The sequence below is a fragment of the Colius striatus genome, chromosome 1 (assembly GCF_028858725.1).
Source record: "Colius striatus isolate bColStr4 chromosome 1, bColStr4.1.hap1, whole genome shotgun sequence".
In the NCBI taxonomy this organism is placed as follows: Eukaryota; Metazoa; Chordata; class Aves; order Coliiformes; family Coliidae; genus Colius; species Colius striatus.
This window is the reverse complement of record NC_084759.1, coordinates 14,068,170-14,139,600: the sequence shown is the minus strand read 5'-3', so window position 1 is coordinate 14,139,600 and position 71,431 is coordinate 14,068,170. Positions and strand designations below refer to the sequence as shown.

Here is a 71,431-nt window from a genome sequence, read left to right as displayed (position 1 = left end):
AATGGCTTCACAAATAGTTTCCAGACATAGAGCCTTGCTGAGTGGTTAGAGAATTTCTCCTTCCACTCATCCCAGGCATAAATTTTTGAGTTTTGGTTTCTTTATGAGAACAGCTTTACTAGAACTACTGAATTAACTGTTATTTCTGTTCAATGGATTAAATGGAACAATAGCAATAAAATATATTTGATTCACAGATCATGATTCTGTGATGGTTTATACTAAATCTGTTAAAGGCCAGATATCAAAGCTACAAGGATGTCCAGATTAGAAATGGATACACAATTACATTTCTAGCAAATAAGATAGGGCTAAAAATAATCTACTGTAAGTATTATCTGTTTTACATGGTTATCAAGAGGATAGACAATACCAATGCAGTAGGAATTCTGCTCATTCACTGTTAACCCATCAGAACTTTTGAATTAGTGGGAACCAGCAAGGACAGCTTCTATCATTTTAGAGTCGTGGAATCACAGAATATCTGAAGTTTGAAGGGACCCATAAGGATCATTGAGTAACGCTCCCTGATTCTCACCAGGACTACCTAAAGCTAAAAAATGGAACGCTGGCACAGGCTGCCCAGGGAGGTAGAGGGGTCTCCTGCTCTGGAAGTTTTCAAAACCTGCCTGGACACATTCCTGTCTGACTTGGTCTAGGTGAACCTGCTTTAGTAGGGGAATTGGACTAGATAATCTCTGAAGGTTCTTTCCAATCCCTATCATTCTATGATTCATAAGATTAAGTGTATCATTCAGATTCTCTCTGAACTCTGAAAGCCTTGGTCTTGTGATCAGTTCCCTGAGGAGCCTGTTCCCCAAACACACAAATACCCTCCCAGTGAAGAACAATTTTCTATGTCCAATATGAACTTTCCCTGGTGTAGCTTCACTCCATTTCCATATGTTCTAGCACCAGTTATTTAAATGAAACAATTTTCACCTTTAGCCCAGAAACAAATAAATAAATAAAGCAAAAAAGGATTCATTTTATGGCCAAATACACAAAGAATGTAGAAAGCTTTGGTTATTAATCAAGTTAGATTAATATTCTAATTAACAACACATTGTGTCATGTGTGTTATGCAAACTGCTCTATTTCATAAGCTAAACCTGACATATTAACTAATGGACTCTGGTTATTTTTCAGTCTTGTACTCTTTCTACCTCATCCCAGGGCATGCCTGCAGTTGTACAATTTGCTTAATCATCTCCATTGATCAACAGATTTCTTCATCTTGCCTGACTTTTCCATCTATCTCCTTTTAAGCATATTGAGGATTAAGCCATAGCAAGGGTAAAATGCTGAGGTCATCGTAAACTATTGATTTGGTATTAAGAAGAGAGATTTTCCTCATATTTTCTTTTTAATAACTTAGTTCAGTATCAGTGGCTCACAACTGCTTCTTTCAGAACCAAATGATTTTCCCATTCATATTTGAGAAAGTGTTGTTCAATCTAGTCCCACTGACTTCAGTGTCAGTACCATCACAGCAGACTAATAAACCATCTTCCTTTATAAGTGAATGCATTATGTCATTTGTGATTAAAATACATTGCTGGGTGAAGCTGAGTGCAGAGCTGACACACAACTGAGTGGGCAGTGTAGTGCAAGCAGTGGTGGCTGGAGAGCAGCAGTAGCAGGCAAGTGTAATGGTGAATGTATTTCCTGTATTTTCTATTAGCCATGGTAACAGACTCTACAATAGTAAACCTTAATCTCGATAAATTTTGATGGTTGCAATCAAAATCTTATTATAGGCAAAATTGAAACACATCATCTATACAGACCTAATGATTTTTGGTTAGCCTCCTTTGTTAGGAGAGGGACCAAACCCAGAAGCACAATCGAAGCCAGTGTGCCACAGATCCATGCCCTCAGCAAGGCTGAGTATGTATTCCCAGTCTTTGGAAGCCTGGTTTCACCATTGTGATGCCGTGGGAGCAGCAGGGTTGGGTATTAATGAGGTCTCATCCATGGATCTTAGGGCTTCTCTGTGCATAGGGAACAGCTTCTTATCCCTTAACATACTTAATATTTTGCCAGGGTACCAGACAAAATTGCTAGACTACCAGCAGTGATGCTCACTTGTAGTCCAGTTTAATGCAAAAAAGTTTGAATTGTGCCTTTGAAATTGTTACACTGAGAAACAGCTTTCTGAGCACCCGTGTCTTTTCTTTTGTGTTATAGTCTTGAAACCCGTGTCTGCACTTCCCAACACCACAATTCAGTCCACGCAGAATGATTACTCACTGTTGCTATAAATGAAGACTAAACACAAACCAATTTAGGCAATACCAGTTTTCTATACAAGTGCTATCACAATTGAAATAAGCTAGAATCTGCTCAGGCCAAAACAAGTCCAGAGAAATCCTGGCAGGTCAGTAGTACGAAGTACTACTTTGAAATGTTGACTCTAATGATATATATTCACTCTGTATAATCATAACTGGCTATTAAAGTACTTCTTCAGAAAACCTGTTCAGAATAGCTACCTGAGAGTCACAAAATACTAATGCACTGAAGTGTAAGACATACTGCACAAAGTAACAGGAAATTATTTTAATTTTAGTGATGCTTGTGGAGCTGTGGTCTGTAGCTGGATTTAGTCAGGACTTCCTCTTACTCTCTTAGTAATACACTATAAGGAGATGTCTGTTTAGTAACTGTAAAGTCCAGTTCTGCCAGTGACAAGGTGGCCCCTCACATTTTCATATTTGTGCCTGATAAAGGGCTTGCAGAGCTCTCATATAGGATTTCAGCCCAGATTGCTGTGAGTCATTATCTACCAATTTAATAGTTATACCAGCTTTTTGATAACAAAGTATAGTAAAAATATAAAATGCTAGTGCATGTGTTTGCATTAAATGTATGTCAAACCTCTTAGATTTTTTTGGTTTACTTATGACCTTGATCCTACATTTAATTCTTGGATTTTTTCCTTTCTATTTATTTTTTGTCAAAAAAGGTGAAGTAACAAAGAAAAGGGATCAAAAGGGAGGGAAGGCCAAGTTGAATTTGGTTACATTTTTTAAAGGCATATACACAAATAAGTGAGAATCTTTGACTGGAAAAAGAAACTAAAATTAGACCACAGACAGATGTTTGAAATAGCCCCCAAAATAAAAAATTAGCCTCCAAATTAGTTTTTGTGTTCAAGTTTTTAGTTAAATTACTAAAGAAGAAAGATCTCATGACCCAGCCAGTCCTTGAAACTCTTAGATTTTTCTCTTAGCATACCCTGTATTGTTCGTCTTTATAGTTGGTTCCTTGTTCTCCCTGTGATTCTGCTTCTAGTCATCATATTCTCTGTGTTTAAATTATTTTTTCATTGATATTGCTTCAAATGCTCCTTTGAAACCCAAGTAAATGTGATGTAACATGTTTATATTGTGTATTAAAACTTTTGCATTAGTCAAAGGATTAGTCAAAGGAAGATAGGAAGTTCGTTTATCACAATCTTTTGTTAAATTCATATCATATTTATTTCATATTCTCTTAGCTTCCATGTTTAGTTATCCTTGCCTTCTCATATTCCCTTGCTATCATATTCCCTCACATGCTGTCTCATATGAAGAATGGCTGAGGGATCTGGGGCTGTTTAGCCTGGAGAAAAGAAGGCTCAGAGGAGACCTTATCGCTCTCTACAACTACCTGAAAGGAAGTTGTAGTGAGGCAGGGGTCGGTCTATCCTCCCTAGTGACAAGCAACAGAACAAGAGGAAACAGCCTCAAGTTGCACCAGGGGAGGTTCAGACTGGATATGAGGAGGAATTTCTTTCCTGAAAAGATTGTCAGGCATTGGAATGGGCTGCCCAGGGAGGTGGTGGAGTCACTGTGCCTGGAGGTGTTTAAGAGATGAGTGGATGTTGCACCTAGGGAAATGGTCTAGTGGTTGATAGGGCTGGGACAAAGGCTGGACTCAATGATCTTAAAGATCTCTTCCAGGCAAAATGATTCTATGATTCTATGACATTTATTTAATGTTGCACATACTACTGCAGTTGCATTAACAGGCTTTCTTCAGTCTGGATTGCTGTTCTATCATATCCAATATGCGTGTTTTATTTGTTAAATTCTAGTCATTCTAGTCACTCATTTTCAACAAAATTCTTCCAACTTACTGACTTTTCTCTCAGAGTTTCCAGTTAATCTATTTTTCTCTGAATTATACTTCATCTTTAAAATATTGCTTCTACTCCATACCCACATCCTCTTACTCATCTGGGTTTTGGTCTTATGTTCAGTAACAGTCGTCCTGCTGAAAAGTGAAATGATGAATTTTTCTTTCAAGCCATATATAGAATATATACCCCACTTTATACGTATCATCTTTATTTCTTCTTGTTCTCTTTTTTTTTTTTAAGTCTCTACATGATTGATATCTTTCTTGATGCTTAATTTTTGTTTCAAGGTCAAATTTGTTTTGTCCCTACAGTTCTCAACCTACAACTTAAAACGTTCTTTGAATACCTGAATTCTTTCACTTAACTTGAGGCCTCTAAATGAGATGCTAAGCCACATGTAGAATTGTTCTTTGCTTCCTACTTAGTGAACGGAGACAGGCAGAAAGTGATTCAATTCACTAATATCTCAGCTTCTGTCTGAGGCATCTTTTTTTCTTTACTGACTAATAAGGAAATAAAGAATAATAAGGAATAATAATAAGGAAACTAGATGACTGTGTTTCTAACAGACAAATCTATGAAGCATCTACATTTACCTTAGATTTAGCCAGTTTTCTGTCCCTTACATATATCACCTCTTATTTTCTGTGAAAAATAATTAGCATTCTGATATACTCAAGTACTTTTCTATTATATTTTTGGGTAATTTAGTTTCTTATCACCTTTGACTTATAGAAAATTCAGATCTCCTCTCATTCAAGCACCTGAACTTTGTACTGTGGTTGGCTCCTGATCTTGATTTTGCCCAATGAAAATCAAAATACTATTATTAGTCAGTTGATGCAATCATAGAATCATAGAATGGTAGGGTTGTAAGGGATCTCTAGAGACCTGCAGAAGCAGGTTAATCTAGATCAGATCACATACTTTGTAGTCAGCTCTTCCTTACTATCTTCAGTACTCAGCAATGTCCAAGCCAAAATAGAAATACTACATAAGAGGGTCAATGATTGATTGTAAACACTAGTTGACTGTTATATGAAGGTTCATTGGGATCCTGCAGCTGTTAACATTATTTGCTAGGAAGTTAGGGTGTGATTCTTCTGGTGAAACACAAATGTTTAACCCCATGTAATCATATTTAGTCTCATATTATAGTTAAAGCAAAGAAATAGACTTTTTTATTAAGCTTTGTTTATGTATTTTAAGTGTGCACTTCAGAGTGAGATGAATCACATTCTTAGTATGCATATCTTTCAAAAAGAGAGGAAAAACATTAAGGGAAATTAATTTCACTCCTGCAGATGACTTTCATCGCTTTTGTTTCTTTAAAACATTCCAAATTATATGTTCTTAATCTACCCAGAGATCTTAATTGCATACTCAACTGCATCTAATTTTGAAACTGATATTTTTTTTTTTCCTTTAAGTGACTTCCTTGTCACTTAAGCCTAATGCTTAAGGCTAATTGGTTTTTCTTGTTCTGAGATACTATCTAATATATTTGGAAACCTTCAACATTTAAGTGTTTGGTGTCTCTGTTTACAGTCAAAACTTAAAGATGAGCTGAGTTTAAAAAGATTGGAGTTAAAATTCAGGAATATTCTGCAAAATAAAAACAATGAATAAGGATTAGAGAGAATTATCAAATAAATAGCATAAAATAATAAAAAGGAAGAAAAGTGATATATTTGTAAGCAATTATTTTGAATAAGTGAATCTATTGCACACGTTTTCAAACTGCACTTGAGGATATAAAAAACTGATGATACAGAAAGATTCAGGAAGTTTCAGCGGTCTATATTGATCTTGGACAAATACTGCAGAAGTGTGGGAAAAGACACAAAGAAACTTAATCCTTGTTGTTATTGATAATAGGGAAGGGAACGAAGAAAGGTAAATCTCTGGAGGGAGATTACTAGTTTCTAACTCTTCCAGTTTTCTGTCTTTTGTCACTTAGTTTTTGCTATTACAAAGCAATGAAATGGTCCAGAGCAAACAATATTGTACAAGTAATGAATTCAGATTTACAGATAGGTTAATGGTAGCTGTACCTGCATTTGTTATGTGAGTTGGCTTTAGGATTAATATTTCTTCTGCAGAGGTGTCTGGTAAATAAGGTGTGTGGCTGGCTGTGCTGCTCAGTCTCCAGCCCATTCCCAGTGCCACTTAGCAACCTGCAGGCAATGCCTCTGAGCACATCCAGGCTCCCCAGATGACAGCATCAACAAAAGATGCCTGTTTGTGAAAAGAGAGGGCAAGAAAGCTTGTCCACAGAAGGGCATGAAGCACACCATGTTTTCCAGTACTAGTACATAACCCTCTTTATTTACCTGGGTAGATATCACCAGGAGGTTGTCACCACCCTCCCCCTGTTGGTGCATAGGTTTTACCTGCATTACAGAGTAGATTTCTGTGATGACACCTGTGCTACCTCACCTGCATTGGTACCATTGTTAGTATTCAAAGATGGATACATGCCTCAGACTTGAGGCAACACATTCAGCTCTGTCGTTGAAAGTATTCTCTGAAGGAAATCATTGGAACAACTCTTGACCTTAGCTACTGCTTGTGAAGGACCAGTGTCTAGGTCTTCATTAAAGCACACATGATTTTCAGAATATTCCCCTGTCCTAGTTTTGTTTTCTCATTCCCATAAACCTGTGTCTTCTGGGCATTTCTTCAGGCCTCTTCAGAATTGTTCTGCCAGGCATGGAAGCGGGTACGTGACTGTTGCAGCGAAATGCAAATACTTTCCAGTAGTCTTTACTCAAGAACAGAGCCTCGAGCAGACAACAACTGAATCATTACGATAAATAAATTGTAAGCACCTGAGTCATGCATCATTTTAATGCTCTTAAGAAAGATTTAGCTTCAAGAAAATTGATATGGATTACTAAGTCAAAATGGCTGGCAAGACAACTTAGGTTGAATGCTTCTTTCCTGAAATGGCTGCTGGGAGAAATGGAGATATATTGACATGTTCTGCTTCATTCCACAACTCAAGTGTGATAACAATGATTGCACTGGAGATTTTTTTCTTAAAAAAAATCTCAAGAGAAATTAACTAAGTATGTTTCTTTTATTGCTAGGAGGACATGATGCTAGAGCTTGATGAAAAACCTGTTGCACTCTCTGCATTATTGTTTGTTTAATAGTAAACATGATGGTTTTACCTTTTCATTATTCTTCTTGCACCAATAACAAACACTGATATCTTTAATTTACCAGATCAAATCTCCTATAAATTGCTTGGATCAGAATACATTCTTGCTTATGTTTGCCGTTCCATGTGCTAATGATTCAGTACTTACCATGCCAGCCAGCTGATTCTGGCACTTTCTTTTTTATTAAAAGGAAAAATTCAGAATTATTTGTACAGCTGCACCAAAATGTGAAATGTCTCTGTAGAAGGATTTATCTCACTATTATAGAATTCCTTCTATGGTCAATGGAGAAACAGAGGAAACTGTCTAAATGGTGGTTGGCTCATTCTACTGCTGTTATTTCAGGCAGTTTGAGTGAATTATGTTCCCTACATATCTCTTACACAATCTCAAGAGTAATGGGAGCTGCACTACTAACAAACTGGATCCCTGACTTTAAGCAGTCAAAAGTAACATAAATGAACTTCATCCTTAATATGCTGGGGTTTTAATAATCATGAAGGGCACAGCTGCAATGATTTTTCTCTGAAAAGAGAAAACCCTCTAAAGCAATTTGTATGAGTACACAAAGACTTCCCTTCCTATCCTTCCTTTAGGCTCTGCTGGTGCAGTAAAGGAATCTCCTTCCAATCCCTTTATCTGTAAATTATCTCGTCTTGAAAGTCAACTCTGTATCCAGCAATCTTATTAATATTTTTTAGGAAAAATTTTGAGCAGATAGGAATAGCCAAGGTACATAAGCAGGTACTGTATTTGTCCAACTCTCCTTGCTCTCCATTTGCCTTGGGGCATATAAATCATGTTTAAATTTTCCTGGTTATCTGTGAGAGATGAAATCACAAGAATTGCTTTGAGCATCGGTCTCCCCCTTATTTGATGGACGTGGTTATTTCAGTTTGGAAGTTACAAAGTAGTTTTTGTCAAAGCTGGCTACTTTCATTTTCAACTGTGTTTTAGTCTTTTTGTGTGTGTGAGTGGTTATTCATCTGTGTTATGATTTTCGGCTATTAACATGAGGTATCAGTAAAGGAACATACCACATCATTCTCCAGAGTCCTTCTCTAAGAATCAAGTCTGAAGTTCAAATGAGTAGTTCAAAGGAAATTATATTTAACATCCTCACACAATAGAGACCTAGAGATAAGAAAGGTAGTGTGAAAAGGCAATAACTTCAAGAGTTAATGAATAAAGAGGAAAGAAGGAAGCTACTTGTTAGGAAAAATAAACGGTGCTATGCTTAATAAGAGCAAGACCTATTTCCCCTTATGCTTCATCTCCAGATTGTGTCCTGTAGACTCAAATGGACAATGGTACAAAAATCTGTGTACATGTAATGTGCATCTTCTGTGACTGTCCTCTCCCACCATCTGACAAGCTCTGACTAATCACATAATCATGGAAGAGTTTGGATTGGAAGGGACCTTTAAAGATCATCCAGTTCAGTTTCCTACACGGGTAGGGACATCTTCAATTAGATCAGGTTGCAAAGAGTCCCATCCAATTTGGCATTGAATGTTTCCAGGCATGGAGCATCTACCACCTCTCTGAGCAGCCTGTTCCACTGTGCACTTATCTGAACTAACAGGTACTATTTTATCTATGATGTTTTAAGAAAAAAAAACCCCATACTGTTAAACGCAAATTGTGCATTACAAGCAATATGTACTTGATAGGACTTACTGCTTTAATTCTGACAGTATTAAACAATATAAGGAAAAAATATATACAAAACCAGAAATCATAACTTGCCAAATACAGGGCATCAGATGTTTTCTTTGCTCTTGGCACTCAGCACTCTCTGAATTTAATATAGCTTTAAAAATTTTTGCAAATAAGCACTTTCCCTTTATTTGTTGGATTTGGGCAGGAAAATCTTTTCTAAATGTGTGAAGTAATAGGTGGTGTAGAAATTTGGAAGAGCTAAAATACAATCTGGTAACATTTCAGCATATTTGACTAGTTATTTTTCCAAAGGAAAGAGAAACTTTCTTGGGGGAGGAAAGAAAAACAAGCAGTTGCCAAGCATTTTTTGTTTGAGAAATAAAGAAAACTTCTCTATTAACAATTTAACAGTCTTGTATGATTACTTTTAACACGTATTCAGTGACTAATTTATATTACATGTAATTTCTTAAGTGAGTAGCAATTTATTTAATTATCTTCCCAACTACAGTTTTATTAAATTTGAATCATGCTGAGCCATTATTGCAACTATAAAACTTAGGGGAATTTTTGTACTCTTTCACCTGTGGAACTCCTATTAACACCAAAGGGAATCCAGACCAGATTCTTGCTCACTTTCATGTAAATTAAATTTTCTTAGTTTTACTGTACAATAACATATGTTCTCAAATATTCAAAAGAAAAAATAAGTCCTTTCTTTGCAGAACTTGGGAGCAAACTATGCAACATATCTGTTTTCAGAAGAAATAAACCATGAAAATCATTGCTACATGTCTACTAGAAGTTGATTTCAGATGCATTGGGATGAATAGTTCTTGGAACGAATCAGTTTTTCTCTCATCTTTACATTTTTCTGGAATAGGAAAGACGATATATCTTTTCTTGCAGGATTTTGGCATTTCAAAAGAATGAGGTTTTTCAGATGAAAAAAGTAGAAAGAAATCATTATTTTAAATGATCCTATTCTCCTTTCACTGCAGAACTCCAACTAACAATAATAATTGGAAAACAAAAATAATATTCACTATATTGTTTTTCCATACAGTGTAAATAGTGTGATAGTAACACTCTCTATTTCGATGCATTTTTAAACATTTTACAAATATTATTTCTCTTCTCAGATAGAATGAGGAGAGGATATATGGCATAGATGTGAGAAGTGTGAACTAATCATCTGTTTTACACAACATCTCGACTTCAACAAAACAAAATTTGGATGCTGCAAAGACAAATTCCTCATAGTATGGCTCCTTTGAGAATACTAGTATCTAAAAAGGCATTCCTGTGTCACTTGAGGCAATTCTAAATGTATTTTGCAGTGCAAGTCCAAGGATCAATGACTGCTTCAAGAAACACTGAAATAAGAAAAAAATATGCAAAATATATTAAAAAATCACAGTCTATTCCTTGTGGACTTTTAAATATTTTTAACACTGGTTAAACTGAATCTGATCACTGCTTTTTCACTGTAGATACATATTTGCTAAATAGTAGATACAAGAAGTTCCATTACTAGACAGATAAATTTTCACACTAAGAAACTTTTCTTTGGGTTTGAAAGAGAAGCAAATGGCATCAAGATCAAATATAATTTGAGATTATTTACTTAGACTTTAATTGAAGGTGTATCAAGTAGTCCTTTCTATAGGAAAAGACAGTCGGCCTACGTGGGTCTGAGAAGTTATTACTAAGAGACAAGTAAGGCTAGTCAAAAATTCCCTGAGGAAAAAAAATTGCCTAGTTGTCTCTGAAAGAAAAAGACAAATTTTAACTTGTGAACAGCAGATAGATTAGTCACTGGGAGGGAAATCATGATATATCATGACTGTGTGTGTGATGCTTTTTGGTTTTCAGTACAGACATGATTTAGTTTCCAGCTCATATTCAAAAGGCATTGTGTTATTCTACTTTAGTTTGTCCTATATAGTTACTGAGAGAGCACATGGTTCACTGGCTTCCAGTACAAGAAGTTCATGTAAAATCTGGAGATTAGAGTGAGTTTATGATGAGATGTTTACAGTAAGGACAGAGGAGATGCACTGACAAGATTTGTGCCTCTTGTAAATGCATAATCTAGAGAAAAAGATCAGTCAAAATCCATGACAATCCACAGCACTTCTGTTTACATTCACCTAAGCTACTTCTCATAGCTCTGTGAGCAGTTTAATGAGTCTTTAACATGTCAAATATTATGTTAAGGGGTGATGGAGAAAAAAGACTGTGATCAAGTCTTACAAAACTACCGTGAAGCAACATCCTGATGAGCCTTCCTTCTGCTTTTTTAATTCGCTGAAAGGCACTGGATAATAATTTCCAACAAAGTCATGTGAGTTCAATTCCTTGAGAACATTGTGAGCATGAAAAAATAATTTAACACTTTAAACTGGATCCCTGTCCTTGCTCATGGCTGCACATCCAGCTTTGCTATTGCACCATCCTCAGCAGAGCCAGCTGGAGAAACTGTGGCTCACCAGTCCTTCCCTCTGCTCCACATTAGAGCTGGTGCCTCCCTCACAGGCTTCATTCAAATCAACTGAATTGGATTAAACCATTACAGTTACAAAGGTTTAATAGTCCATTTAATTTTGCATTAGATAATGTGAATTCATTTGATTCATTGAATTCATTTGTGCTGCCATTCAGCGGAATCTCAAATGGCTGGAGAGTTGGGTAGAGAGGAACCTCACGAGGTTCAACGAGGACAAGTGCAGAGTCCTGCATCTGGGAAGGAACAACCCCACGCACCAGTACAGGCTGGGGGTCTCTTCCGACCCTTACCATTCTATGATTCTATGATTATCTCAGCTTGATGCTCTGAGAGGATGGTGATCTCCATGCAGGCAACTGGCAGTGGGCACGAGGAAGCCACTGCCAGAAAGCCACATATTTAATAAACTCTTTACATCTCTGCTTTGGCCTGATTCTGCATTCTTAAGATCAGAGGCATTTCTCTGTTAAAGACAAATGTATGCTAAATGCAATTTTTATATAAATTAAATAGATTCAGAATTTGATCTTTTCAGTATTCATTAAAAATCATATTTTTTTTAGTCAACAAACATTCTTTCTAACATAGTTCTTCAAAGTGAAGGAATGAATGAATGATTGATTGATTGATTGCACAAATTATGTTGATCTCCAGCTAAGAAGAGAAGTAATGAAGGTAAAATTCACTTTTGGTACTCATAGTCTATTGACAGCTATTTAGGAATCATTGTAGCCCACTGTAGAAAGTTGTAGCCCACTGCATATCAAAAAAAGAGTCAAGGAAATATGAGATTCCAAAGAATTCCAACTTTATTCATATAAGTCTCCTTTAAAAAGGGCACCCCTGCTATGCATGGCTTGAGATTGTGCCAATCACTGGTCAAGTTAATTACTCAGCATTTTAAATGGTTGTTCTAGTCTCTTTACCTGAATAAATAAATAGGTTGCACCTATCACAAGCTATCCAGAAGGCTTTGTGCTTAAGAAGCACACATGAGAGACAGCAGATATCATATGGAAATCCAATATTAAGACATATAATATAAACTTCTGATTGCCTAATTTTTCCAATTACAGACATTACATATAACAGCAGGATGACAGTTTCATAGAGTGGTTCTCTGCTCTCCCTGCTCATGACCAAAAAGATCAGAGAACTGAGGCTTCTTAAGGAGGCATCTTGACTTTCATGTAGTTATAGCGTCTTGGCTGAAGCCAAGGCTTAGTCAGGGCTTCCATGTCAAATTATTAAAATGGTAAGCTTTTTCCAGTCCACACCAAAAGGAATTCCAGGGAAGTCTGGAGGCTCATTAAATGGCAATGCTCCCTATCTCTTCCTAATACTCAGTCTATCAAGTTCCTACTCACTACTATCAAGTTCCTACAACACTGACATATATTGACAAAATTGTTTATGAAAACATCTAAGTTAAATGCTTAAGCAGCTAAAACATGGGATGACCAGCTGCAGATGGGAATGTATTTTCTGTGTACTTGTTTTTTTGTCCTACAAAACCAAGAAACTATAGTGGATCTTCTAGAGGTCGAATGACCATCACCTTAACTACCAGCATTAGAGATCTGAAAGCTTGTTGATACCCTTTATAACAGAATAAGAATCGCACAAGCTTAGGTCCTTGAACATTAAGGTCTGTGCATATGAGACGAGAGGAAGGCAACATTTTCCTGATCATTCCCCTTCAGAAGAAAAGGTGAGATCAGGCCCATATTGCAGTTTCTTTGATGGTTTGGCATGTTTGGACAGTGACATAATCCGAATCTAGCAGGGGTCAGGATGGTACAGAGAAAACAGTGAATTAATTCTTTCTCACAACCACAGTTGTCTCCTGCCTCACCCGTTGCTCACGGCCGTGTCTTTATTCAGAGTATGTCCCCAATATGTGGCCACTTGTGAAATAAAGGTCCATCTGTAGCGTGACAAATTTTCAAAATTTTTAAATTCCAGTTTAAATCCTGCAAATCTCAGAACTCTTGGGCATTGGATTCTGTCCTACCTCTTGTTCGCTGATGGATGATATAATACCAATGGACTGCAATCACTTTGTGACCATGTCTTCGTAAGAAGCTAAGTCAGACATTGCTGAGAGGAAATGACATGCAACTTATGAAACTTGTTTATACACTAAATACAAGTGTGGAAGTGATTTCAGCATTGTTATTGTTGATAATGCTCAAGGAGAGGATGCAGACATCAAAAAAGTATCTGAATTCCTGTTTAATTAAAATCAGTCATTGAGGTTATCTCTACATGCCATCTCTCAGTTTGCAATGGAACCTGGATAAAATGCTCAGATGAAGTAAAAAAATGACTAACTTAATTATTAGCAGCAGCTCTGTATTATAAAACTAGGATGAAGAAATCCTACTGATAAATGAAAGTACATGGATATAGAGGCAAAATTGTGGAATTCAAGTTAATATCTGTTTCAGACTTTGTTTCAATGCTTTCAAAATACTGTCTGTAAAGATTGAAAATGCTTCATTTTCAGTAAATATTATCTGGTTTCCTTGAGTACTTTAATAGCAGACCTACTTTGGTTTTTTTTAACATGTGGCAAATTTTCTGTTTGTCTACATACTTCAATGGCTTTCTTGCTATTACCTAGCCTTAACATAGCATACTGGATAATACAACGATGTAAAGGGCTTGTGTCTTTTTCTGTTTGGTTATTGTTCCTCAAGTCCAAGAACCTCCTTGTAGGAATTTATCTCCCAATCCCATTAAAGTGGAAGGAAGCAGCTGCTTCTTCCTTGTCTACGTAGGTCCAAGGCCTCCATATCCCACCCTGCCTCTTTGGCACAGGCAGGTCAGAGAGAGTGAGTTAAGAAACAGCATGAGCAAAAGAGAAGTGGAAAAGAAAACTTCTACAGATTCTTCTATAAATCAAGGGAGTGAAATCATAGTGTGTGTTTGCGTTAGTTAGTTCAAGGTTCCTTTAACTTAATTTGTAGTTGTTTATACAGTTACTGACAATTGTTTATATGACGTTCATATCTTAAGTATCACTCCAGTTCTCATTTCCATAAGTTAAAATTGCCAAACAGAACTGGCATGACATTTCTGCATGGAACTTCAACCACATAAAAATAAGAAATGGCAAAACTCCCAGCCAGAATTTTAGCAAATCTGTTAAAAACCCTGGCATTTGGACTAAACCCCATGGGCTAATAAGCATTACACTGTCAGAGGACAAACAGTTCTGTGGTGGAGGAGTATTAGCCTAGATATTGCCAGGCATTCAGTGAAATGCTCTGTTCTACTGCAGGAGTCTTCCTGGGAAATCACCCACTCTTGTCCCTGAGTGCAATGATTAAGACACTGTCCCGTGATATGGGATATATGACTCTTGAGTGCGGATGAGCTGAGGGAAGAAATGAGCAGTACTCCTGAATCTGTCCTGGCTACTTTGCTGCTGTAAAAGCTGGCAAGAGTCACCACTGCAGTCAGTGCAGTCTCCAACCCTTCCAGGGCAACAGTGACTTTGGAGCACATAGAGGAGCAGCTTCCCAGGGCAGAGGGGGAGATAAGCATCTTGTTCAGGTTACCTGTAGGACCAAGACATGAACAGGCACATGATTAGTCTTGTCAAGGATTAAGTGTTTCTGAGCACCCTTGAAGCAGACATCATGAACCACTAGACCTATAAGGCAAAAGTGCCATGTGAGGTCATCTTTTCAGCTCACCTCATTCCATTTAAATCAAGGCTCTGTCTTTGCCAATAAACCTTCACTGTGTTCACTGACAAGGTAGTTTTCAAGCACTTTAAACCTTTCATTAAAGCCATAATACACTTCCTGTTTGCATCCTGTAATTCCTAAACCCAGGACTGAGTACCCATAATAGTTTGGACTTTAAAAGCTGCTGATGTATTTGGGGTCAGCACAAGGAGACAAATCCTCTCTTGGATTCACAAACAAGGAAAAAGCGTTCTTGTGCACACGTCTTAGCCACGCAGGCTGCCTTAGCTGCGAGTTTTCCCCACTTGTGCTGCCAAACACATTTACAAGGCAAAACACATCTCTCCTCCCAGCACTCACTGACCACTCCATAAAATGTCAGCTCAAGCACACAGGCAACAGACTCTGAAGAGGGAAGCCAATAGCCATGCAAAAGTTAGTGAGAAATAGTAGCTGCTTAAATATTAAAAAGAGCTTGCTAAAATATTAGCCCACTGGTTGTTCTGCATCTCGCCACTCTGACTGCTTCCCCTGGGCACAGTGAGCAGGGTGTTTACAAAACATTTAGCTGAAAACAAAGAGGATAAGTACCATATGCTAACTGCTGCAGCTAGCTGCAGAAATACAAGCACAGTATTTGAAATGGCCCTGCTTTCTGTCTGAGTTTCTTTGCAAAAATGCAGGCACCATAGTCTATGAACATAGTTTGGGGGTGCTGCTCCATGATCAGCAGAGATAATCTTTCACCTTATTGCTGCCAGCTTGCTGTTGTCCTGGTGTCCCAGACACGTGTCTGGCTGCCTCCCTGCATCCCTGTTCCCATCTGCAATATCCCATCTCTCTTCATGCTGTCTCAGATGTTCTTCTCATCCCTTAGGGAGCCAGTGCAGTTGCTACTCTCATTGGTGAGGCTGGGGTTGTTTTTACTGGGCTGCTTTCCTGTAGCTTCAACCCTCTGAATCAGGTCACTGTGAGCACACTTGGTATCAGAAAGGCACAGGGAAGCAGCCAGAGCACTGGCCAAGATGTGGGAGCACCCCACTAACAGCAGTGAGTTATCTTCAAAGCTGCCCTCATCCCACTGCAGCCTAACATGTAAACATCTGTGCCACTTAACTCAGCAGTTCAGGATCAGGGTCATGCATGTGGTGTGACTTTACTCCAGACAGGCAGGTCAACTCCAGTTTCCTCTGGAAGGAGGCCATACCTTTTCCCCAGGCCACCTCACAGACTGCAGAGCTCAGCTGCTGTGGTGCTAGGGTTGGTTTCTTGAAGGTTCCAATATGTTTGCTCTCACCGGAAAAGCGGTTTCTTTTCTGCCTTTTTCTCATGTTCAAAAATAAATAGATTATTTTTAGCTCATATTTCTCCTTTTGAACTTGCATTTGGGCACTAAGTCAACATAGGAGAAGTCTGCTTGGAAAGAAAGGTAGATGTCTCAGAAATGACAGGTAAGAGAGAACTTAGTGCCAGTGGTTCTGCAACTCCTACATAAAGTGCAATGCATCACATTCAAAAAAAGGACATAAGAAATGAAATTAAGACTTCTGTCAAATTGGGGAACTTTGAATCTGTAACTCAAATCCTCATCGTCTTCCATCTGATCTTGGAGATATGTATTAAAATATTCCTCTGGAGACTCCTAAACCCCCAAGGTGCCTGTAATTCTCTAGGGAAATTTCTCCTTTAGTTGTGAAAATTCCCTGGTCTTATAGGCTATGCAGACAAGGATATATGATTTGGGATGCTCTATTAAGATCTTTGCATTGTGGTGTGATGATTGCCTGAGGTAAGTACAGGAGAACAAGGGGATGCAGCCACAAATCTGTTCTCACATGGGTCAGGTAGCACTACAGGTGATGGTTCTGTAACCAAGCTGGGATATCAGGTTCAAGAGAAGAGATGAGTTATTTGTATAATCAGCTATCTAACTAAGATTATCAGAACAACATGGACTAAAGGAAGACGTTCATCCCTGACATGCTGAAGTCCTGCATGGATGCCACGCTGAGAAAAATGAAGGGCAGTTTTTGGATGTCTCTTATCATATGCTACAAGGAATTACAGATTGTTATCCCTCACAAAGAGGCAGGTCCCTGAAGCATCTCTGAAAAATGAAAAACTTTATCCAGGTGACTAATTTTAGATTTTGATACTTATATGTTTGAAATACTGGTCCAGTTCAGGAATGAAGAAAAAAAATACTGTCCAATAATATGATTGCGAAATCAGGGGGTTTTGGGCAAGGTAAACTGTCATGTGTTAGCTTGCTTCTAAAACCAAATTTGGTCTCTGTGTTTCTCTGGGAAATCAGAGGATGTTATAAACTGAGTCATGCAGTTATTGACTTTAGCAAGCACACAACTGATATAAATAGAGAAACACTGGAAAGACTTGGGTAGAAGAAGAGATTAAGAGGTCTTCTAGTGAGGGCTCATAGGACAGGGAGGCAAAGATGAAGACACAGATCCTTTGTTTCCTTGGGTTACTATATGTTGCATGTTCTTGTGCTTTCCCAGTGGTTCCAGAAAAGGAAAAAGAAGATATACAACTTGCTAAGGTAAGGACTACAGGTACAAATGAAGAAATAACTTACTGGGAATATTAGCATAGTGATGTATTAGTGACACAGAATATTTTACTAACAGCTCTTTGTGTTTTAAAAGAAATGTTAATGTACTAAAAGGATGGTATTTTCTTCCCCATCAGCAATATCTGGAAAATTTTTATGACTTTAAAGAAGAGAAAGATTCTCTCTTTAAATCAAAGAACCTTGATCGCATGTCTAAGAAAATCCGAGAAATGCAATCATTCTTTGGGCTAGAGGTGACTGGAGAGCTGAATCGTAGGACGCTGGACATGATGAAGCAGCCTAGATGTGGAATACCAGACGTGCGCTCATACAGCACCTTCCCACACAGCCCTAGGTGGAAGAAAGACAACGTGACATATCGGTAACATGCATTAAAGCACATTTCTCTGTACACCACTGAGAAGCTTTGTACATGCTAGGCAAAAGTAATGTCAACAGGTCCTTTACTATTTATTCCTGTATTTCTCCATACAAAAGCCCTATTCATGGTAAAAGGGCCATGGATGTGGGGACTATTCATATCCTTTGCTTTAGGCTTCCAAATAATGATGGAAAGACCAAAATAGGAGTTTACATTATTTACTTCATAGCCTACTAAATAATATAGTCAGTTAATAGAGGGAATACAGTTGAGAGTATATATATTAGGATTTCTGAAAGTCATGAAAGACAACTGTGAAAACTTCCTCTGTTACTTAAGCAAATAATTTGAAAACAAACAACTCAAGAGACAAATAATACTAACCACTGATTAAAATATTTGACCTTGATACTATGTGCTCTAGCCACATTGCTTTTAATTCCTTTCTCCTTATTTCACAGGATTTTGAACTACACTCCAGACATGCTACAAGCTGATGTAGAGGAAGCAATTGCAAAAGCCTTTCAGCTTTGGAGCAGTGTTACTCCTCTGAGGTTCACCAAGCTCTACAGCGGTCAAGCAGACATTATGATCTCCTTTGCATCTGGATGTAAGGGGAAGCCCTTGCCGGGAATGATAAATGTTTGTCACTATTTCTTACAGAGATGTTGAAAAGCATTACTTTTCCCCCTCTTTTTTTCAGTTCATGGTGACTTTTATTCTTTTGATGGCCCAGGAGGAACTCTGGCTCATGCCTACCCACCTAGCAGTGGGATAGGAGGAGATGCCCACTTTGACGAAGATGAGAACTGGACCAAATTTACTACCTACAATGGTAGGTAACTTTCAATATTGTGCTGCCTTTTTTACTTAGACATTATTTTCTTGAAGACACTGTAAAGTCACAGAACTCTTGGCAGTAGTTCTAGTATTTACTGAGATAAAAAATGTCTGTAATTTAGTAAAACTACTCTGCATATTTTGACCTGGGCGGCAGCTATGACTTTGCCCTGAATTTAATGCAGGCTGCAATTGGAGCTCCAGTGAAGGAAATCTGATTAGCATGAAACAGAAACTTTGAGTAATCATGACATGGTAATGCAGGGCATTTTCACCCTCAGGTAATGACCTTAAAACCTGTAATATTGAGGTCTTAGGGTTTTGTTGTTGTGGTTTAAGGGTTTTTTTTCTCTGATTTAAAGTGATGCAAATCTTTAATTTCTGCAAAGGAAAAAAAAATCTTGAGTTTACTGGTAAATATAATTAAATACAACAGTGAAACATTCTGGTTTCCAGCAATGTCCAGGAATGATGTTACATATTATTGGTCTTCGTGAAGTAGTTACCAGGTGAATTCCATGTCATTTATGATTCTCATAGTCTGTCCAGATGACTAAAATGTTCTCATCCAGTTTTCAGTCATCATTAGAATTTTAAAAAAAAATGGAATTTTTGTTGCCAGAAAAATTTCTGCAACATGAGCAAAAACTGTCTCCAGATTGGTTTTCCTGAGAGAAAAAATATTTATCATTCAAAATTAATTTCTTTTCAAGGATAGCAGAGAACCTCTTACTTGAGACATAGTTAGATTTTGCTGTTTCATTAGGATTACAAAGGGCATATCACACAGGAGATGGATAGCATTTGTATCTCACTGTCATACAAGAAAATTTATTTAGTGTTTGCTCTTTGTGCTGGATTTTTTTTAGGATACAACTTATTTCTAGTTGCTGCTCATGAGTTGGGACACTCACTAGGTCTCGGTCATTCCAATGTCTTTGGTGCTTTGATGTATCCTATATATATGGCCAGAGATACGAGGAACTACAGGCTTCCTCAGGATGATATTGATGGCATTCAGGCCCTCTATGGTAAGCAAGAAGCATCATTTTTTGGTGGACAATAGATAAACATTTACAATGAGTTTTACCCAAAAGCTAAAATGTAATGGACTTTTTCTGTTGCAAGGATACTGGAGTTTAATTTTCTAATATTATTTTTAGTCAAATCCCTTAGTTGTTTTGTGGCTAAAAGTCTACATCTGAAAAAGGGAATCTATGTGCTGTATCCATGCCAGTAAGTCCAAAGGTCCAAGAACCTTTCTCCTATGATACCAGAGCAATAGCCCACATCTGTAGTATTAAAGTCTCTTATGTTCTACAAAGGGGTGGTCACACACACAACTGCCTTTTGGAAATCATGTTTGCTCCACATTAACTCCTGAGCACATACAGTTTCAGAGACCAACAGCTCGTCAAGGCAAAATGATGCCAGAGATCATTTTAACAGTCAGCAGCATAGATAGCCAAGTTAAATTGCCCAGGAACTTTCCCTGACGTTAATTTACAAGTTGAGTTTTAACATTAAGAAATCTATTAATTTGACTCCATATGGTGCATCCTGAAGCTCTGCAACACAGAACACAATAATTCATCTTCTACATCTGCGCTTATCTGTTTCTCAAAGGACCACCCAGGGAATCTTCTGCACTTCCAACAAAAGCTTTTCCCCCACAAGAACCAACTGAAATGACATCTGCAGAAGCACCAACTGAAATCTCACCTCATGAAGAACCAACACAAATTACACCTTCCAAAAGCCCAACGAGACCAAAGGACTGTGACCCTCATTTGAGTTTTGATGCTATCACCACTCTCCGTGGGGAAATACTGTTCTTCAAAGACATGTAAGTGCTTTCATTTCTAGAAACACCTTTTTCTGAGGCTCACAAAGGCAGAGCATAAAGTTCGGTTCAAGGAGTTTACCTTTCCTTGGTTATAAAAGATTTCTGAAAGTATTAAGGCAACTTAGTAACATTTTACTAGCCCAACTTGGCTGGATGAGTAACGTGGTTTACTGACAGGTGAATAAAACATTTTAAGCCATTGTACATCATTGCCCAGATCTGTTAAAATGGCACAGGGTTGGATAATCCCAATGTCACTTCTCAGCCTGCAGTTGCTTCACAGGCAGCACCATCCTCATCACATCACACCATCTGTAGGGCAGGGAGCTGTGGAAAATCTCACTGATGACTTTTGTTGGCACTCTGACCTAGGACTGCTGCCCAGGACCATGTGTAGGGAGTCCTTGCTGCTGCAAATGTCTACTTCTTGGGCACATTCTGACACAGCACCACAGCAGGTTTTTGGCTGAGCACATTCACTCTGTCAAGGGAGAACATCATGTAAGACCCAGAGTTTCACCTGCTTCTAGAGTTAGTAACTGTTTTAATTGAGCAAGCTCCCTTTCACAATGTGGGTCTGATTTCCCTTTTAAAACACATGATGAGGAATTGTAGCTTAAAAACTTAATAATTCTCAGGAAAAGGGAGGAAGGAGCAGTTCCTCCTTAAACTGGGTTTTAACATTGTTTTTCAAGAATATTTAATGAGCATTTGTAATCAAACTGAAATTAAGACTGCAGCCGTGCCAACCTGCATGAGACATGAAGAGAAATCTTCAAATATCAGCACTACCACAGACATCACATGTTGTCTTGGGCAAGCACTCAGAGTGCTAGTGGAGAGATCTAGAGAGCCATCAGCTCTAGGTGCCCCTGCTTGAGCTGAGGGGTTCGATGAGATGAGCTCTAGAGGTCCCTGTGACCTCAGAGCAACTTGCAATAAAGGGCAAATGTATATGAGAGGACAGAGCAAAGTGACTCACTGCATCCCAAAAGGGATGATATCTCTGCCTCATAGAGAGGACTGGTTCCAGCACTCGGCCAAGTAGAATTTAAAGTATATTTGTGGGCTATTCAATTCCTAACAAAACACAGAATTATACACGGCTGTTTTCATTTCTATCAGCTATGTCTGGCGCAAAAGTCCATACTTCTCAGGCATTGAGCATGACACCATCTCCTCATTCTGGCCATCACTGGCAGGAGGCTTTGATGCTGCTTATGAGGTTGACAAGAAGGATCGAGTGATATTCTTTAAAGGTACTTCTCTTACATCTCCACCAATTCTTTTTATGAATGAAGTTAAAGTAGTATTACTAATGTTTTGTAAGAATAATAGAAGTAATATTCTGCTAATTCTAATACACGATATTAATATTTAAATGCTATTACTGTCATAAGTAATGTTGTTTCACAAGAGTCCTGTAAAATACATGTGAACAGGTGTCCAAGAAGGTCAACTGCATCCTCGTTTCTATCAGAAATAGCGTGGGGAGTAGGAAGTGGCCAGAGAAGTGATTGTCCTCCTGTACTCAGTGCTGGTGAGGCTGAATACTGTGTTCAGTTTTGGGCCTCTCACTGCAAGAGGGACACTGAGGTGCTGGAGTGTATCCAAAGAAGAAAAAGAAGCTGGTGAGGGGTCTGGAAGAAAAGACTGATAAGGAGCAGTTAAGGGAACTGGGGATGTTTAGTCTGAAGAAAAGGAGGCTCGGGGGAGACCTTATAATTCTTTACCAGTACCTGAAAGGAGGTTGTGGCTAGGTGGCTGTTGATCTTTTCTCCCAAGTTACAAGCAACAAGATAAGAGGAAATGGCCTGAAGTTGTGCCAGCAAAGGTTTATATTAAATATTAGGAAACATTCTTCACCAAAAGGATTTTCAAACATTGTAACAGTCTACCAAGTGAAGTTATTGGGTCACCATTCTTGGAGGGATTCAGAAGATGTACAAATGAGGTGCCTGGGGACATGGTTTAGTGGTGAACATAGCAGTATTAGCTTAATGGTTGGACTCTAGGTGATCTTAGAGGTCTTTTCCATCCTAAACAATCTTGTGATTCTGTGACTCTGTAATTACTCTTCTGTTGTTAATGAAGGAGATCATAGCTGAGACATAATTGATTGTTTCCATTAAGTTGCTTAAATATATTTTTAAAGGTACAAAACACATCCAGAAAATGTGAAGAATTTTAACTATTGACTATGTAGTACTGCTAACAACTACAAATAGAGGAAAATCTATCAGCTCTGAAACATTAATTGCACATCTGTGTGTTTCAGAGACATTTACCACTCAGAAAGCTCTGGGATTTGGATGAAAAGGAGCTCATCCTCCTTAGAAATCTCTAATAGCTTCTCCTGCTTTTCCTGCAGACAATCAGTACTGGGCTGTCAGTGGCTACAGAATAGAGCCAGGCTTCCCCAGACCTATCCAGAACCTGGGCTTCTCCACCAGCGTCAGGAAAATTGATGCAGCTGTTCATGATCCAAATACCAAGAAAACCTATTTCTTTGTAGGCCAGAAGTATTGGAGGTAAGGCTTATTCCTCTTTGTTACAGTAGATAATCAATTTAGCTTTTGAAATGTCAGGTTATATACTAGTACTTGTACAATAAGTTCATGACCTCTTGTCAACCTTCTCATACAGCATAAAGCTGAAACTCAGATGCAATTACTCATGGGTTTTTTTCATAGAATTAAGTCTGTAACACCTGAGATAAAACAACATCCATTTACTCTTACCACTGTGTGATTAACAGACAAATGACCTTTGTTTATTTTTTGGGAAGCAGCATTACATGAACTTAATATAAAAAGATAATGTGGGTAGATTTTGTCCTCATGTCATGTATTCATTCAGTAGCTATTAAAGGAGTCTCTGAAATGCTCGCTGAATTTATAAATGACAAATAGCTATGGAAGGAGATTAAAATATTTTTGAAATGAAAATATTCAGTTATTGTCACTCTCAGGGAATGGAAATGAACTTTTTAGTCTAATATTCTGAACATAGCCTTGAGTAGGCCACTAAAGAAGTAAACAGTCACATAGATAGGATTTATACAATTCTATGAGATGACATCTCCTTGCAGCTACCGGATTTTCATCTCAGAGTAGGCTTTTTCAGTAAAAATTCCACAAGGTTTAACACTAAACATCACATGCTTGTTTCTTGTTTTCATGCAACTTCTTCCTTTAGTTTCAATGAAAATACCCAATCAATGGAAAGAGGATATCCAAGAAAAATAGCAGCTGACTTCAAAGGGATTGGCCACAGAGTTGATGCTGCCCTTCAGAGAAACGGTAAATAAAATAAAATGTAATAAAAACCAAAAAAAAAAAGACCACCAGCAAAAGCCAAAAAAGTATATGTTTCAAATACAAAGATATATGAAATGTTTATTGTGATTTTTTTTAACATCCCAAGAAAATAGCAAGTATACATCAACAGCTGTACTAAAGGAAATATTAATTTGCCAATATTTTGTTATTCTAATTCTAGGACATTTCTACTTCTTCCATGGATCAAAACAGTATGAATTTGACATCAAGAACAAGAAACTTATTCATATAACGAAGAGCTATAGCTGGTTTAATTGCTAGAAATATTAAGTGATGATGCAAGTCTGTATTTGTACTAGAAATGTTTTTTCATGTCCCTTGGTTATAAACAATATCATTCAGATGTTACTGTGCATCTGAGTCTGCAATGATGGCCTTCAATAACTCTAATTTAAAATCTTTAAAATGTAAAACTTAATGTACAGTTTTAATTTATTTCATTTTCCAACTATTTATTCATCAAGTTGTTTTTGTGTAATAAAGTATTTTGCCTGAGCACAGCAGCATTCTTGTGTTCTGGTTCGGTCCACTGGAGACAGACTGTCAGATATAACCACACACAAGACTGAACCTCAAACACTGTTTTTAGCATGGTTCAGTGTGCTTAGGGGAGAAGTTAAAGAGAAGCAGAAGTAGGGGGCTAGTTTCAACAGAAAATAAGAAATTACCTAGGGGATGGAAGAGGGAAATGAAGACAGTAAGGAACAGTGTGGTGGAGGTTGAAATGGTAAGAGGACAGTGGGGGAAGGGCTATGGAGAGATTGAAAACTCTGGCCTCATCTGCCATGACTCCATGAAATAGGGACATAGGAGTCGGGATAGGGATGGGATACATGCCTGATACTAGACGGAGAACATGGCAATGGGCTGAGACGACATACTCCAGTGCCACAGTGGGTGGTTTTGGTGGGAAGAGTTGTTGATACAGCAGGACGTGTTTGAATCAAAGAATCTTAAGGATTGGAAGGGACCTCAAAAGATCACCTAGTCCAACCCCCCTGCCAGAGCAGGACCACCTAGAGTAGGTCACACAGGAATCCCCCTGGGCAGCCTGTTACAGTACTCCCTCATCCTCACAGTGAAAAGGTTTTTCCTTATGTTTCTTTGGAACCTATTATGTCCCAGCTTATATCCATTGCCCCTTGTCCTATCATTGGGCATCATTGAGAAGAGCCTGGCCCCACTCTCCTGACACCCACCCTTTAGCTATTTGTAAACATGAATGAGGTCATTCCTCAGTTTCCTCTTCTCCAAGCTGAAGAGCCCCAGCTCCCTCAGCCTTTCATCAGAAGGGAGATGCTTCACTCCATTTTTATGGCCCTGCACTGAACTCTCTCAAGCAACTCCCTGTCCTTCTTGAATTGAGGGGCCCAGAACTTGACACAATATTCCAGATGTAGTCTCACAAGGGCAGAGTAGAGGGAGAGGAGACTCTCAACCTACAGCCCACAGTCCTTCTAATACACTCCAGGATGCCAATGATCTTCTTGGCCATGAGGGCACATTGCTGGCTAATGCTCATCCTGCTGTTCACCAAGACCCCCAGGTCCCTTTCCCCTACACTACTCTCTAAGAGTTCGTTCCTCAACCTATACTGGTACATGGGATTCTTCTTTCCCAGACGCAAGACTCTGCACTTGTCCTTGTTGAATTTCATTAGATTTCTCCCCATCCAACCCTCCAGCCTGTCCAGGTCTGGTTGAATGACAGCACAGCCTTCTGGTGTGTTAGCTACTCCCCTCAGTTTATTATCATCAGTAAACTTGCTGACAGTACCCTCTGTTCCCTCATCAAGGTCATTCATGAATAGACTGAACACTACCAGTCCCAGCACTGACCCCTGAGGGACTCCAGATACAGGCCTCCAACTAGACCCTACCCTTGCCCCATTGATCACAGATCTCTTCCTTCTTCCCTTCAATCAGTAAACAATCCACCTCACTACCTGATCATCCAGCCCATACTTTCTTAGTTTTTCTGTGGGAGATGGTGTCAAATGCTTTACTGAAATCAATATCCATATCCACTGCACTACCTCCATCTATCCACCTGGTTACATCTTCATAAAAGGTTATCAGGTTGGCCAAACATGACTTCCCTTTGTTAAAACCATGTTGACTGCTCCTAATGAGCCTCTCGTCCTTTAAATGCCTGGAGACAGTACCCAGGATAAGTAGTTCCATCACCTTTCCAGGGATGGAGGTGAGGCTGACCGGTCTGTAGTTACCTGGATCCTCCTTCTTACCCTTTTTGAAGACTGGAGTGACATTTGCTCTCCTCCAGTCCTCACACACCTCTCCTGTTCTCCATGACTTACTGAAGATGCTGGAGAGTGGTTTAGCAATGACTTCTGCCAGCTCCCTCAGCACCCAAAGGTGCACTGGGGCCCATGGATTTATGTACATCCAGACTGCTCAACTGATCCTTAACCCAGTCCTCATCAACCAAACAAAACTCCTCCTTTAACCTGGAGTCTGGGGCTCCCGAGGACGGTCTCCAGCATCATAGACAGAAGCAAAGAAGACATTCAGTAACTCTGCCTTCTCTGTATCCTCTGTCACCAGGGCATCCACCTCATTCAACAATGGGCCTATATTGCCTTTAGTGTTTTATCTGAAGTGTATTTGAAGAAGCCGTTCTTGTTGTCCTTGACCTCCCTTGCAAGGTGCAACTCCAACAAGGCTTTAGCTTTCCTAGTTGCCTCCCTACATCTTCTGATGACAGTCTTATATTCATTCCAAGTGGCCATCCCTTCCTTCCATGGTCTATAGACTCTCTTCTTCCACTTGAGTTTGCCCAACAGTTCCCTACAGTTTGACCAGAAAGAAGGGTAGGTGTCAAATTTTTGGAGGGCAGAGTAGGAAACGATGAAGGTGTGATCATGGGGTCCTAGGAAACAAGAGGATTACCCTTCCTGAGCTGTGACCATGTGCTGTGGGAATAGAATCTGGTCTGACAGTCTAGCTTGCGCTTCTGGACAAAAAACCACTGACAAGGACCACTTCCCACAGCAACAAAGACAAATTGGTAAGAAAAGAAACCGAGAATTTTCATGCAACTACCACATAATCCTCCAAAGGAAGAGCGGTGAGATACAGACAAGAGCACATGAGCTTCCTCTATCTTGTTTGAGTCCTCCTCGCTGAGCAAGAGCTCAGTGACTTAAAACATCCTTTGATCTGTAAGAAAGCTAGGCTGAATCTGCTCCTCTCCCTGAAGGATTTGATCCCATCTCACAACGTTGCTCTGGATATGCGACTGTACAAAGAAGAGAACTCCTTGCTACTTCTCTTTCCTTAGAAGTGGCAAAGGCAGTAGGAAGCAATGGAATAGCTGATGAGGATAGCTTTACAATTACCACAGCTCAAACTCTGTTAGGCAGAGGCGAGACTAGCTCCTGGTCTTCTGCTCAGGACAGATCCCTCAGATATCTGTCTACTAACATCTGTTGCACCATCCATCAGGGCCAGAAGCAGCACTGTGTCTCCCAGAACAAACATCCCACTGCACTAGTAGACATCCGAGTATGTGCAGCCAAGATATTGCCATGTGTAATCTTGTAAAACCTCTACCCTGCCACTCTCTGCTCCTCATGGACGCTTTATGCCATGCTAGGTACACACTGTGCACTCCTAAAGCAAGTTCTAAAAGTGACCTAGGTGAGAAGTTCAAAGTCTCATCAAGGCTTAAAAGTCAAGTGGGCGCTGAATGTCTCAGCATTGCCATGAGGGCAGTGTCGCATCCTACTGACATCATGGGCTGGCAGGGGAGTGAGCTGACCTCTGTCCAGGCAGGACAGAGACATGAAAACTGCTGTTGCCCCAACATCTCCTAGCATCTTTCTCAATAGCTTGTGCTATGTACACAGCTTATCCAGAAGAAACCCCAGTCCAAGGACTTTAGATGTCTCTAGGGTGAGGCAGGGTGCTTGTGAATACTGCTTGTACACAAACAATGGAGTTAATTCTCTTTGATTCTAAAAGTGCCTACACACTTTGATATCCCAGCTAGACACCTTCTTGTATGTGAAGGCTACCTTCAGAAAGCAGGCCTTTAGGCTCTGGTTGTTGGCTGAAACATGAAAGTGATTAAGGAGGAACAAAAAAAGAGCAATTCATCAACAGTGAAGCAGAACACTGACGATGTTTACGATGACTCACCTTGGTTATTATATTAAATTATTTCTCTTACATAAGGCTGGTGCTGGCTTCTAGTTAGTTTAAAATACCAATGTCTGAAAAAAAACTAACAATATTAATGTGGCTGCAAAGGAGAATCTAGAAAATGTCCTATGTTTTTTGTCTAACCTGGAGCATAAACGGAAAACAACATGGCATAGATTTCACCTCGACAGGGGACTCGTAAGATGTGTTAACCATGGATTTTCCATCTGTATTTCTGTTTTGTTAATGTCCTAAACTTTAGCAATGAAAGAATATGACTTTTGGTTTGGGAAAAGCAATGAAATTCCTGGCAAATTCAGATGGGTTTGGAACCAGAAGTGCTAGAGCTGCCTGTCTAAACTTAGTGGGCAAGCGAAGATTTCCTGTAACCATGATTTTGTTATAACTCATAAACGATTGCTGGAATTAAAGGCTTCTTGCCTACCAGCAGGGGAAATTTGTCCCTGAACATACTTTCAACTACTCATCCTCTATTAATATGTACTTTCTCTGGAGTCTGAAGCAAGGTATGCAAAAATAGAGACAAAAAACCCCAGTTACATCTGAAATTCTTGACCGCTCAGCTGTTGCCCCAGATCCAACTCTCACACATGAAACTTCAAACAAGAATGTCTTTGTGACAGTTCAGTTGGGACTTTACAGAGTGTTAGCTGTGTGGGCTTGTAATAGTACATACTAACACAAAAATTTCAGGAGTACAAGAAGCCCAGAGTCTAGGGAACGTCTGCTCTGCTTGCACTTCAGTCTCATCTACTGGCCACTTGTAAATGCTATGACAAAATTACAGGCTCCAGACCTGGACATCCAACAGTCACAAGCATTTACTCTGTATCTGGAATACTGGTTAAGTTCCACTGGCAGCAGCTGTTACATGTTGCTTTTTGAGAAGGAGAATGAGTGTGTTACACACCGTGTCTTTGAAAATGTTGTGACAATGATCTTCTGCATTTCCTCTTCCTGGCTTGATTTTCAAGATGGTTGTTGTAGTTGTGAAGGAAATTTGAAAATACGTGCCCAATGCTGTTCTCTGTGCTTGGGATTTAAGATCTTCCTGGGCAGGTTTTGTGTACAAAGCAAGATTCCTCTCACAGGAACAGACAGCACTGCCACAAGCAAGGAGAAAATGAAGCATTAAGCTTCCCAGAGGCCCTGACTACTCAGTCCTGGAGAGCACGGGTGACCTGTGTGCAAGCTGACTGGGACAAGAGGGGTCCTGTTAGTGAATCAGCATTACTGTGCAGGAGACGATGACTGTTATATAAAAGCCAGAAGTAGGTCACACACTTGTCTTCATCAGCAATATGATATTTCTGAGGTTAGGTTTGTGCAGCCAGGTCTGATGGTTTGCAGCACAGCCAGGAGAGATGTGCCAAAGTTCCGTGTTAAGCACCGCTCATCAGCAGCACAGGCTGAAGCTGCAGGTTTGCAGCTCAGAAGATTTCCCTGCATGGACCCGCTCCCCTAGGTTTTGGCCAGGGATCCTACACTGTTACCAGAGCCCAGCCAGGACACAGAGAGTGCATAAGGCAATGAAGTGAGGCAGTTTCAAATTCAGTGTAATTAAACCCTTGTCCTTTTCAGAACAAATCAACTTAATTACATCCTACTGAGGCTCTACAAAGTGTCTTTTGACTTTTCTCTACTGTAATGCTACAGTATGCATTAGTTTTTAAATATACAAACTGTACATTAGTAATAATCTTACCAAAGAAAGGAGCAAATGTTAACACTTCTTGTGAGTGTTACATGTCTTTATCTGGTACAGCTAGCAGGGGATGGGCCTAAAGGAACGCACTCAAGGCAAAAGATTGGTTCTGGAAGAGGAAAGCACAAGGAAAACCATGTATCTTGATTATCCAGGTACTTTCAAATGTTGAAAGAAGGTAAACATAGCAATTCTGGCTGATGTGATTGCTAAGCCTTTTTCCATCATTTTTGAACAATCATGGAGGACAGGTAAGGTACCTGAGAACTGGAGAAAGACCAATGTCACTCTGGTCTTCAAAAAGGACAGGAAGGATAACCCAGGAAACTACAGGCCAGTCAGCCTCACCTCCATCCCCGGAAAAGTGATAGAACAACTCATCTTGAATGTCATCACTGAACATATGAGGGATAAGATGGTTATCGGAGGGAGTCAACATGGCTTCACCAAGGGGAAATCCTGTTTGACCAACTTGATAGCCTTATATGGGTGTATAATCAGCTGGCTAGATGAGGGAGAGCAGTGGATGTCATCTACCTTGACTTCAGCAAGGCTTTTGACACTGTCTCCCATAACATCCTCATCAGAAAGCTCAGGCAGTGGGGCTTGGATGAGTGGACAGTGATGTGGATCGAGAACTGGCTGAATGACAGAACCCAGACAGTGGTGATCAATGGCACAGAATCGGGTTGGAGGCCTGTGGCCAGTGGAGTTCCACAGGGATCGGTTCTGGAGCCAGTCTTGTTCAACATCTTCATCAACGAACTGGATGAGGGGACAGAGTGTACCCTCAGCAAGTTCCCTGATGACACCAAACTGGGAGGACTGGCTGATTCCCCAGAAGGCTGTGCTGCCATTCAGAGGGATCTCGACCGGCTTGAGAGTGGGGCAGAGAGGAACCTCATGAGGTTCAACAAGGACAAGTGCACAGTCCTGCATCTGGGAAGGAACAATCCCCTGCACCAGTACAGGCTGGGGGTTGAACTGCTGGAGAGCAGCTCTGCAGAGAGAGACCTGGGAGTCCTGATTGATAATAAACTAACCATGAGCCAGCAATGTGCCCTTGTGGCCAAGAAGGCCAATGGCATCCTCGGATGCATCAAGAAGAGTGTGGCCAGCAGGTCAAGGGAGGTTCTTCTCCCTCTCTAATCTGCCCTGGTGAGGCCCCATCTGGAGTCTTGTGTCCAGTTCTGGGCTCCTCAGCTCAAGACGGACAGAGAACTTCTGGAGAGAGTCCAGCGCAGGGCCACCAAGATGATCAGGGGAATGGAACTTCTTTCATACGAGGAAAGGCTGCAGGAACTGGGGCTGTTTAGTCTGGAAAAGAGGAGACTGAGGGGTGATCTTATCAATATTTACAAATATCCAAACGGTGGGTGTCAGGAGGTTGGGACATCCCTTTTTTCTACAGTAGCTAGCAACAGGACAAGGGGTAATGGGATGAAGCTGGAACACAAAAAGTTCCACTTAAATATAAGAAAAAACTCTTTCACGGAGTTTTGGACCGAGCAGTGGCACAGGCTGCCCAGAGGAGTTGTGGAGTCTCCTTCCTTGGAGGTCTTCAAGACTCGCCTGGACATGTTCCTATGCAATCTGATCTAGGTGAACCTGCAGGGGAGTTGGACTAGATGATCTCTAAAAGTCCTTTCCAACTCTTACCATTCCATAATTCTATGATTTTCACAGTTCATTAAGCCAAAACAGGAGGCTGTCATTACATGTGATACTACTTCTGGATTAAGTAATCTGTGAAGTCACTTCAAAAGATAACATTAAAGATGATCTCTGTAGTTATGGAATTTTCTTCATAAAACATATCCCAGGTGAATGCTTGAGGAGATGATTGACCTCATGAGAACAACAGTGGACAATATCTAGAAAAATGAGAAAGATGTTTAGTACCAAAGTAGGTAGCTTTTGAGAAGGCTGCTAATCAGAAAACTTTAAATTTTTTCAGTACCTTCATATGTGGTTTTGATGGTTTCCAATGGCCTTTTCATTAGAGAGAAAGATGAGTAAGGAAAATTTATCAAGTCCTACATGCCGGAAAGTTAATTCTTTCCTCTGAAACCATAGAGATGCTGTATGTATAGAGACACTGTGTAGGAAGAGAAAAAGTTTGGAAAGCTACAGTGTAGTCATAAGTACGAAAAGCTATTCTTGCAGAAAGGTGTTGTGTTTGTGTAAGCTTGTATTGTCAAGACAATCCCTACAGAGTGCCACCAGCCTTGCCAAGGCCTGGTCCCATTTCAGGTGCCCAAACCTAGCAGTCCCCCGTTTCCAGCTGTGAATGGCCACAGGATATGCTGTGCTCTTGGGAGTCCTTCTGGTATACATACAGTGCTCCTCAGCAGGAAACAAAACATTTCTCTATCCTTAAATATATTTGTAACTTCTTCTTTCACAGCCCTGTTATCCTACCAGCTCTGTGAAAGGAGGTTTACTTGTCTCCACATGCAACATCCCACCTGCCCTGCAGTGCTGCAGGTGTACCCTAAATCCTGTATCAGCCACACACAGAAGTCTCAAAACAGAAGGCTGTCTTCAGTGTGAGTAAACATCTCTTTTGAGCATTTCCAGGGCTTTCACCATCATCTCTGCTTTATCCTGGTTTGTGGCAGCTCATGAAAGGTGTGATTAGGTGGAAGAAAAGTGGACTCAACACTAGATTGATTGAACTAGATTGAACTCTCAGCAGTTCTTACCACCAATGACAGATCTGGAGAACAGAGGACCCTCTCCTCTGACTGAGAAAGCCATCAAAGGATGTGATTCAGAAAACCTCAGTGCTTTTAAAAACCTTATATTTGCATAGAAGAAGAAGACTGTGAAATACAAATTGGATAATTATCTGAGAACAGTGGAAACTGTTGAATAAAAGTGTCACCTTGGCTCAATTTTTATAATTAGTTTAGTAATGCTGAGAAAAGTATTTTTCATATCGTTGTGGGACTTATCCCTTTTCCTACAGACAAAATGAAGTTTCATCCAGGTGGGAACTATATCAAACTTCATAAACAAAGTTTATGTTACAGCACTGACCTTTTTGTTTTGAAGGAATCTACCAAAGGGAAAGATGATAGCACTATAATAGCCTCCAGAAGTACATATTCCTGTACAAACAACTACAAAAAACCCTAGAAAACAAATTTTCTACTTCTAAACTACAGTCTTGTCACCTTCTGAGTATTTTTCCCTTTAGGTATTTCAACAACCCATTAGAAGTCAGTACAAGCTTTGAATTGAAAACATTAAAGAGATATGCTTTAAGTTTTTCGAAAGTAGGTCTACATTTTAAGAACTAAAATATTAATGAGCTTATTAAAAAAAAAACCCAACAGGTCTGTTATCTCCTCATTAATCATGTTTTCATGTTACAAAACCTGCACAAGGGTGGAACCGAATGAAAGAGAACACCAGCCTTTTTCAAGGTGCAACTGTTTTTTTGCATGTGATCTGTTGCTAGTTACAAATTGTGAGAATTAATGAGTCAGGGACTGGAAAGTTTTATAAAGCTGATGAGTACTATAAAAAGGTGAAGCAGGTATGTGGCAGACTACAAAGAAGATTTTTCTAAAGACTGGTGAGAATGAGAATGGAGAGCCTCCCATTTCTCCTGTTACTAGGTGCAGCACTTTCTTGTGCTTTTCCTACAGACACAAGGCAGAAGAAGGAAGAAGCCGTTCAAATTATCCAGGTGAGGAAGGCAGACTGCTGGGACAGAGATCTTTAGCAACTATTGAGCATGAGTTGCAGTTTCTGTGACTAGTCCAGGAGCTAGTACTGCAAATTTCTCAAAACAGAGTGGGCTGCATTCTGTACTATGATGACAAAGGCTTCTTTAACCCTGATTCATTCTTATGTTATTTGTTTTCAGAGAACAATTAAAACTGATGATGCATCATTTACATATTGATTCCACAAATAATTATATTCCTCAGTCAGTCTACATTTGATTTGTAGTTAAGGTGGAAATGTGATTTCTAGTATTACAACACACAACTCTTCATAAACTAAGGATTTTATTTTGTCTGAAGTATTACTGTTAAAAAAAATGTGGTAAAATGGGATACTGCTGATGAAATTTTGTATTCAGTCATATATTTCAAACAGCTTCTGCACTGCCTACTCTAAAGGACTGAGGGTAATCCTAGAGCACAGGTTAAGTGGAGTGTAATCAATTTATTAGACAAATTATCATTTCTAATATATTCTGAGTAAACTGCAAAACATCTATAGAGAGAATACAAAAACTATCATTAAGAGAAAAATATTCAGATAGGCTTTAACAACCTCTATTACTCATACTCCTGTGGAACAGAAAGAAAAGTAACAAAGGCACATGTCTAAAGTGATGCTAGTATAATTTTTATGAGCTTTAAAAGCAACCAACGTTGATCATCCCAAAATGTTTTTTTGGTTTTTTGTTTGTTAGAAGTACCTGGAAAATTACTATGGCTTTAAGAAAGACAGAGATTCTTTAATTTGGAAAAATAATGGTCCAATGACTCAAAAATTAAAGGAAATGCAGGAATTCTTTGGGCTGGAGGTGACCGGGAAACTGGACCCTGGCACTTTGGACCTGGTTCAGAAACGTCGCTGTGGATTCCCTGACGTAGCAGGGTTCTCCACTTTTGCAGGGGAGCCAAAATGGACAAAGCAAGTTCTGACCTACAGGTAACTACAGTAGAGTTCTTGATGTAAAGACAGTGCGTTACACAGTGTAGATTGTAAGAATACAGTCATTTTTCTATTTTATCTTTTAAAGGATATTAAACTACACACCAGACCTGCATCCAGCAGATGTTAATGCAGCGATCAAGAAAGCATTCAGTGTTTGGAGCACTGTGACCCCACTGAAATTCATCAAAAGGGACAGAGGTGATGCAGACATAATGATTTCCTTTGCAGCCAAAGGTAAAACTCTATAAAACCATTATGAGTTATTGCCAAGTTACTGCCTATATGGAGCAGTTAACCTAAACTGCTAATGTTTTCTTCTCACAGATAACATGTGCAAAGTTCAGTGTCAGGCCAAACATCCAGACAGAAAAACACAGTTCCTGGTGAAAGTGTTATGGTTATAATCCTTGACAGTCTTTTGGGGAAGGATATAGAGTCAGACAAAGAGAAGGAGGGAGAAAAATGTAATGAGCTGCCTGTAGTTCACTGGATCTATACCTAGTGTAAGATGTCCAAGGTATGCACTAACCACAGGAGGCTTAGGGCTTGTAGAACATACCCAGGCTCAGAGCATTATGGGGTGAGTAGCTCTAGTTATATTCCTGGGATTACACATGCTTTATGTGAGCTAAATAAGTTCTAGACAGACTCAAGGCTTATATTTTTGGCATTGCCTTTGGGTAAGCTTACCAGTCCTCCTTTTATTACTGATCATGCACACATGCACTCATCTAGTCAGGTCCTCTGTTCCCACCCAAACATATCCACTCATCTGGGCTATGCAGAGTGTGTAGGCACTGAACGTAACCTCTACGTTCTTAAATTCTTTTCTGGAGACTATATTCAAGGGCTTACAGTCTTCTCAGGATCTTGTTTCTGCCATCAACACAAATTACCAGTCAGGTTCAGGTAACCACCTGATGACTGCTGACACTGAGTTTATGAAAATTTTACCTCATGAGCAACAAAGGAAAAGTATTTCAATCTAAACCACATTCTCCTCTTCCCTTGTGGCAGCAGTATGTAAACATCCATCCATTTCTTGAGGAAACAAAGATTTTATTAATGATGCATCAGTTCAAATTTTCCAAAGTTTTACCTGTGGAAAATAGAGATTTTGGTAAATCTGTATGAAAGGAGATCTTGAAAGTTTACAAAACCAGCAGAACAGAAAACTCTATGCTGAAGCCTGTTACCTCCATAACCCCCAGTCAGCTGTGTATGGGACTTTCTCCTCAGGTCACAATGACTTCATGCCCTTTGATGGCCCAGGAGGGTCTGTTGCTCATGCCTACGCACCTGGAAAGGACTTTGGTGGAGATGCTCACTTTGATGAGGATGAAACCTGGACCAAAAGCACAGAGGGTAGGAAAATAAGTTCTTAAAGCCCTTCCTGAAGCAAGCTGCAGGTGAAATGAAGGGTGCAGTGTCTGTTTTCTCGCTTAAGTAGTGCTTGAAAATTGGGATGATTTGAAGAAACATTAGGGCACATGATTTCAACAGCTATAAAAAATGCTCTGAGCCCTATGGTTTAGAAAGTTAAGGTCCCAGCTGAATGTTTGCCACGGTCAGGGTAGTAATTCATTTGAGGTGAGCTAAGGGAACTGGGAACTGAGGAGAAGCCCACCTTCTCCTCACTCCTCCAACATGCTTGTCTTTCCTTGCACAGTTACATCACTGGCACAGGTCCAGGGTCCTTTTCCTACACTGACTTTAACATTTACAAACCATTTCCTTGTACTTGCTGTAATTATGTCATTATTTTTCTTTCTGATTAGGATTTCATCTCCAATTGAACTTCTCATAACAGATTCACTTACTTAGGCAAGCAATTGTGAAAGTTTCTGACTTATGTCCCTTATTTTTTCAGGACAAATTAAAAGATACTGCTCTCCTATTATGTGTTTTGCTTGTTGTTTTCAGGTATGAACCTGTTTTATGTTGCTGCCCATGAGTTTGGCCATTCACTGGGACTTTTCCATTCCAAGGATCCCAATGCCCTGATGTACCCAGTTTATAGGAAATTTGACCCTTCAGTATTCCCTCTTCACCAGGATGATATTAATGGCATTCGGTACCTCTATGGTAATTCACAATACATAATCAACCAGTGCTTATCATTTCAAAGACTTTGCAATACCTTTCAGTGACATTTTTCATGCACAGGATATACCTGAATGAGTTCTCTCTTTATTTTTTTCCATAAACTCCTTCTTTTAGGACCATCATCTAACACTCACAATGAACAATGGGAATCTACTGAAACAAAAGACCCAACTGAATCAAAAGATCCTGCACTGCCAAACATCTGTGACTCCAATTTAATTTTTGATGCTGTCACCACTTTCCGTGGTGAAATCATGTTCTTTAAAGACAAGTAAGTAAGTCAACTTTCTGAAAAAATAGCTGAGTATTGTTTTTAAATTATGCCCACAGCATGGAAAAAATCACTCAGAATATCAGCCATTCTAGGCAGGAAGGTAAAACAGAGATTCAGGATAACAGGTGGAAGGCAAAACCAAAGAAACTGGTGGAGAAATTAAGAGAGATAAGTGTAAGGAAGAAGATCACCTTTGAAACAGAGCATACTCTTAATAGGAAACAGAAAGATGGCTCCTATGAAAACATGGGCTGTTTTCACTTTAGGCTGCAAGCAAGTCGCAAGTCTCAAGTTCAGCTTTGCAAAAGGCACCACCAGTCCTGAGACATTCAGTGCTTTCATCTCTGTCCTTGCTTTGAGAGAGCTGAGGATTTACCAGTCCTGACACAATACCTGCTTGAAGAGCCTCTGCAGTGGTGATTTTGTAGAATAATAAAATAAATGGATAATTGAATCAGTATGAAACTCAGACAAACTGTCCGTCTCCAGGGCATGACTGACCAATGTCTCAAGGAAGAGTAAAAGAGCCGTTTCCTCTACTTTTCATGTGGTAGTGCTGAGTTTTTCTCACTTCAGACCTTCCTAAAATCAACATTATTAAGAGTTTTGACCTCAGAGTTTGGAGTCCACAAAGTGCTATTTTGCAGAAGATCCTCATGCACAGGGACTGTTTGTCTAAGATGGTATTGGTACCCCTAGGGCAGGGTTTCTTTCCCAAAATCTGACTCCATGGCAGCCACATGAGCCAGGTCTTTCCCTTTATGAGTAAGGGAAAATAATAGCTGTTTTGACAAGGCAGTTCATCTGACTGATCTTAGATGTCTGCATTAAGATGAGAGGAATCTCACTATGGAAATAATTTTCTTTCTGTTGTCATTAAAGGGAACTTAGGATGACTAACTGAGGGTACTCAACTGGGTTTATTCAGATAAATCCTGCCCTGGTTGCCATGATGTGGTCTCGTTCATTAGTGTGTGTGCGTGTCTGATTTTGTTTAAAACCTATTCTCTGTTTACGCAAGGCATTTTTGGCGCAAACATCCTGCAGTCAGAACAGCTGATTTTCATTTATTATCTTCATTCTGGCCACGGCTGCCACCTGGTGTTGATGCTGCATACGAAATTCCTGAAAAAGACGAAACTGTCATTTTTAAAGGTAAAATATTTTATTTTCCCATGTTGTCTTTCAAAGTTGCTTTGTCGGTTTGTGTCTGAATAAGAAAACATTTAATCTCTTCCTGTAGGATTCCAGTCCAATAAAGGGATGTATTTTAATCACAGAGATAATAAAAATGTTATACAAAATATGGACCATATATTTTCTTTTTTAATGTCAATAGAGAAAAGTTGCCTTGCCAAAGTAAATGTCATGATTTTCTTTTTCTTTTTTCCTGAAAGATTATCTATTGAACTTAAAAATTATAATACATGCCTCTTCATTGCTCATGAAAACTGAAATAAGTATGAAGGAAGACTGAAGGAAATTTAAGTTACCATAAAATGTGGAGCAAAGAACTGCTCTTCCCTTTTTTTGCACTCTAGAATCAGTATGTAGATTTTTTTCCAGTAATCATTATTTTTTTTCACTGCATTTTTCCATTAAAAGATTAGCTTTCATGATAAGGATTATGCATTCTCAGAAGATTCTGACGACAGGTTTTCATTCACTTTTCTTGATAGGCAATGAATTCTGGGTTCTGAAAGGAGACACTATACTTCCTGGCTACCCCCAAAAACTCTACACCCTGGGCTTTTCAAAAGATGTTACCCAAATTGATGCTGCTTTTCATAATGGAAATGAGGGGAAAACATATTATTTCATAGCAGACAAATTTTGGAGTTAATATTTTCTTTGCTACTTTCTGAAATAGGAGTAAAAATAATCACATGATCAATATCCTGTCATGATTTAGGATGCATCAGTCATCAGAGATTTGGTAATCTTTTCAAGTGTCATGGAAAAATATTTGAAAGGGAGGTGAAACAGTGTTTTTAACTTCCTTTTAATTGATTTAATTATTTAACAGTTTTAATTTATTTATTTTAATTTTATAGGGGGAATAATTTCTTTACTTTAATATTATAGGGGATTATATAAATTATTGTATTTATATAATAATTTATTTAATTTATTTATTTTAATATTATAATTGGTTTTAATTATTTAACAGTTTATTTGATTATTTTCATTTAACTGCCTTGGGAAAAAACCAAATCATACAACTCCACAAATCAGCTCAAGAAGTCAGTCAGAATCTCACTAAAATGTTTCTTTGGGGTAAGGAGTATCTCACTCTTTTCCCAGTTACCAACAGCTTTGTTAAATTGTTGATAAAAGCCATGTACTGAAAAGCATTCTCTAATGTGCACAGCTATTATTTTCTCTTTTTAATCTGATCCCTACTGCTCAGGTTTGTCTTACAGGACATATATTTCTGAGAATTCAAGGAGGTGCTTTTATAACAGAAGGAGCACGAATGACACAACTTCTCTCTTTCTTGACACCACAATGCTCAGGTCTTTGTACATACAGAGATCATCCTGGAGTACCTGTAGTTTAAGCAGAAGATTAGACTTCCACATTTTAGTTCAAATTCATAATCTGAAGGACTTCAGCTAAGCAGTTTGTCATAGAATCATAGAATGATGAGGTTGGAAGGGACCTTTAGAGATCTTCTAGTCCAACCCCCCTGCAGAAGCAGGTTCACCTAGATCAAATCTCTTACTGAGCCAAGGTAACAGAACAAAAATTCTTTCAGAAGCTTTCTTATTCCAGCACTGATAGATAAAATTCCTGTACTTCACTAAAAATGTAATGGCCTACAATAAATAAATTAAGTAAAATGACTTAAAATAATTTACAACTTAAGAAAAAAACCCAGATTTTTCCTGATAAACATTTCTTACAGAGAGGGAGTATGAAAGTAATCTCTTTTATAATCTTATGAATCTCACTTATGTTTGAGATAAGATTACCCATGTCTCTTTTAGGCAGAGCTTCTTTTAACAAAATGTTTAGGAGTTTAAAAAAAAAGGAGCTTCTTTAAAGAAAATTTGATGATGATGATTCCAATAATAGATATTCTTAGATCTATCTTGAGATGACACAAACAGAAGCAATTCTTTCAGTGCAACTAATAGAGTAATAATTATTTATGGCACAGCTTATCTGTCTCAGTGCTATTTAAATGATACTGAAAATATTCAAGGAACTCAGTTGCCTGTTGGCAGGCAAAAGGTAACGAGGCAAACTGAATTGATCACTAGTTGTTGGCAGTTTTCATTGACATTGATTATCATTTTTCTCAGTTATGATACCAGAAGTCAGTCTATGGACAGGAAGCCTATGCTGAGAAGAGATGCATTTCCAGGAATTAATGGGAAGATTGATGCCGTTTTTCAACATGAAAGTGAGTAACTGCTCTTAATAGTCTGTTTGAAATGCTTAGAGTCATAGACCTGAGAATGCCTGGTCAGAGAGAGGCACTTCTAAACACTTTTCATAGTCCTCAAGAGGACCAACAGGGCTCTGAAATAGTTACATAACAGTCCCATGCTTCACTTTACCCCCTTGAAACACAGTGATGATATAGCTTTGGTGTCAGCTTCACAGCTGGAAAGGCAAGCTCTAAGGGACAGATTCATAGATCTGTGTCCATGTTGATGTGCACGTCATACCATGAAAACTACCACTCAAGACAGCGAGTCTTAACAACATAAGGTCTATCTGCTTTGAACAAGGCTAACAGATTGGCCCTCTGACAAAAAATGTCACCGCTTTGAGAATAATAATTGGCACTACATTCTGCTGCATGAGGGATAAATGTTACTTAAGGAGATGCTGAAAAAGACTTGTTATATCCACACTGACAAACTGTTTCAACTGTTTTTGTTGAAAAAGACTTTTAAGATCATGCAGTCCAACCACTAACCTAACACTGCCAAGCACATCACTAAACCATGTCTCTAGATTCCCAGTTGCCTCCTGGCTCCTCATCTCCTGGTCATCAAAACACACATATGCTAATTGCTTCCCATCAAATCTATCATCTTCCTCCAAAATCTTATACATGATGCTGTGGATCCTTAACTGCAGCCATTGCTCCTGAAGGGTAATGTGGATGCAGATGCTCCAGACTGGATCTCTCTTCCGCATACGATATCTGGCAGCAACCCAGCAAACTCGTATCAGCTTGCACCTTCCCATGCCCTGTGCCACGCTCCAGGCTGGAGCTCACACACCTGCCCACAGGCCTCTAGAAATACCCTTCTCATGGGTTTAAACATAGCCATTGCATAACAGCAGGTACTATAAACTGCAGAAGCATACAGGATACATTTTTTTGTAGGATCACCTCATGGGATTCGGTAAGCACATTAAGTAATGTGGTTTGCTATGGAAGGTGTCCCTGTGTTGCTGTGCTGAGGTTACACCTGGAAACAAATGTTGGCAACATAAGTGTATTTTCTGAGCTCTTTACAGCTGTTGTTAAAAGCATAATAATCTTTACATCTGCAATATCATAAATCATCTGATTTTTTTTCCCTTAGATTTCCTTTACTTCTTCTGTGGAAGCAAGCAATTTGAGTTTGACCCTGATAAGAAGAGAGTTACACGCCTCCTAAAGACAAACTATTGGTTTCCATGTTAAGAAAATATAATCTGTAATGGTATTGGAAAGATTGTAGTGTTATTGCACTAGAAACACTTTTGTAGATTTATGGAATGTATAAGTACATCAGGGTTTGTCAGCAAACCTCACCCCCTGTACTATCTATATTTCTGTAAATAACAGAAAAGTACCTAGGAGTATATTTGTATATAATTTACATCAGCTTACCCAAGAACAACATAGTTTTTACTTTTGGTACAAAATTGTGTCTTCCGTTACTTTCTCCACCATTTTTTTCTCACTCTTCATGCCATACATCACCTGACACAGAGCCCTACTAGCCAGAAGTCCATGAGGAAGAGCATTTCTGTTTCTAGAGCTGGGATTGCTTTCAAATCTTTTAAGATATTTCAAAGTTAAGCAACAGACTGTGATGGTTTTGTGTGGCTAGGTTTTGGTAGCCAGGAGGGGCTACAGGGGTTGCTTCTTTAAACAAAAAGCTGCCAGAAGCTTCCCCTGTAGCTGACAGGGCTAATGCCAGTCAATTCTAAGATGGACCCTGCAGCTGACCCAGGCCTGGCCAATTAGTGGCTGAAGTAACACCTCTGTGAATAACGTATTTGAGAAGGGGAAGAAGTTGCTGCACCGTTGCTAAACAGCAGCAGCAACAGAGTGAGAATGTGAGAACATCTCTGCAGACAGCAAAGTCAGGGGAGAAGGAGGGGGAGGAGGTGTTCAGGCACTGGAAGGACGATTCCTCTGTGACCTGTGGTGCAGCCCATGATGAGGCATCTGTGCCCCTGCAGTTCATGGAGGCCACCAGGGAGCAGAGATCCACTCTTAGCCCATGGAGGACCCCACGCTGGAGCGGGTGGATGCCTGAAAGAGGCTGTGACTCCATGGGAAGCTCACCCTGGAGCAAGTTTTTGGCAGGACTTGGGAGCCTGTGGGGAGAGAGGAGCCCATGCCAGAGCAGGTTTGCTGTCAGGACTTGTGATCCTGTGAGGGACTCAGGCTGGAGCAGTCAGTACCTGAAGTACTGTTCTTGTGCGTGACTCACACTGGGGCAGTGTGTGAGGAGGTGCCTCCGTGGGAGGCCCCATGCTGGAGCAGTTCATGAGGAGCTGCAGCCCATGGGAAGGACTCATGCTGGAGAAGTTCATGAGGGACTGTCTCCTGTGGGAGGGATCCCACAGTCTAGCAGTGGGAAGTGTGAGGAGGCCCCCCCTGAGAAGAAACAGCAGCAAAGTCCATCTGTGATTAACTGACCGCAACCCCCATCCCCCATCCCCTACACTCTGGGGAGGAAGGAAGGAGAGTCCTGGGAAGCAGAAAGGGTGGGGGAGGTGTTTTAAGATTTGGTTTTATTTCTCATGTCCCTGCTCTGTTTTAGTTGTCCATTAATATATCAAACCATTTTCCCCAAGCTGAGTCTGTTTTGCCTGTGATGCTAATTGCTCTGTCCTTAAATCACAAACGTCTCCTTATACTTGTCTCTCCTCTGTCCACTTTAGGAGAAGGAGTGATAGAACGACTTGGTGGGCATCTGGCACCCAACCAGGGCTAAACCAACACACACGGTAATCAAATCTGCTGCCCATAATTACAGAGATACAGACAGGAGATCCAGAGACCAATATCTCACAGTCTGATGTGGATGCCTAGGGATGGAAGCGCTCCTTTTTATTACTGACTGGAGAGGCAGCCTGTTTGAGCAGCCTGACACATGATTATAGAAGGCTAAGCTTAACTGTGGTGAATTCTACCCCAAGATATTTATTGGTATATGTGATTAAAGGCTCATCTTCACAAACAGAGGATCAGAGGGGCACATTGGCTTGTAGGGGAGCCCCAGGCATCTCTAATCTGTCTCTATTCCTCTCCAAATGTTCTGGGATCCCCACATGGGCTAGGGGACACACATCACCCTGTATCAATGGGACAGGGTCCCTATCATCTTACAAGCTAAGGGATCACTTCCAAGGATATAGGAAAAAATATTCGGGGAAGAACATTTGGGGATTTTATCCAACTTATTATATCATCTTTGAAGAGGAGTGTAGGAATGTGTAAAATTTATTATGGATCAATTAGGGGAAAGACCATAGGAAGGGAAGTACAAGTATCATAGTAAATTGGGAATAAACAAGAGTTCAGTGCAGGGCCACAAAGATGATGAAGGGAGTGGAGCATCTCCTTTGTGATGAAAGGCTGAGGGAGCTGGGGCTCTTCAGCTTGGAGAAGAGGAAACAGAGATGATCTCATTAATGTTTTCAAATATATAAAGGGTGGATGTCAGGAGGATGGAGCTAGGCTCTTCTCAGTGATGTCCAATGATAGGACAAGGGGCTGAGGCTCCAGGTGGCTTTTGGAGATACTATTTTTGCACATATCCAAAGAAGACTTTGCCACTTCCCTGGGCAACCTGTGACAGTGCTTGATCACTTTCATAGTAAAAAAGTGTTTCCTGATGTTCAGAGGGAACCTTCTGTGTTTCAATATGTGCCCATTGCCTTTGGTCCTGTCAGGACAAGGCAACTGTATTATACTTATATACATACAATTGTATTGTATGAATACAATGAGATATTTCAATATACTTTATTGAACCTTTCTTTTTTCTGATGCATTTTTAAAGCCCCTAGTAGCAGGACTGCCGAAATGGGGCACTCCAATGTGGATCTAGACACTGAGCAAATTTTATTTTAATTCTATCAAGGTCCAAAGCATAATATGGCACTCTGCCTTGCAAGATAAATACTGCTGCCACACCCTGCTGTGCAAATGGCAAACAAGACTTCGCTGATCAAGCAGAGCTAGAGTCAAAATGATTAGTGTTAATTACAGCACCTCCAGGAAAGGAAATGAGTAGCTCTGGTTGGTGTCTGATATTGCCAAGGTCAGAGAATCAGATCCAACTTTTCTATCTTGATTTTTTTTCTATTGAATTTAGTAGGAAATATTTCAGTACTGTTCATTCATTCCTTATTATTTTCCTCATGCTGCTCTTGTTTTCTATTTCTGTTTCCCCTTCACATTTCTGGTATGTTTTTTAGAGTGATCTCACTACTGCAGGACAATCAGTCCATGTTCTCAGCTATAAAAGTAAAAATCAAAAAGAGGAATGCAAGTGTCAGGAGGATGGAGCCAGGCTCTTCTCAACAATGTCCAATGACAGGTCAAGGGGCAACAAGTACAAGGTGGAACATAAGAGGTTCCAAAGAAACATAAGGAAAAGCTTCTTCACTGTGAGGGTGATGGAGCACTGGAATGGGCTGCCCAGATGGGTTGTGGAGTCCTCTCTATCTTCTCTGGAGACATTCAAAACCCACCTGGATGAGTTCCTGTGTGATCTGATCTAGGTGGTCCTGCTCTGGCAGGGGGGCTGGACTGGATGATCTTTCAAAGTCCCTTCCAACCCCTAAGATTCTGTGATTCTGTGATTCTATAATGGTTTGGCTCACACTTTCTCCATTTCTAGTTCCCTAAGGAAGTTTCTAACCATCCTGGATTTAAGTGACTGTCTTCAGTTGTTCCAACAGCTGATTCCCCTCTATTATATCTGTGCCCTCCATAGCACGGCCACTATCATTAACTGCATTAGACCATGTTCTTTTAAATAGGACAAGCTCTTCCAGCTCTGATTTTTCCTTTTTTTTAAAAAATATTCTCTTTCAGGTGAGACTATAGTTCTCAGAGCAAAGATGGCTTATTCTAGACCTTTCATTATTGTTTTGCAGTTTTATGGCTCCCAAATACTTATCTGACTAGTCCTTCTTTGGTTTTGATGATTTCTGATCATTCAGGATGCTTCCTTCCTTATTTCTCTTACTACACACACAAATGATCATGCTAATTGTTGAATATGAAGTCTTGGATCTACTCCTACTATAGATCTGAACTGACTCTAGTACTATCTCTCTGAACAAAATTTAGTTGGTTTAACATTGGATGTAAGTGTCTTTTTTTGCTTCACAATTCTTATTTCACAATCTCTGGTACTATTGACAAGTCAATCTCATCGTTTGAGTGAGAACAGACTTTTGAGTTTGAGTTTATTGACCTATATTTGATATCGTGTGCTTTTCTCAGATACATTTTGTGGCCAGGACTCTGAGTTGATATATTTATTCATTGTCTGTGGTACTCCTAGTCCAAGCAGTGTCAGTCTTCTAAACACACTAGATTTTTCCATACTATAGCAAATTTCTGTATGGAAAATTGAGTGAAGACAAAAGTGTCTTCACAAGGAACAGACTTATCATAGAATCATAGAACGGTAGGGGTTGGAAGGGACCTTTAGAGATCATCTAGTCCAACCCCTCATGTGACTCCTTCTCCTCTAGCATTCACATCACAAAAATTACATTGTATTCTTCAATGTGTTATTTCTAACGATCTCATTTGTTATGGTTTTCACCATCTTGTCTTGGAGGACATTTTGCCTACATCTGAATGCACCCATTTGCTATTTGTTTATTCTGTAGTGCATCCATGGACACAATCCAGGAGGTCCAATATGGAAAGTCTAACACAACCTCTTCCAGGAAAAAAAGTTTGGTTTTGATGTTCTTATTTTTTTAACCATTTATTGATTATCTAGATTTTACACACTCATCCTGCCTGGAAGGGACAAATGGCCTTTGATGTTGTTCTTGTGTGATTACATACAAATTATCACAATAGATAGGGCTGTGGTAGTGAACTAAAAGTCTATTGTGTAACAATTTGGACACCAAGAATTGGAAGAGTTTACTTGGGAGGCTAGTAAATAGGAATAAAAATATATTTTAAATATGCTTATTCCACTAAAATGAGAAGTTTAACTGTTGCTGAACAATGGATAACAAAAGATGCCAGAGAATTTACCATCTAAGTAAAATAGGCAAAGAAGACAGACATGTCCTGGCAGAAAAGAACAAAGTTTGAATGAATTCATTTGACTGCTGTTTGCAGGAAGTTGTTCCTAGTGAAATATTGGCTTGGGTTCAAGGAAATGGGGAGAAAAAAAAGCCCTTTCTTGGTGACATAAGCAGCAGACGTGTGGGTTCAGAAGTGCTGAAGGAAACTCAGAATTTCAAAGGTGCATCTCTCAGCTACCATTGATAGTCCAGAGAAAATAATTCAAAGTGAATAAGATGAAGCCTTTATTTCCAGATGATTCTCTGGAAGCCTCTGAACTGCCATGTGGCTCATCTCAAGTTTATTCATGTCTGTTCTTGCCAGTAAGACAATTGTCCTTTCAGGTTCACAAGTGGTAAATGTCTCACAGGATATTTTGGCGTTTGTGGCACACATCCAACTGGGGATCTGTGAGCTTTTAGCAATTCCAGTATATCAAAAATCATCCAGAGCCCCAGGACATATACAGATTTATTTTGTAGATTGATGTGGAGACATTGATCTCTTCTTACTGCCTCTTTCAGGGCAGGTTTCATATCTGCACATCTTGTGTGACGACTAACAAATTTAGAAGCAAAGGACTTTAAGCTGGTAAGGATGATTTTGCAAGGCATCCCGAGGCCTGTCTGCCATCAGGGAAGTCGTGCCGGGGACAAAACAGAGAAGGTTCCCACACCAGGCAACAACTCAAGTGCAGGGACGAAGAATGAGGTTCAGATTTCCCTGTGTGTTCAGGAAACAGGTGCGTGGCATGGAAAGTAGCACTCCTTCCCTTCTCCTTTTACTGAAATCATTGATGATGCTGTGTCTGAGACTGTGCATGTCACAGAGGTGTAACTTGGGCACTACCCCAGTCTATGACTTTTCATCTTGAATTACTCTTCCACAATAGAATAATTATGACTGATTCAGCACCTGACATCCTGAGCCCTTTTGTGGTGACCTTTGGACTTCAGCGTAGTTTGAACTATGCCATTGTACTCCTAACACTGCCCAGCACAGCACACAATCATAAACAGTGACTGATCATTCTCTTGGAGTAGAATCAACAATATTTCTATACAGGAAATGCTTAATACCAGGTGGCATTAAGCCATGAGCTTGTGCAAACTTTAAGACATCTGACTTGGAGGTTTGCCTTTGCCTTTTTCATTTTAGTATTGCAATGTACTTGGTTCATCAAGAGAAAATTCTTAATGAACTCTCAAACTTCACGTGAATATCTGGCAACCAGATGAGTATTGCTGCACAGTCACTAGATTTATTTCTTTGACATTTCTGTCCTTGCATGAAAAGTGACATTTCCAAGGAAAGCAACTTGTTCCAGGACAATGTTCTGAATTTGGAGAATTTTTTGTTGTTTTACAATAGATTAGAAACAGATGAAGAGATGAAGATATACACAGGAGCACAGAACGGGCATAAAAAGAGATTAAGATATACACAGGAGCACAGAATGGGCATAAAAGTACTTCCTTCAAGAATGATGACTGTACTTTGTAGTGCCACCTGTTACTGAGAAAGCAGTTGCAAACATCATTGTGACAAATTATAGCAGTAAACAATTCTTAGAATTACGAAGTACCACTTCAAATTTCTGTAATATTAAAATTACAGAACTACCAATAAAAGTTCCCTTTTCTACAGCATTTTTGTAGTGAGAGACTTTGATTTAGGGAAACCCCTCTATGATTCACACTGTGAATTTATTTTTTCATAATTTAGTCAGGGATGTGGGTGGAAGTTTCTCCTTAGGGAGAGAAGGATGAAAGTCATTAGAACATTTTAAAATTCTATGAGATATAACATATGAAAAGGGAAACAGCCTAAAGAGGTAAATGCAATCCCTAAGTAAGTGAAGTACAAAGCAAATGGAAATCACTGAGACAGAAAAGTGGTTAAGGCTAGGAAACTTCTGGAAAAACATTTTTCCTCTTATACTTCTGCCTTAGTGTCCTTTTCAGTCAATGTCAGAAAGAGGAAAAGTGCTGGACAGATCTCTGACAGTGCTTATATTTCTATGCAGAATTTATGAATAAGAAGAGGTGAACAGAGTACCTAGAGAAGGAATACTTCTAGCACTTCTGCCTCAACACAAAGAGGGGTGTGGTTTTGCTGAGGAAGAAATATACAAATAAAAGAAGGATGGTTCATATGGAGAGACACAAGTCTGTACTGCCTGGGTGTACAATGAAAAAACAACCATTGAAAATGCTGACCCTTTCTTAACAAATGTCACCTCCAGTTTGCTTTAAGCAATGACTTCACAAATGGGTCCCAGACATGGTGAAATTATTCAGGGCAACCTGAGTGAGGTACTGAAGTTCATTGTGCCTCTGAAGAACTATTGGGGGTAGGTAAGAGCAAAGTTTGCCTCTCTACATTGGTTACACAGCAATTTTAGGTAAACTTCAGACAGGGCCAATGTGTTAGGGTTTATTCAAATCTGGTACCCTGACGGAGGTGGATCTGCTACAGTTCCATATCCCCAAGTCCAGCCAGCAGTGAGGCTGTGTATTCCTGGTAAACACATGCACACACACACATACACACATGTACACACATATATGTACACACACACAGACTATGGATCTGCCAGCAACTGGGCTTAGACGTCCTGTCCATCCAGCAGCTGCCCTGGGATGTGCTGATGTCATTTACTGCCTCTCACACAGACACAAACACATCTTTCCACCAACCCCAGATCATACAGCCTCACCAGTTGCTGACTTGGGCCCCCAGTCCCTCCAGTCACCAACTCAAAGAACCTTGGCCACACCAATATCCAGCAACAGTTTATGGTGAGTTTGATACCCAGCTCCCAACCTGTTACGCTACTCACTGGCTTACCCACATGGATCTTTATTAATGCTTGCATACATACATATGTACCAAACTGATGTGCATATGCTCTGATCTCTCCAGCTGTGGCACCACAGACATCCCTTCATATAAGACAGAGCCCCTGTCCTGGGAAAATCGCTAGAAATAGGATTTAATAAGAGGCCAAGACAGACTGTGTTGATCGGGTACAGGTTCAACATAAAGGTCGTACAAGCAAACTGAGGGACTGTGTAGACACCAGTTGGAATATAGTAAAATTTCTTGTGTATTTTGAAGAGGTCTCAGTTTTATTTTGACATATTCACATCTCCTGTTGGGTTTTGAGTTGTATGTCTGAAGACAAGTGCTTGAAGAGTGTGGCAACATGCTAGCTGCCACATCACAGGAAAAGCACATGACTGAAATCTCTCTTTCCCTCATTTGAAGGAGATGTGCCAAAGGACATGCAGTACGAAGCCAATGCAGACAGTGAAATGGGACATGACTTTATAACCCAAAACTGTGGAAATTCCCAAGTAGGAGCAAAGCCACTGCTTCTGCTTCCTCATCTTGGTGCTGTTTAACATTCTTCACTTGATGACTCTTCAAATACATAAAGAGGTCCCACAGATAATGCTGGAGTCCAGGACCTTCTAGTCCTCCCACTGGTTGCCTTGGAAAGCATTTTTATTTTTTATTTCCTGGAAAACAATCAGATGTCCCTTCTTACCCTCTGCCTGACTCAATATCCTCTTGGTCACATTAAGATTTGTCCATAGACACTCTGAAGAAATGTGAAAGGCAGTAGAACATCTCTGCAAGATGCAACACATGATTTCCTAATGTTCTTGTCTCAGCCATTGGACCCCTCTGATTAATCTATGGCTCTTCTTTGCCTTTATGTGTTTGAACAAACCTATGATGCCTTAGGAAAATAAGATTTTTAAAGATAAAGGATGGAAGAAAGAAGGAGTTAATTACTCCTTTGGAAAAAAAAAGAAAAAAAAAAGAAACTGAGACATTGAATCAGGAGCGAGAAATGTACCAGCCGACAGAAACGTATGAACGAGAAATACAGGCAGGGAAATAACATCAGCTTAGAAACAGAGAAACTAAGGAGCATTTCACAAATTCCAGATTCATGTAAATTGTAGTAAAGACTATGGAGTAATATCCAACACACAATAATTAGTCTCTTTACATCTACAAAGATTCAAGATTTATTGTCCTAGTAATTTCAAATATCACTGCTAGACTGTTGCTTCTGCTTTTGAAATGTCCTGTATTAGCACTAGTCAATCACTCTAGACAAGCAATGTGATTTATGCTGGAAGATACAAAATAATTTGCTTTAAACAGGAATGATGTCTGCTGTGCTGAACATAGATTTAATTAGCAGATGCTACACTAGCAAGTGTAGAATCATATGCTAAGTACATTATTTTCCCATGATGTTTGAGAAACCAGCTGAAGCATCTCCCAGCATAATTGGAATATTTATGCTGTATTGAGCATCTTCAGAGCAAAGCTTGCTGATGAATCAGAAAAAAATTATAACTGTACATATTTGAATTTTTCCCTCTCACTCTGACAATGTTTCCTTTTTCAGGTTTCCAAGGAGGATCCTTACCTTGAACAACGATAAAGCCACCAAAACCATCTGAAGGATGTCCAGCCTGCACTTGACAGCTTCCAGAGTTAGCAAACATGCAGCCACCTCAGGCATCCCTCTGATGTTTATCTACCCTCATGGTTAGAAATGTTTTTCTCAGTTTAGAGGTCTACATTGTAGTTTCCTGCACATAATACCTGTCCTAGGTATTTAAACTCCTCTTGTCATTGATAGATACCTATCCAATTTGGTCAATGAAATACAGAGAGCAATTCATCTCATCTTCAAGCCCATGTCATAAGGTCAGTTGAATCACCCTCTAGAATCCATTCTCCAAAGTGGGAACTTAGGCACTTAAGGATACATAAACAATGAAACACTTAAAGTTCATTCAACCTCGTTACTCATCTGCCTGTACTTGAGACAACCAGCGAGACCTGGCTGCCATGACACAGGGATTATGAAGACTTGCATCCTTCCGGCACAGCTGGAGGTCAGGTGAGATTCCCTAGAGAATCTTGGATAGCACTAATGCTCATATCTAAACTTAATCCCTGTTGCTTAAGACTATTCTAGAATCTTTGAGAACAGTCACTGCACTCCTTTTAGGAAAAAAAAAATCCTATATTTAATGGCATTTATCATGGCTCCTCTTGCTCTTCCTTCCATGAAACAGTGAATGATTAATGGTTAAAACTTCTGGAGAGAGTCCAGTGCAGGTCCACCAAGATGATCAGGGGACTGGAACATCTTTCTTATGAGGAAAAGCTGTGGAAACCAGGGCTGTTTATTCTGGAGAAGAGGAGACTGCAGGGGGAATCTAATTAATATTTACAAATGTCTAAAGGATGGGTGTCAGGAGGTTGGGACATCCCTTTTTTCTATGGTATCTAGCAACAGGACAAGGGGTAATGGGATGAAGCTGGAACACAAAAAGTTCCATTTAAACATAAGAAAAAACTATTTTATTGTGAGTGAGGGAGCCCTGGAACAGGCTGCACAGGGAGGGTGTCGAGTCTCCTTCCTGGGAGGTCTTCAAGACCCACCTGGCTATGTTCCTATGTTACTTGATCTAGATGGACCTGCTTCTGCAGGGAAGTTGGACTGGATGATCTCTAAAGGTCCCTTCCAACCCCTACCATTCTATGATTCTATGATTTAAACAAAAGGAAAAACTATTTTACTGTGAGGATGAGGGACCCCTGGCACAGGCTGCCCAAGGAAGTGTGGAGTCTCCTCTGGAGGTTTTCAAAACCCTCCTGGACACATTCCTGCATGACTTGATCTAGATGGACCTGCTTTGGCAGGTGGGTTGGACTGGGTGATCTCTAAAGGTTCCTTCCAATCCCTACTGTTCTGTGATTGTCTGATACCATGATTCTGTTACTTTAATCTTCCTTTTCTAGATAAAAAAAAAACTTCTGTTGGGTTTCATGGTGTCTTTCTGACCAGAGCTCATCTCTTTGCCTGGATCCAAGCACGCTATTGTAGCTGAGATGTTATCTGTACTGGCAAGAGTATAAACATTATTTTGCTTACCATACATATGGTAACCCAGTTTATGCATTCCAGTAACATGAGTGATATTTATTAATATCAGTCAAAAATGTTGAATCATTTTAGCACTCAGTTTTGTAACACCATAAAACTGTTTTAGATAGAACTTTTAGTTAGCTGATGACAGCCCTTGTGGAATTATGATGTTGCTTATTCCTAGATAAGATTCATCTTTGTACTGTCTTTTATATTTGATTGTTACATATTATAACATAATATGCTATATATTCTTAAATATTAAAATGTATGTATCACATGTAGGGCATAATGTTATTCAGTATAATACATTGTGTTACGTATGTTATTTTCTATTTCCTATTATTTTTCCAGTTTCTCAAGACCTTGTGCCATAAACAGTCTGAATTCATCATTCAAAAACGATGAAATGTAGCTCCGTGGTTTATCTGAAAAACATTTCCTTATTTATCAAACACACTACAAAATTGCCCAAAACAAAAGGCTTAGGCAAAGTAAGGACAGTAACATTAGTTAAAGATGTTGTGTCACTCCCTGATGATGAAACTGTTATGCATCATTTTTACTAATCAGAGGAAATTATACAGCATGAGTCAGACTGTCACTGATTTATGAATTAGCTATATAAACAGAGCTGAGAAGTGTGTTCAATAGCTCAAGAAGAGTGAAACTGAGGCAGACAGCCTTAGATGAGGATGAAGACCCTTTCGCTTCTCCTGTTGCTCTGTGTGGCAATCTCCTCTGCTTTTCCCATGGTTCCAGAAGCAGAAGATGAAGGAAAAACACTACAGCTTGTGGAGGTAAATATTTTTCAGAGTATTTGTATATAAAACTTAAGGTAGTCTGAAATATAACTACCATTGCAATTCTTCTCACAGAATATGGCTTGAACTGAAAGATGTCCCATTTTGCAAGCTTTGTGAGAAAGCTTTTCCTATCAATCTAGAAAATTATGTGAAAATTATATGTATCTTATTTACCCACTTTTGATGTTGTCAGTAAAGTAATAACAAAACTATGGAAGCATGAGTTCTAGCAGCAAGGCTCTGTGGTTGTGCAGAAATAGTCAAGCTCAGCAACAATTTGTTTCAGAATGTTCTTTGAAACTTGTGGTATGGCTGGTCTCAGTAACAAAAGGGAGGAAACTTGCTTGAAACAAGCAGGTATTTCAATGTTTTGCTGAATGGATCTTTCATGGAATACTTGGGAAAAAAGAACATCTATGAGAAATACAGTGCTTACACAAACAAAACACTATTTATTGGAGACAAAGTTGTCTAAATTTAGTAGGAAGACCTGAGTTCCTAATATAATATTTCATAGCTAAAGATAAATGGCATGATTTATCAAGTCCTGACTCTCTATTGGTAGTCACCTCCCTCATTGAGAGTCCTGGCTGTTTGGAGTCTCACTGCCAACCTCTAGTTTCTTAAATGAGACTAGTTATAATCTTCCTCAGAAGTTTAGCCATTAATCAGGCACTATGAATATTGTGGAATTAATTATTAATAGTAAACATTAGATTTTAAAGACATTTCTTTATATATTCCATCAATGAAACATGAAATTCAGAAAACAATATGAAAAACATAAGTTTTATCTGACTCTTCATACTAACATTCTTTTCTTGCCCCTGGTAAATACCGTGCATGTTGATATGGGAATAGTTCTAGATCAATTTGAAGATATGTGGCTGAAGACAGTACTGATATTGTCATAATGCTCTTTTTCTAAACTCTGGTGCAGAGTTATCTACAGAATTTTTACAATCTACAAAGGGATCGCCAGCCTCATTTAAGACACCATGGTGAAAATCCCCTTGCTGCAAAGCTCAAGGAAATGCAGGCATTCTTTGGACTACAAGTGACCGGGAAACCTGATCTTGACACTCTGGAGATTATGAAAAAACCCAGATGTGGTGTACCTGATGTAGGGCGATATGTGTTCACAGCAGGAAACCCCAAATGGAAAAGAAACAATCTGACATACAGGTAACCTTTCCTAATCTGATTCAAAATATATCAATCTAGCATCCCAACTTTGGGGGATCTGAAGTAAGTACCTCATGACATTTACAAATATCCAGAGTGATTAACTGATTTCTAGAAGAAGACAGAGACTCTAGAAGGCAGTATCTAAGATGGAGACATTATTACTTTTCATTTATGAAAGACATGTTTAAGATTTCTGACTTTTGCAAAAGTTATTTTTCATCTAAAATACTCTAGTCTTAACATTATATAATGTGTTTCATTTACTTTTCAGGATTTTGAATTACACCCCAAAGATGAGACAAGCTGATGTAGAGGAAGCAATCCGAAAAGCTCTCAGGGTCTGGAGCAATGTGACACCCTTGACATTCCAAAAGGTTGAGAATAAAGAAGCAGATATCATGATCTCATTTGCTTATAGAGGTGACACTGATATCTTTACATATTAAATAGCCATCTACAATTGTTTAAATAATTTAGAATTCTAATGGATTTTTTCCCTCTTCATTTTAGATCATCGTGACAACTCTCCTTTTGATGGCCCCAATGGGCAGCTGGCTCACGCTTTCCAGCCTGGTGAAGGTATTGGTGGAGATGTGCATCTTGATGATGAGGAATTCTGGACAAAAGATGGAAGAGGTAAGGACTTCATAACTGGAACCATTTATATAGTTTTTGCTTCATACAGTCTTATCTGATGCTTAGTTCATAATCCTGATTACAAGCAGAAAGTGAGCAAAAGTGGCAGAATTTGTCCTTTTAAATTGCTTTGTTCTTTTCTCTTTTTTTGCCATTGTAGGAATCAATTCACAAAAAAGAGATTTTTTAGGTCCTAGTGATATAGGTCAACCTATGCAACTAGGTCAGCATTTAAAATTACTTTCTTTTGTTGAGATGAAACTTGAAATTTGGATACAAGAAGATCTGGTAGCAAACTTCTCAAGTAAAATCCTCTCTCTTTCTTAACCTAGCACTTCAAAGTTTGGTGCTAACTAGAGTATTCAAGCATCACCAAAACTGTCATTTCAGTGCTTGCTTTGAGGTTTGTTTCCATTGGATCACTGAACCATGACCTGTCATTGGCTTTATCTTTGATCTCAGCAGTTTATGTAATAGTAGGAGAAACAGCACAAGGAAACTAAAGAAAAGACAATGAGATGATAGTTAAAGCCAGACTTTCTTTAAGTACTCATATAGCTCTTCTGTTATACTATTTTGGGGTTGTGAGGCTGGTAGTATTACTTACAGCCTCTCTTGTATCTGTAGTGTATTTTGGGAAGATGCATAAGTGTTTCCCATTTAGTCAACTGTGCTGAATACTGAAACACAGTTTACCATTTCATATTTTTTTTATCCTATAGGCTACAATTTGTTCATTGTTGCTGCCCATGAACTTGGCCATTCGCTCGGTCTGTCTCATTCAAATGATCCTGGAGCACTGATGTATCCAACTTACTCCTACACAGACCCAAATGAATTCCTTCTTCCTCAGGATGACATTAACGGCATTCAAGCCATTTATGGTAAGAAAAAAAAAATATTTAGCATTTCTGCTTGGGGTACCAGTGAACAATACAAAGAATATGTATTAGATATGCTATTCCACCAAAATGAGATGTTTAGCTGTTGCTGAACAATCGATAACAAAAGACAGAAAATTCATGGAGGGTAAATTCAGCTAAATCCAGTTCTGCAAATATCTCATTTTACAAATGATAAACACAACCAGTTTTATCAACACTAAAATCCTGGTTTTAGTAACAGGCTCTTCGTTTAAAATCATACACCTTCTCATTCTCAGTCAAAAGCGTTCTTGGTGTTGTCAGAGACCTTCTGAACAAGGTCTTTCCTTTATACTTTATACTTCCTTTATTCCTTTATACTAACAGGTAAAATGCTCTTCCTATAGGAAAATCAAATGCTGCTGTGCAGCCAACAGGACCCACAACTCCACAAGCCTGTGACCCAAATTTGACATTTGATGCTATTACTACCCTACGTGGAGAAATAATATTCTTCAAAGACAGGTAACAATGATAAGCAAATATATTATTTCTCTAAAATATTCAGTAGTTAAAAAAAATCTGTAATTATGAGGGGAAAAGTGTCTTTCTGGAATGTAGTACAAAAATAAGCACTAGAAAAGCTACCATGTATTTACACAAGTAAGAGTTCTCAAATCATTAGTTCTAAGACCTCTAGTTGACAATAGCACTGAAGGAAATGAGGGCTTGTAGGTCGTTACTGCTGCTGCAATTGACTTGTTTCTGAACTTGATTCAATAGCAAAGCAAGACCTTTCATATATCCCTTAGCAATGTTTTTCACAGGACTTGCAGTGTAAACTTTCTGCTACTCCTCAATTCAAGAGCAGGGACAGAACTGAAAACACTGTTATGTAGAAAGGTGTCTGTAAGGTGCTTACTGAAGCCAACTTAGCCTGCTTAGCCTACACAGAAATAAAAAGGGCTTGTATTCATCTTGATTGTTTTTCAGCATGTAACTGCAGCAATAAAGTTAAGAGCTGCTGTAGATTTCCTTCACATTCAGTGAAGGGGGATATTCGCATCCAAGTACACATCTCTCTCCATTATACTCTAGAAGCAATAATCATTGTTTTACACTTACAATAGGATTGGAACTATTTTCTTACATAAATTTTGTTTAAATCAGATATATGCTGCGCAAACATCCTGAGAGGACGGAGACAGAGCTCAATTTCATCTCACTGTTGTGGCCAAAGTTACCATCAGGAATTCAAGCTGCCTATGAAAACATTGAGAGAGATGAAGTTTTATTTTTCAAAGGTAATGGAATCCAAAATTCTCTACATTCTCTGACCAGTTACACTCTCCTCCTTTGCAAACTGTGCAATTGCAGAAGTCAATTCTTCTTTAAGGAAGATTAGTGAAACAGAGAATCTTACAAATCTGCAAATAATTAAGCCAGAGAATCATAAAGTTATACTGCTGTAAGAAATCTCTAGAGGTCATAATCTTGAAAACTTGTCCCCATTTTTTAGTTAATGGTCTGAAAAATAAGACATGAAAATAGTGTCCCTTCAGGTCTAGTTGTCGTCAAGTAACAGCATTTCACTTTATGCAGAAGAATTTTTGTTGAATTCAGTTGGCAAGCGCAGACATTTGAACACTGCTGTTAGTGATATACTTATTAGTATTTTGTGATATTTTGGAAAAAGAAATATAATGTCCTCTGAGGAGAAAATTGTTCACTGAAAAAACAATCAGTCCTTACAATGATTTTGAAAAAAGTCTGTGAAAAGTACACCTTATGATTATAATGTTTTAGTCATAAAAACAAAAGACATTTCCATTGCCTTTATGAGGTAGTTCCAGAGTGAGAATTAGAACCATTTTCTAAAATAATAAACTGAAAGGAATAATACTGATATCTAAGACAAATTGTTTGCTACCCATCTAAAACACTATTTATAAACTGGTTTTTATAAAGAGGAAAAACAAATGAAATGTGCTTGTATTTTTCAGAGAGTAAATATTGGGTTCTCAGGGGCTACGACATTGCACCTGGCTATCCTAAACCAATCTATCACTTGGGGTTCCCAAAGACAGTTAAAAGAGTTAATGCAGCTTACAGTGATGAAACCACAGGAAAAACATACTTCTTTATAGCTGACAGATACTGGAGGTAAGATTTAATTAATGTTTGTGTACTAGACAGCATATTTTCACCTGTACCTGAGGACTGATGTACTACTATCAAATTTAAGTGCAAGTGTGTTTCAACCAGATATATTCCAGAAATTTACAAAGCATTCTCTGGAAGTTTAACTATTTACTAAAAAATGTCAACTTTTCTATAGGATTTCTTTCACTCATTAGGTTCCCGTGTCAGGAGTGTAATTGCTTGTAACTGAATGAAGCATCTGCCCAAAAAAAAGTAATTTTCTAGTAAATCATTCCATTTTTCTTCATAGCAGTGCTGCTTTTCTGTGCAATGTGATAGTGTCCAATTTTCACTTTTCAAATAAACTGCAATTAAAAACTATTGTAATTAAATTTCTCTAGGAAAAAATTATAAATATTCTCAGGCACAGTTAGTCCTATTTATAATTCAAGTCTAGCTCATGACATATTTCAGGGAGTAATTTTGTTTGAGTACATGGTTAATACCAACACTATTATGTTTCGGAACCGTGTACCATCTTCTACCCTCAAGTTTTATTTTTTGATTTTTACTGAACTGGATATCCATTGCCTTTAAATAAAAACTCATTTTATGTGCAAGTGATGGCCAATTCTCTGAAATACAGAGAGTCCAGAAATACATTAATCAATTCCTGGACTGCATTCCCAAGGTCCTTGAGAGCCTGTTACATGCTTTACCAAAGGCAGGATTTTTGAATCTTGAGATATTCCAAAGGTGAGAACCTTAATACCTGACAGGAAGAACCAAAGCTACTTTAGCTAGTCTTTATAAGACTTCTTAGTAGCAGCAAAGTTGAATATGTGTAGGAATTTGCTTTGGACTTTCAAAATACCGTCTGCTTCCTCACAAATTGTAATAATGGGATTTTCTTGTATTAAGATATGATGAAAACAAAAAATCCATGGATCATGGATATCCCAAGAAAATAGCCTCCGACTTTGGGAAAATTGGCAGAGTTGATGCAGTTTTCCAAAAAGATGGTAAGTAAATCATGCCTTTAATCTGGATTTACTTAAATATTTGTGCTTCTGCAGATAGAATAATTCGTTTTCAAAAATCTATTCTTAATAATAATGAGAAGGAAATTAAAAATAACAAGTATACATGGACTGTTTATGTTGGGGTTTTTTTTTTTTCGAAAATACCGAAAAAAGTCACATATGAAATATAATCGGATTACATTTCATTTCTAGGCTATGTCTACTTCTTCCATGGAACAACTCAGTTTCAATTTGATCCTCGTGCCAAACGGATTGTCAAACAAAAAAGGAGCATCAGCTGGTTTAATTGTTAATTATATTGATTTTTCATATGCACACTGTATGTTTTTATGTGGTGAATTTCTCAGCATTTCATGACTATAAGGTCAGAATGGATTTCTGCCCAAAATCTATGAGAGTATAGTTTAAATAATTATTTATTGTAAAACAAACATTTTCAGAAATTTATGACAATTTCACCTGTGTACATTGAAGTTTCCTAATAAATTATGGTTTTATATCACTGTATCTTTGATGTCTTATTTGCACTCTAGAGACAAGTTTAACTTCCAAACACTAAAAAAAAAACCACCCGTGCATGAAACATCAGATCTTTTTCCCAAAGACAGAAAAAAAACCAGCAGTCAGTTGACTCTGAACTTATCATCCCACACAAGCCCTAGTGAAAATTCCTTGGTTAATTAGGCTGGTGAGGCTCATTATCATCAGTCTACAAATCACACTTCCCCTTTCTGTTCCTCTTTCCGAACTTCTATGCTCCCTCCAGGGTGCACATCTTTGCAAGTGTAGGTGAGTTTCTTTCATCGTGTTTTGGGATTCAGGAAGTAGGAAGCCTGGAAATGTAAATTAGAAAGGATCTTTGAGACCACTGAAACTAGCAATAACATCAGCCAGCTCCCTCAGCACTCATGGGTGCATCCTGTCAGGTCCCATAGATTTACAGGTGTTAAGCTTGCCCAACAGGTCTCAAATGCCATTCATGTCCACCAAGGTAAAGTCTTCCATTCTCCAGACTATCCTCCAGGGACTGGGCTTCCTCAGGGCCAGCCTTGGCAGTGAAGACTGAGGCAAAGAAGGCATTCAGTAGTTGGAAGATAAGAGGTAAGAAGATGGTTATGTTTTAGAGGAAAAAGAGAGATAAAGAGTAATTTACATGGAAGATGAAGAAGTTAAAGAGAGGATAAAGTTTTTAATGGCAAATTTTTAGTCCATGACTTGGTATCCTGTGAAGTTCTAATTTTAGTTACTAGGCAGAACAGAAAAACTGAGAGCTCAAAAGGAAGTAACTTCTTTGTGAGAAAGATTCCCTCTGCTTACTTCCTTTGATGGCACGAGTATGGTGATTTCTCCATTCCAGCCACACATTAGGTGGAGGGCATGTCTGGTGCTGGCAGCTCTTGCCTTCCTGCAGGACAAGCACTCCTTTCAGCAATTTGGAATCTGGCTGTTGTTTCCACCAACTCAACCCACAGAACCACCTGCCACTTTCTTATTCCCCTTTAATGAGTTTATGGTCCTGTTTCTAAGTCCCATACTATGGTAGAGTACCATATCACTCCTTTAGTGTCTAGTTACTCTTTTTGTGTGTAGTCATAGCCCATATCATTATTAACTGAGATTTGCCCAGGGAGGAATCCAATTCTTTAAACACATCTTTAGTGCATTTGAGGTGCTGTAGGATACCCCAAGTTACTCTTGCAGGTATGAAAAAGAACTTCTGGAAGACCAAGAGGCACCTATGTTCAAGTGGTTGAATGCTACCCTCCCAGTTTGCAGTCTTTGCTAAAGGTTTGCCAAGGGTCAAAAGGTTATTTGAACCATTTGCCATTGTCCCATGTTTTTTACTCAAGTTGAGTAACGATTCAGCTTTGTTGACCCTATAGTAGGGTTCACCTTGCAAAGTAATGGCTCAACTTAGCTGACTGAATGCGTATCTAGTGCCATTAAGGTACTTGCAGGTTTCCAGTTGTCCCCCAGTTACCAGTCTAGAAGTGACATGAGTCCCCTCTGTGTCCTGAGTCTCAGTCATCAAGCCTGTGTCAATGTCTCAGAGTCATTAGTCTGTCTCAAAAACACAACAAATCACTGTTTAGGGAGCTTAATTACAGCTTAAATGTTTTCATGTTTTCTGAGGCTTAGGCTTTCATCATGGTCTATGGTGTTGGTCAAAATATTTGGTGGACTCCTGATTGCTGCACAAATCATCCTAACTATATCGCCTACATGTGGTCAGATGAAACACTCTCTAGATATCATTTGACCATATTGATTAGATTTCTGCAAGCTTAGACAGTTAACTCATGTACAGGCACTGATATTGTAAACAATTAAGAAAGATGAATCCCTGCTAGAATTGTGTTAAGATCACTATGATGCTCCAGTATTGGTGATTCCTGTGATGCTGTGTGTAGTACCACTTGGTACTACTGAAGTGCCCAAGAGAGCTGGTTAGTCTTCAAGCACCACTTCCTCCAAGCCCAGGATCAATATGCCCCAACATACAAGAAAGGAGGAAAAGGAGGTAGGAGGCCTGCATGGATGAGCAAGGATCTGCTGGGACAACTCAGGCAGAAAGCAGCCATCTATGAGAGGTGGAAACAGGGGCTGGCTTCTTGGGAAGAGTATAGGAACATTGTCAAGGCATGCAGGGGTGCAATTAGGACTGCTAGAGGCCTTCTAGAATTAACCAGGGATGTTAAGGACAGTAATAAGGCATTTTTCAAGTACATCAGCAGCAGAAGGATGGTGAGGGATAATGTGGGCCCGCTGCTAAACGCTAAGGGTGCCCTGGTGTCTGGGGATGCAGAGAAGGCCAAGGTGCTGAATGCCTTCTTTGCTTCATCTTTACGATCAATGCTGACCCTCAGGAAGCCCAGTCCAGCAAGGATAACAGGATGGCGAGGACAGCAGAGGACTTGCCTTGGGTGGAAGAGGAAGAGGTTAAAGACTTGTTGGGCAAGTTTAAGGCTCACAAGTCAAAGGGTCCTGATAAAAGGGTCAATGTCACTCCAGTCTTCAAAAAGGGCAGGAAGGACAACCCAGGAAAACAGGCCGGTCAGTCTCACCTCCATCCCCAGAAAGGTGATGGAACAACTCATCCTCTATGTTATCACTGAACATAATAAGGATAAGATGGTTCTCAGGGGGAGTCCACATGAATTCACCAAGAGGAAATCCTGTTTGACCAACCTGATATCCTTCTATGAGTGCATAACCAGCTGGCTACATGAGGGGAGAGCAGCGGATGTCATCTATCTTGACTTCAGCAAGGCTTTTGACACTGTCTCCCATAACATCCTCATCAGAAAGCTCAGGCAGTGTGGCTTGGATGAGAGGACAGTGATGTGGATCGAGAGCTGGCTGAATGACAGAGCCCAGAGGGTGGTGATCAATGGCACAGAATCGGGTTGGAGAACTGTGGCCAGTGGAGTTCCTCAGGGATCAGTTCGGAGGCCAGTCTTGTTCAACATCTTCATCAATGACCTGGATGAGGAGACAGAGTGCACCCTCAGCAAGTTGGCTGATGGCACCAAACTGGGAGGACTGGCTGATTCCCCAGAAGGCTGTGCTGCCATTCAGCTTGAGAGTTGGGCAGAGAGGAACCTCATGAGGTTCAACAAGGAAAAGTGCCGAGTCCTGCATCTGGGAAGGAACAATCCCCTGCACCAGTACAGGCTGGGGGTTGAACTGCTGAAGAGCAGCTCTGCAGAGAGAAACCTGGGAGTCCTGATTGATAATAAGCTAAATATGAACCAGCAATGTGCCCTCATGGCCAAGAAGGCCAATGGTATCCTGGGATGCATGAAGAAAAGTGTGGCCAAAGGGTCAAGGGAGGTTCTTCTCCCCCTCTACTCTGCCCTGGTGAGGCCTCATCTGGAGTCCCGTGTCCAGTTTTGGGCTCTTCAGCTCAAGAGGGATAGAGAACTTCTGGAGACAATCCAGGCCACCAAGATGATCAGGGGACTAGAACATCTTTCAGCCCTGGCACAGGCTGCCCAGAGGGGTTGTGGAGTCTCCTTCCTTGGAGGTCTTCAAGACCCACCTGGACATGTTCCTATGAGACGTGATCTAGGTGACCCTGCTTCTGCAGGGAGGTTTCACTAGACGATCTCTAAAGGTCCCTTCCAACCCTACCATGCTATGATTCTATGATTCTATGTCATGAGGATAGGCAGTGACCTTTCTGGGTTAAAACATAGGTCACATTACTGCATAAAAACAACTCTAGGATGAAAAAAGAAGTCACAACGTAGATCAACATCAAACAACTCTAACCAATGTCAAAAATAAGCATTAGGAAACCATAACCAGCAGCTGCTAATGCAGCTTCTTCTTTTCCCAGACCTCACGGCCAGTTCTAGGCACATTTGTGAAATGCTGCTTGCGAAAAACACTTGCTCAGGGCACTCTCCCACGGGCAGTGGGAACTGGTCACTGTGTTGTGTGGGTGGTCAAGTTCCAAAACCCAAAAAGTACCTTGAGTGACATAGGCCTCCCTCATCTGTCACTCAAATGTCTTCTGAGAAAACACTGATGTAGCTTGAGCTATTAGCTGAAACTAGAAATGTAGATTTTAAGTGCCTAAAGAGGCCAGTTCTAAGACAGTTGGTTGGATGTCTCTCCAGAGATATGTCTCTCCATTTCTTACAGAAGAATACTTAACAAATAAATGTATAAAGCTGGGTGCAAACCGTAACCTAAGTGGTGTCATTGTCTCTATCCTTCTACTGATACATGGAAGAGAGCTGTGGAGATCTGATGGCCAACCACACTGGGAAAAAGATAACCACTTCTCTCAATTCATATCAAACCTGCTCATAGTGCTGCCTTGATTCTTTTTTTTACAAAATTAGATGATTATCAGCCAAAACATATTTTACAAAATTGTATCCTAATGTCATTGGGATAAATCTTGGTGGAAAAGCCACTGAACAGGAATTTCTTTTTGTGACCTACACCAGGTATGTAGTCAGATGATAACACCATGGTCATTGTTTCTAGCTTGAGAACCTTTGTGATAAATACATCTTTTTAAAAACATAAGACAGATCTAAAAAAAAAAAAAAAAAAAAAAAAGAAAAGAAAGAAAGAACAGTCTCTGCTTCAGGAGAAACATGTGATTTCCAGTATCTCCATCTCAAACAAATAATTGCCACAGTTTGTGCCTCAGTTACAGAACTCGATGAGATCCAAGCCTCAAGAGACTTTACCTTACAATATCAAGATAATAAAAACAAATCAAGGGAAGTTTTTATTGGTTTTGGGGGTTTTTAACAGTAGCCAAGCCGTTAACAAGTTTAACTAGTGAGGCTATATTGTGAAATTTGGGCTAGAAAATTTGTCATTAGTGCCTCCAGTTGGAGACAAATTAGCTGCAAATGACAGCAAAAAAAGCCAAAAACATAGAAGCAAGGATTTCCTGAAGAAGCCACAGGCCAATATGAGAGCATTTCTTCCAACTGTTTTGCAAAAGTTGAGTACATGCTGTCCGAGCTCCTCTGAGGTGCCAAACACCTTCACTTCCCATTGCTGCCAGGGGCAGGGATCTTGGCCAGCACTGGGTGAAATCTCAATTTTTCACAGCTTTTGTGACTCTTGAAACTTCCTTAATTCTGAATTACTTAAGACAGGAAATAATCATATCCTCTGTGGCTAATGTGGTTAAACTGAAGAAACTTTTGTGATGAAATGACAGATTGGTAGATTAGACAAATACAGGCAGAAAGATAAAATTATTCACATGCTTTAGGCTGGATTTATAGAGTAAAAGGTTTTTCATTTATATCTTGGATTCCACCAGTGTATTTTAAAGGAAACAGATCTTTTCAAAGAGTTGTAGGGAAAAGGTGAGGAGTGATTTGGGCGTTTTATACATTTTCCAAAACACCTAGTCTCAATTTATGGATAAATTTAAAATCAAAACAGTCTGCTTACAGTATTTTTTCCCAAAGTTTTCATTCTTTTAGATGGGATTTGTATTTGGTGCGTGACTCCCTTTTTCAAGGCTAGGAGTCCCTGTACTTTTGGTGGCTCCATTTCACACAGCTGAGTTCGGACAATTTAAAAGGTTTTGTGTTTGACTGTCACTTCATCTAGTGTTAAATTGCTCAGGTTCACTAAAATTCAGTGTAAAATAGCTAAAATTGAGTTTTGAAATGATAGCCAAGCAGTTTAGGAATATTCTAATACTAACTGACTTCAGATGTCTATGAAATCGGATGGGTTTAATTAAGCTTTATTGTGTCAGACAGCACAGTGTTGTGGGATATGTAGAAGTAATCAGAGCATGATAAACTCTGAGTCAGTCTGCAGCTGCCTCTACAAAGCATCTCATAACCGTATGAAGACAGGATTCACACAGAGCAGAAAGCAGACTGGTCTCGTATCAGGGCAGGGATGAGAATAAGAATGAAGTATCTTCCACTTTTGCTTTTAACGTGTGCAGCTGTTTCTAATGCTTTACCCACCCACCCAGAGAAAGACAACAAAGACAACGATGAAAAGCTTGTACAGGTAACTACATTGTCCATATCTGAGATCTATGGAGCCCTCTCTTTTTAGATATATCTGTGTGTTTCAGCTGCACTGCAGTTTGCTTTCTGAGACTATGTTATTACACAGAACTCTGTTACCCAAACTTTACTAAAGTAGGATAAATCTGTACAAACTGGAAATATCTAGTAAATAAGAGTCAGGGAAAATGTTTTCTGTTTCTCTTTAACTATGATCCTCAGGAAAACATCTGTTGTGCACCAAAATCACAGGCAGATACTTTTGCCAGCAAATTATGCACACAGTATCAGCCCTACAGTATTTGTTTGAGAAGTAGTGTGAATATTTGCTTTATTTTTTTCAATAGGACTATTTAAATAAATTCTATGCTGTTGAGCCAGATCCAAATCAGCTTGGATGGAAACTAAATCCTGAATCCACATCTGAAAAACTTCAGAAAATGCAGCAATTTTTTGGTCTGAAAGTGACTGGAAAACCAGATAGTGAGACATTGAAAATGATGAAGAAACCCAGATGTGGAGTTCCTGATGTGGGTCTCTATGGTGTTACTCTGCCAGGATGGAAAAAAAGCAAGCTGACATACAGGTAATTTTTCAATAATTACTTTTTAGTTTAAATTCTTGTTTTGTAGGTATCCACAATTGTTATATTTAAATATAACTTCTACAGCAATTGTTTCCAGTTGAGAACATAAAAATGTTTCTTTTTCCCCAGCTGTTAGATGTGAGTATTCCTGGGAGGAATTTCTGAGCGCCAAATTGGGTATTTTGCACTTTCTGAGTGAACCACAGTATTTCACCAGTCATGTATCACTCCTGACAAATATTCTATCAGACAAACAGAAATATCAATTGCATCCTGTATAAACTCCTTTATCTTCAAAATTTGCTAAGGCCAACAGTTTAGTAGTCACAGAAACCTGAGGAGACAATTTTCCTCATACTCAAGAGATGACCTCCTGGCTAAGGGCCATTTTGAGAAAAATTGATACCATATACACAATTACTGTTATGAAAAAGACATGTTGGATAGTTATCACAGTCCTTTCAGCCCAAACTGAATCTTGGGACCTATTGGACTACAGGTTAAATTGCTCCTTATACGTTTCTATTCACTATCTTAATATTAGAGGATTTTTTTATGCAGACACTAAATATTATTACTTGAACTCTCATAACTGTAGAATTGTGAACCATACACCAGATATGAGCAAAGAGGACGTGGACAAAGCAATCCAGAAAGCATTTAAAGTGTGGAGCACTGTCACTCCACTGATCTTCACTCGTATTCATGAGGGAATAGCAGATATAATGATTGCTTTTGGGACCAAAGGTAATATGCTGACTACATAGTATGATAAGAGTAAAGATTCTCCAATAGTCATTACATAAACTCAATGTTGTTTCAACATCATGTTATTCAGCTCATGGACGTTGCCCTCGTTATTTTGATGGTCCCCTTGGAGTCCTCGCTCATGCCTTTCCACCTGGCAATGGTTTTGGTGGTGATGTGCACTTTGATGAGGATGAAGATTGGACCACAGGCTCAGCTGGTAGGTAAAAAGTGTTATGCAGATGTGTAAATTCCTTCCTGATCTTATTAAAGTGAAGGAATAGACTGAGATTAAACACAGCAATAATCATAAGTGTGGTTTGAGGATATTACAGGCCATCGTCCAACTGGGATACTTACAATGACATTGATATAAAATCAGCTTGATCTGCTTTAGTTTTTATTTAGCACTGGTAAAGATACCAGTGGGACAGCCCTTTTCAGATATGAATTCTACAGACAAAGGCCACTGTTACCTGGGGATTGGTAGAGCCCATGCTTGGCAGAGTTCCACAACCCCTGGTAAAAGCTTTCTGACTTTTTCTCCTCCTGGTCCATGGTGACAACAAAGCTGGCACTATCAGACACTGCAGAACAAACACACCAGGTCTTGTAGCAGCTCTCAAAGAACATCTTCACCACCTAAACACTACAGTCACCACCGGTAATGAAGAGTTTTCATTAATAATAACAAGATAGATCCAACCATACAGCTTTACTGTGCACTTGGATGGGCTTATACAGGAAAGTGTTCTCCAAGCAATTTCAGGTGGGAGTGTGAATGTGTTGTTCAGACCATTCATAGGCTGAGATGCAGTGTGTAGAGTTGACTACAGATGTGTGACAATGGGCCAGAAGAGGTAGGAACACCAAGTGCTCAAGAGCCTGGCTGCAACCCATCTGCTTCCCTCAACCTCCAGACCGGCCATTCAGCATACAGTGTCTGTGACATCTATCAGTACATGAGCACATTACCCTGTTACATTTTAGACTTTTTTCTTATCAAGTTTTTGTGATGGAAAACTTTAGAGGATAAATGCAGCAGAAAAATTGAGGTCAGGCTGCAGGAAAAGCAAGAAGTGAACACTGAGGTGCTATAAGAGCACTTCAGAAAGAGATGTGGGTTTATTGTGGTGGGAAAAACAAGGAGGATGAAGGGTGGATATGTCATTCTGATAAAATAGAATGTTTTGCCCACACTGGGAAAATAGGTTGACTCCAGTTTTGCTGCTCTTCCTCAACTGCACAGCTCCCGTGGCCAGGCATTGCAGAACTCATTGGAGAGCTCAGAGAACTCGTGAGAGGGAAGGACTGGAAATACATGTGGAAATATTGAGGCTTGCTTTGTTTTTTTGAGAAATGGATATCTTGGCCTCAGTCTGTCTTTCTTGGGCAATCGATGATCAGTCTTCTGCTCTGCCAGACTAGTAATCTTCACTAAGTGTGCTGATATTGATGGTACTTGAACTGCAGGGCAGATGATCTTGCTTCCCACTCAAAAAGGCATGATATTTGGAGGGATGCATGTTGAAGAAAATTCAATTTTTATCTATTTATTATGCTAACATATTTCACTGGGATAAGCATGCATAAGCATGTTAATATTTTTAAAAGATATTTTATTTGACAAGGTTACTATATAACCAAACTCTTTAAAGTCCTAATGATAGACAGGTAATTTGTTTTGTTAACGTTATCTTTTTTCTTGTCCATTCATGATCTCACCTTTGTTTCTCAGGTTTGTAGGAGGGAGGATGACACACAGAGTGGTACCTTAAGTGAGCACAGAATGCACCGTCCTATCCTTGCCCTGGAGAGCTGTTAGTTTGATCTGACTCACCAGCTAATCTGTTGTAGCTCGGCCAGCAAACTCTGCCAGGACATTCCTCAGGGCTGCACCCACACTCACCCCCAGACATCTACTCATGCTGCACACATACTTCCAGTAGCTAACAGAAGGAGCAGCAATGAAGAAGGCCAAAAGTCACTCCCTTCTAGCGAGGGAAGAGCACAACCTTATCCTATACAAAAAATACGTTTACATAGCAAATGTACCTTTTATGTCAACACATGTTATGTCAATACATTTTATGAAAACTGCCACTGAGCAGCAGCCCTGCTGTGTTCATGTCAGTCATCTGCAGACTGAAATTAGACTGATCTCTTCTCATTATCCTTTTTTAAGGGTTCAACTTGTTCCTCGTTGCTGCTCATGAGATTGGCCATGCACTGGGCCTCTCCCATTCTAATGATCAGAGGGCTTTGATGTTCCCCAATTATGCCTACGTCAGCCCCAGCGAATTTCCCCTCTCTCCAGATGACATAAGTGGCATTCAGTCCATTTACGGTGAGTAAAACCCATGGCTTAAAAAAAGAGGTAAGCAAGAGAGAAATAATCTCTTCCACAAAGTTTCATCATAAAAATAATTGTATTCTCAGAATGTCAAAAATGTATTTATATGTAAAAACCTTAATGTTCCTACAAATTTGGTGTATTCCTTCTAAAATGTCTTCCTTAGGATCCTCACCAAATGCCCCAGATAAAAGGCCAGCCACCCCTACCTCACCTAAAACCTGTGGCTCCCAGGTGTCTTTCAACGCTGTAACTACACTCCGACGGGAAGTTATTTTTCTAAAGGGCAGGTAAATACTGATATTACATTTGTCTCTGTGAGACTTGTTTTTTCTTGATTTCTACAGAGACTGAAAACTTTGGTGGTTCATATGATTATGGGATTTATAAGATTTCAACTCATGGAAATAAAACATTGAGTTATATTAATTTTTTCAAAGGATCACCTGAAAAAGACCTACTTCATTTTTTTTTCCCAGAAAACATCTCAGTCCCAATAAAGCTTTATTCCCAAAGGTATAGATGGTTACATCAAGTAGTGACATGACTAAATGGTGCAGATATTTCCTAAGAAATTAGTATCTTCTACGATATTGTTGGGCCTGTCTCTGCTTCAGACACCTATGCTATGCAAGCCCAAAGTCAATTTGGGTAAGTCATTCAGTCAGGCTCATCTCAGACCCTGTAATTCTCTTCCTGTAATGTACACAAACAACTTGGTATTTTCATCTGCTTCTAGTTGATCCTAATCTTATCAATCCGTACCAATAGAAGAGTAATTCAAAGAAAAATTTAGGATTAAAAAACCCCTCACTTCCCATTGACAGAAGTGTTTTCCTTTCTGACACATACACCCAGGTAGCCCCACTGACACAACATTGTAAGTCACAACATTGTTCACATTCTTGTGCATGCATAAAAATATCTGTGGTTTATTATTGACCCTAAAAGCTGTTTCATGTTTATATCAGGCACTTATGGCGAGTCTATCCTGATAACTCAGAAGTTGAACGTGAATTAATTTCTACCTTCTGGCCAACTCTGCCACCTGGTATTGAAGCTGCGTATGAGAACATGAAAGATCAGATCCTGTTTTTCAAAGGTGAAGTATGACATTGTCTTTAAATTTTCCTTACCTTTAATTTTGCAGGAAGATGGGAGGACACATAAAATTAACTTGTCAAATAAATAAAACCCCCCAAACTTAGGACATTTAATCTAGTTTTGCTGGAACCTACACTAAGGGAGTGCATTTTCTTCTTTTAATGTCTGACTATCACTGGTGAAACGAAATATTTTTTTTTATTTTAACAGGCAATAAATTCTGGGTTATCAGTGGCTATCAGGTGCTGCTTGGTTATCCAAAGAATATCAACACACTGGGCTTCCCTAAAGGTGTCAAGAAAATTGATGCAGCTGTTTGTAATAAAAATACAGGGAAGACAGACTTTTTCACAGGTGACAAATACTGGAGGTAAGAAAAACTGACAAGTATTTTCTTATGATGATTCTACAAAACAAAGATTTGAAAGCTAATGAACTTCAGCAGAGGTCTTTCCAGAATGGCTTGTCCAGGATTTCTCTGATTTCTGAAAAGTCATGGATTATTTTATGTCTTTTAGAGAGAGAGTAGTTCATCTTCCTTTCTTTGGCTGGTTAGAAGCAGATCAGCAAAGTGCTCCTTCTAAATCCTATTCCCAAGCAGGCACAGATGATTCCTGATACTCAAATAACAGGCAAATAGAAGAAAATAATCAGCCTTGGGAAGCTGATAGATTCCTCCTGTGTGCAAGGACAATGGCTGCAGAGGCTTCCTGCAGGCAACCCAGGAGTGTGTGGGTCAAACAGACTTTATTGTGACTAATTATGGAATTCCTTAGCCAGACATCCAATGTCAGCTGGATTTTGAGCTGCATGTTGTTTCCTGTCCTTTGTTTTTGATAGTTTTGGAAAAAATATTTACAATATCCTGCAATGT

At 39.4% G+C, this 71,431-nt stretch overlaps 4 protein-coding genes across 4 annotated transcripts in view; all 4 read left to right on the top strand.

Moving 5' to 3' along the window:
- The first annotated feature begins 17,617 nt into the window (after window positions 1–17,617).
- Window positions 17,618–24,404, top strand: LOC104556371 (stromelysin-1). The gene is made up of 10 exons (XM_010200206.2): window positions 17,618–17,722; window positions 17,872–18,116; window positions 18,578–18,726; window positions 18,820–18,951; window positions 19,826–19,987; window positions 20,583–20,802; window positions 21,928–22,061; window positions 23,174–23,333; window positions 24,001–24,104; window positions 24,304–24,404. The coding sequence occupies exons 1-10, from the start codon at window positions 17,618–17,620 to the stop codon at window positions 24,402–24,404; spliced, it is 1,512 nt and encodes a 503-aa protein (XP_010198508.2).
- Window positions 24,405–33,621: 9,217 nt separating this feature from the next.
- Window positions 33,622–41,746, top strand: LOC104549815 (stromelysin-1). The gene is made up of 10 exons (XM_062020392.1): window positions 33,622–33,729; window positions 34,468–34,709; window positions 34,801–34,949; window positions 35,955–36,080; window positions 36,639–36,800; window positions 36,936–37,092; window positions 38,117–38,250; window positions 38,775–38,932; window positions 40,402–40,504; window positions 41,646–41,746. Exons 1-10 carry the CDS (start codon window positions 33,622–33,624, stop codon window positions 41,744–41,746), a joined length of 1,440 nt encoding a protein of 479 aa, XP_061876376.1.
- An 11,574-nt stretch (window positions 41,747–53,320) lies between these two features.
- Window positions 53,321–59,624, top strand: LOC104555988 (interstitial collagenase). Its single transcript, XM_062020391.1, has 10 exons — window positions 53,321–53,377; window positions 54,324–54,568; window positions 54,843–54,991; window positions 55,082–55,207; window positions 55,930–56,091; window positions 56,478–56,595; window positions 57,241–57,374; window positions 58,074–58,233; window positions 59,134–59,234; window positions 59,448–59,624. The coding sequence occupies exons 1-10, from the start codon at window positions 53,330–53,332 to the stop codon at window positions 59,546–59,548; spliced, it is 1,344 nt and encodes a 447-aa protein (XP_061876375.1). The 5' UTR covers window positions 53,321–53,329; the 3' UTR covers window positions 59,549–59,624.
- A 6,002-nt stretch (window positions 59,625–65,626) lies between these two features.
- Window positions 65,627–71,431, top strand: part of LOC104559973 (matrix metalloproteinase-27) — a 6,957-nt gene continuing 1,152 nt past the window's right edge. Inside the window, exons 1-8 of the mRNA XM_010205156.2 lie at window positions 65,627–65,768; window positions 66,115–66,353; window positions 66,952–67,100; window positions 67,192–67,320; window positions 69,286–69,447; window positions 69,620–69,743; window positions 70,425–70,555; window positions 70,768–70,927. Of these exons, the coding sequence (XP_010203458.2) occupies window positions 65,652–65,768; window positions 66,115–66,353; window positions 66,952–67,100; window positions 67,192–67,320; window positions 69,286–69,447; window positions 69,620–69,743; window positions 70,425–70,555; window positions 70,768–70,927 (1,211 nt within the window). The 5' untranslated portion in view covers window positions 65,627–65,651. The remainder of the gene's footprint in view (window positions 65,769–66,114; window positions 66,354–66,951; window positions 67,101–67,191; window positions 67,321–69,285; window positions 69,448–69,619; window positions 69,744–70,424; window positions 70,556–70,767; window positions 70,928–71,431) is intronic.

What these genes read in the sequence shown, in the direction of transcription:
- LOC104555988 (XM_062020391.1), top strand. Translation starts at nt 53,330, where the DNA reads ATGGTTCCAGAAGCAGAAGATGAAGGAAAAACACTACAGCTTGTGGAG. An exon ending in ATAGCTGACAGATACTGGAG is followed by an intron (nt 58,234 to 59,133) that starts GTAAGATTTAAT and finishes TCTTGTATTAAG; the next exon opens with ATATGATGAAAACAAAAAAT. An exon ending in TGCAGTTTTCCAAAAAGATG is followed by an intron (nt 59,235 to 59,447) that starts GTAAGTAAATCA and finishes TTTCATTTCTAG; the next exon opens with GCTATGTCTACTTCTTCCAT.
- LOC104549815 (XM_062020392.1), top strand. Translation starts at nt 33,622, where the DNA reads ATGAGAATGGAGAGCCTCCCATTTCTCCTGTTACTAGGTGCAGCACTT. An exon ending in CGAAACTGTCATTTTTAAAG is followed by an intron (nt 38,251 to 38,774) that starts GTAAAATATTTT and finishes TTTTCTTGATAG; the next exon opens with GCAATGAATTCTGGGTTCTG. An exon ending in TCATAGCAGACAAATTTTGG is followed by an intron (nt 38,933 to 40,401) that starts AGTTAATATTTT and finishes ATCATTTTTCTC; the next exon opens with AGTTATGATACCAGAAGTCA.
- LOC104556371 (XM_010200206.2), top strand. Translation starts at nt 17,618, where the DNA reads ATGAAGACACAGATCCTTTGTTTCCTTGGGTTACTATATGTTGCATGT. An exon ending in GATCTCCTTTGCATCTGGAT is followed by an intron (nt 18,727 to 18,819) that starts GTAAGGGGAAGC and finishes TCTTTTTTTCAG; the next exon opens with TTCATGGTGACTTTTATTCT. An exon ending in TCGAGTGATATTCTTTAAAG is followed by an intron (nt 22,062 to 23,173) that starts GTACTTCTCTTA and finishes CTTTTCCTGCAG; the next exon opens with ACAATCAGTACTGGGCTGTC.